The 72,089-nt window shown below is 30.6% G+C and overlaps 1 long non-coding RNA gene across 2 annotated transcripts; it reads right to left on the reverse strand.

Annotated features, from left to right (window-relative positions):
- Nucleotides 1–3,193: 3,193 nt before the first annotated feature.
- LOC143066422 (uncharacterized) lies at nucleotides 3,194–49,233 on the reverse strand. 2 transcript variants are annotated; one of them, XR_012975612.1, is made up of 4 exons: nucleotides 48,947–49,233; nucleotides 46,953–47,212; nucleotides 15,208–15,261; nucleotides 3,194–5,720 (listed from the first exon to the last, which is right to left on the reverse strand). It is a non-coding gene; the product is annotated as an uncharacterized LOC143066422 (long non-coding RNA). The 2 variants fall into 2 exon arrangements; XR_012975611.1 differs by lacking the exon at nucleotides 46,953–47,212.
- Nucleotides 49,234–72,089: the final 22,856 nt, after the last annotated feature.

Below are 72,089 nucleotides of genomic sequence, written 5' to 3' on the forward strand. Positions count from 1 at the left end.
TGGACGTTTCGACCCCGCGGGTATCACCAGCCCAGTAGTCAGCTCTTCGGTGTTGACATGAATATCAATTATGTGGTTTTTTTTTGTAAATTTCCTGGTAACAACACTCTGAATTTTTCGAAAAACTAAGGATTTTCTTATACCAGGCATAACTACCTTACCCGTATTTGGCAGAACGTTTTCCTATTTTGAATCCTCAATGCTCTTCAACTTTGTATTTGTTTGGCTTTATAACTTTTATGATATGAGCGTCGCGGATGAGTCTTATGTAGACGAAACGTGCGCCTGCGTACTAAATTATAATCCTGGTACTTTTGCTACCTATAGAGGATAACACTTTTTTTTCAATTAACCCTGTAATAATGACACATGCAAGTGCGTTGTCATTCATGATTCGTTTCTTTAATACGAAAATTCGTCTGATGATTACTGCTGATAAAGTACGAATGAAGTTGTAAATTAAATTAGTTGAACAGAATTTATATGATATTGTGTACAAATGAAGTCAATGATGATTTTTGTATTGGAGGAAGTTGGCAGTAAAAATATTATTTACCAATAAGATACTTTGGAATATTTTTCTCAATTTAAATTAGAAAATAACATTTAAATAAATGATGAATTTTTGTATTTAAGTACTTCTCATACATTTCCAGGAGTATAACCTTAAACTTAAGAAAAACGCGTAGCTTCAATAATCATTAGAACAATGACAAAGTCTGTAATAATGTTACCGAAGTTTATCCCTGGATAACTTCCTTTCTTCGATCGATTGACACACTGAACTCAGCATGATCCATGCTGGTAATGCGTGGGAGTTTGTTTACATCCAAATCGATAGCCAAAGGAATTAAGACGATAATTTCCAAGGACTAATAAAACCGCCATGGATTTCATTGATAAAAAATACTTGATTATCGTTGGGAACATGTCCTTGACTACGATTAACACATTTTTCCATCGTAATTTTTTTTTATACAACAACTTAATTGACGAATATAACCTTGAAGCCAACACTCTAGCCTGTATCTGAAACAACTCTATCGTAATGAAACTTTTGTTAGGAAAATTATTTGATTATGAAATACTGAAATAAAACAATAATTGTTTTGAAAGATTTATATAAAAAGGATATAAAAAGGGTACATCAGATCACATTCAAACTATGTATAACTGAGATGATTACATTGTTTGTTTGAATGGGTATTTTTAACAAAATTATGATGTGTTGTTTTGTAAGTATAAATCTATCAATGGGCCTTATTTGAAACAATGAATATTCTCATTCTCATTCTATGAGTGTTTTATTTTTATTGTAACAGCAATTTCATGTACCAAGTTTTACGACATGCTGTTAATATCACACTTATATTCCTACTTGTTTATACAAAATAAATTATTCCAATTCCAGGAGCGCCCAATACTGACGGTATTTTGAACAAACAGCCATTTTTAGATATACTACTGGCTTTATCTAACAGAAAAGTTTGATTACTTAGTACTAATTGAAACGATTTTACGCGATTTTCTATATTTAATCAGCTTGGAATGCTACGTAAAATTAAAACAAAACCGACTGAAGCAAATACAGACTTTAACTTATCATATACGAGGAACGATCATAGTAGAAACACATTTTTAAATAATATAAATTGACACGAAGGGCCAAAATGAAAAAAAAGGCAAATTTTTTTTTAATATAATCAAACAAATGTAAAAACATCTGTGTTAGATTGGTATTAATGTATATATTTAGCAATCGTCTTTTACTATTATCCTAGAAACTTTTTTCATCAACCTGTTTTCTTTATAAATTTTCAGAACAGGGAGGAGTTATTTAAATGTCTTTCTTTTTAAAATCCTTAGGTTCTTTTTCTTTCACTTTTATAAATTAAAATTAGCATTTCAGAATGTACATTTATCTTAAGTGTATGTTTGTGACGTTTTATTAATAAATTTCATAGTAATTAAGCGACATTTGTGTTTAGTTTGACAACCCTCATTTTTTATACTTGTGGCACATACAGACATATGCTTTTTGTAGCTTTGAAATGATTTGTAAGAGAAATTTTTTTGCATTTATTAATCTTTTTTCAAAATCTTCCTTTGAATTCGATGTAACCAGAAATGATATGTGTCGCAATAGTAGATGTAATGGATATTGAGTTAGTGTACACTATATTGATCAGTTTTTATTAACTTAGTCATAATTTATGAATGGAGAGAGGTTTTTCCAGTGGACGTTCTCGATCGATTTCAAGGAAATTGTGTTGCCATTGACAATGGTATTCAATCAATGCATTGCTACTTTAGAAAAAAAAGTTTCATTCATTACAGAAAATGAATGAAGAAATTTTATGAATGAAAAAGACATAGATTTCCATTCATAAAAATTACAGAGAAAATGTTGATTTTATTAGGCTACCTTTATGTACTGATTATTTCTGTTGCATTTATTTGTCGAATTTCAAATATCACTAGAGTTTTTTTTCCCACGAGATCCTCTTAATTATCACCTTTTATTGGAAAACCCGCATTTAGTATCATGAATCAGACAAGAGGGTAAATATGGCCATGAACTTCAGGTCAGGCCAAAGGAAATCTGTATTAATATAAACCGTAAATACAGAGTTAATCAATATAAACTCATTTTTGAAATTGAGTATTTTTTTTGAAGTCTTAATTGCAATATTAAGATAGCATTTATCATTAGATTTTGAATTAGAAAGTTTGAATTAAAAGTCAACGAAATAAGATACCGTGACGGTTTGTGTTTCGTGCAAATTGCTAAGCAAAACAATCTTCAAAAAGTGTGTGTAGTGTTAAGCTTTTACTTCTGTTACATCTGAGTTTATGTGTATAAGTCATAAGAGTGTCTTCTTCTCTATGCTATTTTGTTAGAATATACCATTGGAGGGACTATATATAGAGAACATTTGTTTTTTAATAAATGTTCTATTTGTCGAAGGTTGATGCAAATCGTGTGTTAAGGTTTAGCTATGTATTATGTTTTGGTGACAGTTCCCATACCTTATGAGAGGACATTGGTCGTGAAGAGAACATTAAGTTAAATACGTTGAACCTCATATACAACCTACCTTAGTTTAACAAGTACCTAATGCATTAATGTGTGTACTTGAAAATAATACTTGAGTGTAAACGATAGGTGAAATACCATTTATATTATTAAGACTTTTGGTTCACTTGTTCTCAACATTTTATATACATATAATTAACTTTTATAACTTTTAGATGTACACTGTACACATATATATAAAAAAAAAACCAACCAATAATTGGTGCAAAAGGACTGCTGCCGATGAAATATTACCAAAGAAAGATCAATATATTCGGTGATTTTGTTATTTTGTTTTATTTATTTCGATTTCAATCAATTATGTATTTTTTATTTGTTTAATTTATCAAGAGGTATAAAAAATACTCCAATCTAAATTCAAAAATGACTAAGTCTAAATAATGATGAAATAAAACGTAAGACCTTATCAATCAAACGAACACATGAAAAACAACTGTCATATTGCTGGCATTTATCGAAGTACAATTACAATCTGAAACATGATAAATTGAAATCCAAACAACAACTTAAATTAGTTATTCATAGACAATTATCGACTTTTGTTATATAAGTACTTTTAATAATTATCATTAGAACTACCATTCTTTAATTTCAAGAATTGAAAAATTGTGTTAATTGTTGTTTATGTATGGTATGAATCTTGATAAACAAAATAAAATATCAACTTTCTCATTATACCCAATTATTTATCGTATGCTACCATTCCCTTTGTAAATGCCGAGGAATATTACAATGCAGTCAAGGAAATATTTGACAGCATAACCATATGAAGTGATGAACAATGATCTTCATGCAGATTAAAAATTTAAAAAAAAAATGAAATAACTAGGAATATGTAAGATTCAAGATATCATACATTTCAACATAATTTCTTTTTCTGTTCTATGCCAATAAACCGTTCAGCGATATTAAGCGTAGGTGTAGCAAAGAGTCTGTTATGCCTCTTTGTATATGTCTTCTACCTGAGATAGCCTTGCTTTAACTTATGATTATCACTTAGGTTTAGCTATATTCACTGGCTTTCATTTTCCTATAACAAAATCCTCGGTATATAGTGTTTTAAATATATTAACATTCTTTATAAAATGTATTTGAAACTCTTCCGCATGAATTAAATATTTACAACCAAGTTAACATGTTGTGTTGTCTGATTTGCTATTTGATTAAATGACATTGCATCTGTAGAAAAAATTATAAAACAACCCTTTTGATGTTACTTAGGTGACAGATAGAAAGGTTATTGTTTTGCATCGATTAAACATACCTATATTTTTTTTTTAATTTGCCAGTCCATGCACTTTGTAGAAGCTATCTATTACATTTATAATTCATTTCTAGTTGTCCTCAATAAGTAAAAAAGAAATGTTCTTGAATATCAGCAAGCAGCATTTAGTGTATCAATTTTCTGTGCATATACACGTTTAATTCATATGCTGTATTCCTTTTGTTTAGCTCACCTGTAAACAGCAATAATGTTAAGCAAAGTAAGATCTAAAAATGGTCAGTTGACCCCTTAAGGAGTAATTGCCCTTTATAGTAAATTTAAAAAAAAAATCATTAATTTGGTAAATTTTTGTAAATTTTCACAAAATATTTCCTCTGTAACTTAAGGGCCAAATTTATTTTAGATAGAAAAAATTGTAAGTTAAGTAAGATCTACAAACACATCACCATCACCAAAACACAATTTTGTCATGAATCCATCCGTGTCCTTTGTTTAATATATATACACATAGACCAAGGTGAGCGACACAGGCTCTTAAGAGCCCTTAGTTATTTTTTCTAACTAACTTCTAAAACATCAATTGAAAAGATGGTTTCAAGTTTGGATTTTTTTTCTTGTTCAGGTAAAGTGCTCTCTAAAAGATAGATGTCAAGTTGAAAAAATAGCTTAAGAATCTTTTTTATTCATCGACGGCAATAAGGAATTTATTATCGTCATATGGTGTAAATCAAAATTAATTGCCCCCTCACTTTGTTTTAATCTAAAGATTTGTATGGTTTTTTTTTTTAAATCCAGCTTTATTTTTGTCATAACAAGGTAGACATAACATACTAATACGACACACAAAGGAGTGCAATTCTAAAGCCATTAGATATAGCACAAGTCTACAGCCATGACATGCAATACAATTCCTAAACTATGGCATACACTACAAGTTTTAAACCATTATATGCAATGTAAGTCTTAAACGATCACTTGCAATGCAATCCTTTAACAATGATGTGCAGTGATATAAAAATACAAACCAATAGGAAGCTATCAAATGAAATGGTAATGCAACATCAATCTCCTTTTCAGATTGTCTCCTACACCATATAAGTGTATGCATGTGATTGTGATACAAATAAAATACTCTAAATCATTTTTATGGAAAAGGAAAATAATTCGTTCTCTTGTTTTATTGTTTTCTTTATTAACGAATGTTTTAAAAGCTTCCAATATTAACCGTCTTCGTCAGGAATACAAATGTAAACTTTTCGTAGATGTGAGGCAATCTACTTGATGTGAGACAGTTACTCTATATGAATAATCATATGGCCATATTTAAAATCAACCCCTGGTGTAGTTACTGTAACAGTTTACTTTATGTCCTTCGTCTCTGTTTCTTTATTCGTATTGCTAAAAAAGATAATACATTCGAATTAGCATACACATGTTTTATATAGAATTTAAAAGTTATGAAGTACAAGTAACACGTACAAATACTGTATTGAAAATCCATTGGTGGCCTTCGACTGTTTTCTGCTCTTTGGTCAGGTTGAGTTTTAACTTGGTTTTGCTTTATGCTTTTAAGTATTATTACAGTACGAATAGCGATAGAGAATGTAGCATAACCATGCCAATTGTAGTAATAAGATTTTGATTTTTCCATTTGATAAGGGACTTTCCGTTTTGAATTTTCCTAGGAGTTCAGTATTTTTGTGATTTCACTATTTATCTGCTTTTACACAGAGGGGAAATCAGCCAGAAGAACAACCAGGACCATCATAGCTTTATGTTGCATTTTTATGGTTATATTGCGATGAAATACATCGGTGTTTTTTTTTCCCGACATATTATAGAAGGTATACTATGACACACAACCATCAAGTAAAGCCTTCTTGTCATAATATTCAAATACTCTAAGGACAAGATTTTTTAAACAAGTACATAATCCGCCAAATATCTAGCGCTACATTTAAAGATTTTTTAATATACTGCGCTTAACTTATGAAATCAATGTTTCAATTTTTTCTCTAATTTGAAAATAATGAAATTATATTCAAATTAAATTGTGAAATATTAACATGGTATACACTATTTTTATGTAACAAGTCTTATAATGATACTTGATAAAAGGTCAAGTAAACTATCAAAGCATTAGTGCAATAAGAAGAAAAAAAATAATTATTGAAAATACCAAAGTCCACGGTTATTTAAAAATATCAGACTGTATCAACCAAACCAACGGTACTTTTGATATCAGACTGTATCAACCAAACCAACGGTACTTTTGATATCAGACTGTATCAACCAAACCAACGGTACTTTTGATATCAGACTGTATCAACTAAACCAACGGTACTTTGTCAGACTGTATCAACCAAACCAACGCTACTTTTGAAAAGCAGCTGTCATATTTCTGACTTGGAAGAAAAAAGTATGTGATCCTTCTAAAAGTTGATAACTTTGACTTGTTTTCAGTAAATAAATCAACTACTGATAATCTAAAGGAAAGATTGTATTCAATGTTGTTAAATTGATCGAGGACAATTCAGCAAATCTAGGAATATTTGGTTTTATTGCTTACTAAAATAATTAGCTATCAAAGGTACTAGGATTATAATTTAATACGTCAGACGCGCGTTTCTATATAGGACTCATCGGTGTTGCTCTTTTCAAAACAGTCAGACAGTGAAACAATTATAAAGCTGATGAGCATTATGGACCAAAAAAAATAAAAAGTTGTGCCAAATAAGTCTTAGGTAATCTATGCCCTGGATAAAAAAATACGTAGAAAAATGAGATTCACTATTCTAAAAACTTTTCATTTGCCGTGTAGGTGTATATGATTATGAAAATCAAAATCAAAACCTGTCGGAAAGAAACTAAATTCCGCGTAAATAATCACAGGATTAAGTAAGTTTTGGGGGAAATTGGATTAAAATCGACACACAATAAAGTACTAAAAAAAAATCAAATTTGTTAAAATATGCAATAAGCTAATCAAGTTATGTTCATGTTGTAAAATGGGTTGAAATTTTTTTTATTCTTTTTTTCTAAAAAAAGTAGTTTTTGAAATCTCAAAAATAAAAAAAATAAAAGTGTGTTTACATCTTAAATCAATGCATTAGATATGAAAACACCACACTGTAAATTTGGAATCTTTCAGATTAGTTTTAAGTTTGATACCGTGTATTTGAATTTCACTTCACATATACTGTATATGGTAAATGAAAGGATAATGTATACATTTTACCGATATCTTATGGGGCCGAATTTCGCTTTACAAATAAACGAAGAAACTGTATGATTTAAAAAAAAAAAAAAACGAATTGATGGCAAACATTGTCTCTACCTTTTAATGATTTTAAAATTGTCATATTTTGTAAACTTTGTCAAAAAAAAAATGTTCGGTGTTTATTCTGTATTACCATCTTCAATATTTGTCGTATATAATGAAAACTTCATCTTGAATTCGAAAAAAAGTCGTGTATCGTTTCTTTTGTTGACTAGTATATGTATATAAAAGTAAGGAGTACTTAAACTATCTAAAACTGCCAAAAGAATACTAGTGAATAAATGCAAAGAAGGAATACTAGTACTATCTTTTCAGATGTTCAGTAACCTTCCCGACTATGCAACCAGTAGTGCTTTAACGATAGGTTGGGATATAAATTAAGCATCACATTATCTATCCTATAGTTATGACCATCTTAAAACTAAAGATAACAAATTGGTGTCCTAAACATTGGACATTACCATGGACATATCATAAGTTGCGACATGTTATATAAACCCACTTATGAGGATAAATGTCATAAAAGAGGGACGAAAGATACCAAAGGGACAGTCAAACTCATAAATCTAAAACAAACTGACAACGCCATGGCTAAAAATGAAAAGGACAAACAAACAACAGCACACACGACATAACATAGAAAACTAAAGAATAAACAACACGAACCCCACCAAAAAACTAGGGGTGATCTCAGGTGCTCCGAAAGGGTAAGCAGATCCTGCTCCACGTGTGGCACCCGTCGTGTTGCTTATGTGATAAGATAGACTTAAAACACATAAGATAGACTTAAAACATATCCTAGTGCGAAATCTGCTTCGATAAAGAGGTAACCCTTTTTCACCCAGACGAATTGCAAATGTAATTCAGGTATGATTAAGTACATCAAGTATTACCCAGTACTATATGGGGTGTAAACATGTTAATGGTAAATAACACTTTAGAAAATACGACAGTTCAAAATTTATATTTATGAGTTAATTCAGCATGAAATATAAAAATCCAAAATAAATTTTACAATTGAAGACTGATTTTAATAGCATTTCACTGTATTAGAATGATCTCAGGAATATGACAGTTTTTATCTATTCGTTTGATGTTTCGGAGCTTTTGATTTTACCATTTGATTACGGACCTTCCGTTTTGAATTTTTCTCGGAGCTCTGTATATTTGTTATTTTACTTTTTATAACATTTGCAAAAAAATGATACTTACGAGACCATTTGTTTTGTCAAAATAGTCAACTCCTATAGTGATAAAGTTGGTGGTATTATAACCAATACATATGATTTATTAATTTTCATTCATGACTGCATTTTTTTTTCATCGTTTTTGAAATTATTAGCGCAAAACGCAATATCATGGTATAGTCTTTGTCGTTATAAATCATCTTTATGCGCTCAATTTGTTAAAACGCACAAAAATAAGTTAAACATCCAGACAAATAAATATGTTTATACATCTGGACACAAAGCTTGAATACCAATCACTAAAGTTACTGCCAGAGCTGTATTTGAAAAAAAATACTCTGGAGACTTTTTGGCCCTTAATACTTGTTCGTACTGTATTTGGCATTTTAACTTTTTTTATTCGAGCATCGCTGTAGCAAAAATGCGCGTCTAGCGTACAAAAGTTAAAGACTGGTATCTTAGATGAGCTTTTGTGTTATGCGATAATGCTAAAAAAAAAATGGTGAATTAAATCTCTATATGTATTAACCAAATTTTAGGAAATAAAAATAGAAATCGCTGAAAAGTCTTTTGCCTTTTTATTATACTGTAGAATAAATAGTTGTTTTAAGTGTTTGTAACAATATGTACAAAAAGAAAGATCTGTTTCATGTATTTCTTACAAGAAGCAATACGTGAGCGAAGTCAATGTTTAATCCCCGATTAAAAACCAATTTAATTTGTGATTAAAACAGCATCCTTTCACAAATTATCGGAAACTTTCAAATGCATATTGACTTTATATAATTAAGATAAAAACCATACGTAACTCTGAAGCTCTGCTTTTCCACCCACGCTAAATGTTGATGACTTTCCTGATCAATGGAATCAGTCGCTTGTATTTGCTGATAGAATACCTTAACAAATCAATATCGTTATAAAAATTACATTTGCTGTGACGTGTTCCTATAATAAAGCATCGTTATTGGGGCCATTAAAGATGATGAATGTTTTAGTCATTTTTCCGCGTAGTTTCATAAATGAAAATTTTTGAATTTTTAATTTTCAAATGTGATGAAGTTAACAAAAATTTTGAAGTGCCTTCTGATACTGTTTTTATAACAAATTTATTTAATTCAGATAACAATGTGAACATGAGACACTGATTAGAGAGTAAATAGTCACATTCTGTGTTATCAACTTTTTGAAGAAATACTACAGGTTTATAATTCCAGATTCTCAACAATGTTTAAGTCAAACATCTAAAAAATATAAGTTTAAAATAAAATAAGTTTTAGTCAGATTGGATAACAGGAATTTTTTTATTGCCATTCAAAAGTATACACTGAGATGTATATTTGAAGTTTCACTACTGTTTGTGTTCTTTTTGTTAAAAAATCTTGAATCCAATGTAATGCATGGCAATTTATACTGTAGAAAATTACTTTATTTAATAGGATATTATTTAGACCAAAAATTTTCATTTAAATAAAATATTTCACTGTAACATAGTTACTGACAAAATTATGAAATAAGATTAATTTTTTATTTTCAAAACTAAGGGTAAAAAGGGAAAACGTTCGAATACAATTTCATTTTATTAAATCAATATTAATTATCTACTGTAACGATTTAAGCAACGATTTTTCTAAATAAGTACAGTTTTAGTAAGATATTATGTAATAAGGTTCCTTTTGTGTCAAAGGTTTTTTTTTTTAATTAAAAAAAAAACATATGATACTACCTAATAAATTTACCAATAAAAATTCCTTAATTGAGAGTCTTTTTCATTCTCTATCATTTATATCTATTATCTATGTCTATCTGCTTTCATGCCAATTAAATATAATTTGGTTTATTTGTCTTCAAAGGTGTCACGTATTTTGCAGATGATTTTTTTTTATCAAACACTTTGTACGATTTGAAAGTTTATAACATTTCCGGTTATGTTTGCCCAATAACTCCAAAGAAAAGAACATTACAATTAGTGACGAGGATCAGTAAATTAACATCCTGGGATTCCTTTTGACAAAATTTCTCTCAATTGAAAACTTAAAATGTAAATGGGAAGATGTGGTATGAGTGCCAATGAGATAATCTTCCATCCAACTCACAATGTGTAAAAAGTTAACGATTTTAAAATGTTAAAATTCTGCCTTTTAGCTAAATTCCTTATTGTTATAGTCTACTAGAAAGTTTCATTGTATTTCAGTTTCTTATGACTGTCAATCCATGCATTATAATGCTTAGCCTTGAGTTAATCAGACCTTCAAATGTGCTTAATGTTTACCTCAACTTAGTCACACCCTCTGTTTACATGTGATTACAAAATCATGTCAGGTAAAGAAAAAATAACAAATGACATCATATCATATGACATATTTAGTTTAAATTAATTATCATTTTATTCTTTTATCATAAAAAAAACAAATATAAATAAAAGTAAAATTCGTGATAGAAAAATGGAGTTCGTTTATAGCAACATACCAAATAAAATGAAAGGTCATGATAAAATAATTATCAAATCAAATTATATAATTGTCATTTTTTTTTAATGCAACAGAGGTAGTGTTTATAAACTATCTTCTTCAAAATGCACGGGACAGTAAGATTTATAATAATACATATAACATAGATCACATGAAGATCAACAGTGTGATTAAAGCACATTAAAACTGAATTAATTGGATATGGCTTGGGATCGAAAATGAAAAAAGCATACCAGTGAAGGAAACTTATCTTTAAAATTGGATATTCGGTTATTTTATTTTCGACGAAGAACAAAACACGAAGAAATATGCAAAGACATATCTTCAGTTAAAATTATAAGCCCTTTCTGCGTAGCATCTTGTTAAATTCGTTTAAACCTTATTCTTCATTTTCTTGCCATAACATATTTCTTAATAACATTACCAATGCGGAATTAACCATAAACATATTGACTTGTCAAATATATGTTTCTCAATTTGGTAACATATTTGTGTTGTTGTGAGGAGAAGAGACTCATGTTTATATTATTATCACTCGACAGACGTATGATCCTCAAATTATTAAATAAAGTTTACACTGTTTAAAAGTAAGATGAGGTTTGATGTTCTGGTACACATCTATTATCAGTATAAGTTCTACAAGTCATCACTAAAGTAGGCGATGCTTCGAAAAGTTCTGCAAGTCATCCCTAAAGTAGGCGATGCTTCGTAAAATGTCATAGTAGGAGTGTTATTATGAAAAAGCGAGGATGTATATAATTGACAAGTTTAGTGGTGTGAACAGCAATCCTACATAACCTACCATAGAAACATATGTACCTTAGTTCTTTGTGTTTTGCAAATGGCAATCCTATACAAGAAATCGCAGACACATCTGAAAATTCGGTGAGACAACAAAAGATAGATCACAAAGCTATTGATAGAAACAATACATTCATAAAACAAATATCACAACACACACTAGAGAAACTAAAGCAATAGCAATGTCAAAAAGTATAACAAATATACCCACCTCGCAGGTAAGTTAAAAAAGGTGGAAGTCAAAGTATAACAAATATATCCACCTCGCAGGTAAGTTCAAAAAAGTGGAAGTCAAAGTATAACAAATATATCCACCTCGCAGGTAAGTTCAAAAAGGCGGAAGTCAAAGTATAACAAATATACCCACCTCGCAGGTAAAATCAAAAAGATGGAAGTCAAAGTATAACAAATATATATCCACCTCGCAGGTAAGTTCAAAAAGGCGGAAGTCAAAGTATAAGAAATATCCCCACCTCGCAGGTAAGTTCAAAAAGGCTGAAGTCCATAAAAACGTGACTCAATCAAACGTTAGACGTTACTGACCAACAGAACGAATGAAAACAACTACCAGTTTTCTTGTAAAATCTTCCCCAAAGTTCCCAGGAAGTTGTTCCTAATAAACAAATGGTGATCGTTGTGTTGCTTTAGACAAGAAAAACTTTTTGAAGGCGGTGATAACTTCACTTCAGTGATTAAAATAAAGAGAAACAGATGATACAGCCAACTACGAATACAAATCGTAGTTATAAAAGAATCTGAGAGATTTGTTTGACCGATCTCGTAGATATTTATGATATAATTTTGCATGTTTGGGAAATTCTAGTCACTAGCTTTTATTTCATTTTCAACAATTACCTTAACCATTTGGTATAGTACCAGCACGAGCTGCTAAAATATATCTAAAAATTGTTTAAGAAAGTAAATCACACTATAAGTTATCTGGTTTATAGTCGCCAAAAAACTTGGCAATTTACATTAATATTAATGTTTTCCTATACATTGCCTGTCGTGTTTTTACAATTTTTATATTTGTAAATGGTAAATTTGTAAATGTATTCATACCAAAAAGTAAATTGTATTGGAATAGTTTCAAAACTTGTTATATATTTCTTTGAAATTTTCTTTTGGAAACAACTAAGGCAGTAGCTAAAAGAATAAGTTAATCAATTACCGCATATACATAATATTCTGAATTACTAGTATGCTACAATATATAATTTTAAATGTAAAAATAAACTCTATCATAACAATTATCGTTGTTTAATTGCTAAATACATATTGTAAACCGTCTTACGAAATAAAACCAGAAGTCCTTTTCAAAAATGTATTACATGCAATTAATATTTTTCGCACAGCCAATACTGTTTATTTCTAAACTTTCAAACAAAACATTGGATGATACAGTTGTGTTTTTAACTTGGTATCAGAAGCAAATGTATTTATGATCTCTCCTCTTTTTTATTACCTTAAAAACAGCAGTGCAGAGTATTCGTTATTTATGTCAAAGACATCTAGTTATCTGTATTGTAATACTTGTATACTGCTTATTTTTTAAATTTTATTTCGGAAACACAAAACACTTAATTTTTTTCTTTTAGTAACTGTTGGCCATGTTGTTTGACTAATATAAATTTTAATAAAAAACACAATATTTAAAATAAATGGGGTCTAAACTACCTAAAACGTATCCTAAATATAATACAATACGTTTCTTGAGTTTTATTCCATCTTGTATAATATAAGTTGACCTGGCTTTTTAGGGATCTACAATGTTAAACGTGAGTTGGCGGGAGCTAATGTATTAATTATTCTAACACTTTTAGTTAGGGTGAGTCTCATTGCAACCAAAAATGTTTTTACATTTATATATCCGTTTTATGACCTCACAAATAAAATTTCTTACCAGGCGTAATTATTAGTGCATTTTATTGGAAATTGTAAGTAATTAATGTTATTTTTTGCAGATTTAATTAATGTACAATTTTCGTTCATTCACACCCTTATCATTAAATCTTTCAGTTTGTAAGTGACAGTGAAAGGGTTTAACACGACGATAAATTCAAATGAAAAATACACGGAGAGACAAATATAACCACTGATCATCCCAAAGACGAAACAAATCGTATTTTTATTTATTTACATGAAGTATCAAAGTTAAACAAAAATATGAAGTGAAAGTGGTATAAAAGATGGAAATAGTTCTTACTAAATCATTCGTCTAAAGACCATTTCTGTGTTTAGCTTCAACAGAAACGGTTAAACACAAAAGTGATGTATTCAGACATGAAAGCATGAGGAGCTATATGAATAGAAGGGACATATAACGAATAGCCAAATTATTAATGGTCAACTTTGCCTCAGGTAGTTTGAACCTACGTTTTGAGTAATTTATCAATGGAATATGTAGGGAAAAAAGTTAAAAATCATGTCAATAAGAAAGCGCATTAGAATTGACCACGTGCTTGTTAATGTAATATACAATGTGTCTGAAGTTAAGAACGCTCATAAACCTAAACAATTAAAAGATAAGGATGTCTGAGACCTGTAAACGTGACTAGCTATATGACCAACACAGATTTAAAAAGAAAAGCAAGAATCATAAAAAGTAAACTTTGCCTGAGAGAGTTGGAACTGTTATTCATGAATCACTAGAAGCCATTACAAACTCGTGTCATAAAGGATGTTTCAAGACCCAGAATTTGTAAAACTGTTCGTAAAATCAAAATGAACCATTATGCGCACATTAGAAAATATGACAGAATACATGTGTAATTTTAAATCAGATGAAACACTGAGAAACAGATAATTTCACGTTTTGAGGATAAGGAACAACTGCAACTAGTCAAAATTATCATAACTGTTTTGTTATTAAAGATCGCTGTTTTGATGAGTCTATCTGTGTCAGTTTTGATAAACCCTAATTTAGTGACTGCTATATACATACACGGTTTTATTTTAGCAATAATGTACACTTATGTCCACACTAATGAAAATTTTAAAATTTAAAAAATATCGTGTTTCAATCTGGCATGACATCATGGTTGCGTTTTTATACATACAACAACATATAATTGTTGCTATATCTAAGAAAAACAAAATTTTAAAAAGACCTAAATATTGAAGGAGACATTCTTTACAGCGTGACTTACCTCAAATATCATTGGAACATATTACATTGTATTACAAGGACATCGTCAATTTATCTGAAAGTGAAATTCAAAAGATTTACAAACGATATATATATATATTATATATATATATAACCAGTCTAAAAGGGTACAACATCACCTAAAAAATAACAATAAAATGAACAAATGTAACTATAGATATTTCGGATAACAGATATCCTTCATCAGTATGACCATGATGTAAAATGAATCATGTCAATCTATTCTAATTATAACACTATCTCAATCTTAAATTCATACACACAAAAAAAAATCAGTTTAAGCGAACATCAGAGAAGCTGGTACAATTTTAAAATTTTCAAACACGACGCAAAGACTGCACAGATATGCAAAAATAAAAATAGTTATTTATGATAAGAACTGCCACAAAGGTGATGATAGTTAAGATGCAACAACAACTGCGTGGAAGAACAGTCCTAATAAACAGCCCTGCCCAATCTAAGTTGGTGTAATATTTCAAATTTGACAAAGGAGGAGCAATTACAACAGAGACTGCGTATTTAAACATCCGAAATATATAGCAGTTTGATAATGATTAAAAAAATGAATATTTTGATAAAGGTTAAACAATTGAACGTGCCTACGTACTTATACGTCCCTGCCAATCCTGTAATTTAAACTAGTATAATTAAAAAATTCTTGAAATGTGTAAGAGTCCAGTACGTAAGCCGGAGTTACTGGAAACAAATGATGGCAGGAAAGAGTGATGGTACGGAAAATAAGAGACTCGTTCTAGGTTTTTTCATTGATGCCCTCTTGGGAAACCTTTGAGCTTTCTTATCCAAAATCTTTCCTTGGCAAGTCTGTCGGCCCTTGACCAACCCTCGTTGTGATCTATGATGATGATGGGAAGGTTTTTGAGATCAGATTGGGTGTGCCCAGATGATCTCAAATGACGACTTATGGGGAAATCGGGCTTGCAGGTGTAGTCACTACGATGATCATTCATGCGTCTGTTGAATGGCTGTTCTGTATCGCCAACATACTGCATGCCACATCGACACTGAAGAAGGTATACAACATTCTTGGTTTTGCAAGTTACATCACAAAATATAGTGTATACAGACCCTGTGGAGTTGCAAGTACATTTTTTAGTATTCAGTATTTGTTGGCAAGTCAGACATCATTTGTTACCACACGACAGTTGCACAGCTTTTATAACGGGGGGAAGTGAGCTTTCACAAATAAGTCTTTGAGACTTCCTGGTCTCCAAAAAACTAAGACAGGAGGATTGGGAAAGATTTTTGTTAATTTTTGGTGATAAGCAATAATTTGCCAATTGGCACGGATCAAACGTGAAAGGTTAGTAAAGGCGGGATTTGCGTCGTGTTCGGAAATTTTAAAATTGTACCAAAGTCTCTAACGTTCGCTAGAACTGTTTTCTTTTGTATGAACTCAAGATTGTTATAGTGTTATAATAAGAATAGATTGTCATGATTCATTTTACATCGTGGTCATACTGATGAAGGATATCTGTTATCTGAAATATCTACAGTTACATTTGTTCATTTTATTGTTATTTTTTTGTGATGTTGTACCCTTTTAGACTGCTTATATATTATATTTTGTAGTGTAATGTATCATATTTATATGATTCATCGCCCCGTAAGATTTATCGTTGGACATTTATTCAGTCATTATATATATATATAAAAAATAAAATTGAGAATGGAAATGGGGAATGTGTCAAAGAGACAACAACCCGACGATAGAACAGACAACAGCAGAAGGTCACCAATTTATATCATCTGTTCAGTTTTTCATCTTTGTGCGATGATATTCAACATTTTTTAGTGTTCTGTTTTCCATCTATTTATCGGTATTGTTAAACAATCTTTTAGACTCATATATATATATGTGTGTGTGTGTGTGTGACTCTGATAATGTATGTCTGGTAATTATTTTTCGTAATTAGGGCTGTTATTAAAAACGCGATATTTTTTTAGCTGAGATTTCTCTACAGAGTGTTTGAAAAAGATTGACTTCTCATAAGGGTTGAGATTCAAATAAAAAAAGATGTTTTAACTGCTGTTTCGACTTGCCGTTCAATCTTGGATTTTACAGTCACTACTACCAGTTAGTTCTTGTCCATTCGTTTTTGATGCGTTTTGTTATTTGATTTTGCCATGTGATTATGGACTTTCCGAATTCATTTTCCTCTGGGTTCAGTATTGTTGTGATCTTACTTTTTATGACCCACCTACGATAGTAGAGGGGCATTATGTTTTCTGGTGTGTGGCTCCGTTCGTCCGTCCGTCCGTCCGTCCGTCCGTCCGTCCAGGTTAAAGTTTTTGGTCAAGGTAGTTTTTGATGAAGCTGAAGTCCAATCAACTTGAAACTTAGTACACTTGTTGCTTATGAGATGATCTTTCTAATTTTTAAGCCAAATTAGACTTTTGACCCCAATTTCACGGTCCACTGAACATAGAAAATGAAAGTGGGAGTTTCAGGTTAAAGTTTTTGGTCAAGGTAGTTTTTGATGAAGCTGAAGTCCAATCAACTTGAAACTTAGTAAACTTGTTGCTTATGATATGATCTTTCTAATTTTAAAGCCAAATTAGATAATTACCCAATTTCACGGTCCATGGAACATGGAAAAGGATAGTGCGAGTGGGGCATTCGTGTACTTTGGACACATTCTTGTTAAATCAACGATTCAGTTTGGCAAGGGTTAAAACAGTGCGTTTTCAAGGCTCATCATGATTTATGATATTTTGTTTGCTGAAAGACCTATGATAATTGAATTATTTAAAATTAAAACACTCTCTCTCTATCTCCTTTTATTTTTGTTCTTTTTACAGTACTTATTCACGTACAAAGTTAGTTATAAAACATGTTTTTTCCACCATATTTCTACACAAGGAAATGTTTGTACCAATAAATTATAATGAAAGTTTATTTCGATCCCTTTTTGATTTTTTTTTTTTTTTTTTGGTATCCGGTTTTTTGATTATTTCACTTGTTTTCTATGTAAAGTCTGACATGTTGTATTTTACCTGTTTATTTAAAAAGGCCGTATGTTAAATCTTTGGCCATCTGTCTCATTGACTTTGTTATGAAAGCTCAACATATTTAATTCGTTAAATAAACAAACCAATTACTAATACATGTATAAAAAATATATATTATTTAAAACTAATCTGTAAACTAGTTTTCTGATTAAAGATACAAAGTAAATATTATAAAATGATAATGTGACTGTCATACATGTGAGATGTTTAGCTAGCTATACATTCACCATTTTCTATATATGAAATGCCTATCAGGAATGTAACAGTAGTTTTCCATTCGTTTGATTTGTGCAAGCTTTTGATTTTACCATTTGATATAGGACATTCCGTTTTGAATTTTCCTTGAATTCGGTAATTATGTTATATTACTTCGTACTTATACTCCTTTCTAAGTTCATGTTCTGTTCTGCAAAAATGCTTTCTTTAAATTTTTCTTATAAGATATTCAAGACAAGATGAGAACCACAAATAAAAATTACGAATGGCAATATATAAATAAAATTAAAAATTACAAATATGTTTTTCCCAACACAAATTCTTTTTACTGCATAAAGGTATAAAAGTTTAAATAGTTACGTATCTCGAACCAAGAACAGATAGCTTATGGACAAGATCATTTACAATTAAATATCAATATCATGTTTACAAACTTAATCACTGTCTATACAGTAAATTTAAAAGTTTGCATATTTGTGTGTGACAAAAAATAAACCTTAAGGATGTACACCTCTGAGGAGCCAAAAATTTCTAGAATTAAACTTTTTTTCTTAACCTGATTTTTGGGTTTATAAGACTGTAACAAAATAATTGGTGAAGAAAAAATCATATGGTGGTGCACTTCTTTTTTTGCTATGGCCCTTTTAAAATGCCCAGTTTTGATGATTTTTCCCGTTTTTCATCGATTTTTACCTATTTTTGGGCAATTATCCTGAAAAATATCACAGTTCCAAAATTAAGCTTTTTTTATACTTTCTAGAAAGATGAGGTGGACCAATCTGAATACATTTTACTTTAAAAAAAACTATAGGTAGGTGTTAATATAAGAAAGTTTTATCATATTTTGACGCTTTTTTGTGTAAAATTTGCCATGCTGTCAATTTTGTATTTTTGTGATTTTTCTCAGTTTTAAGAACAAAATGCATATTATTTCAACTTTTTTGTTATAAATGATTGAAAACATACATATCTAGCAAATATGAAAAGACCAAAATGAAATGGGATGTACATAATTCCTGTAAAATCATTTTTTGTATCCGTCACCTATTTTCTCAAAATTTTGGCTAAAAATACAGACTTGATTGGTCGTAAAATTTGAAAACTGGATTTCTCAAAAACCGTTCATTGTAAATACACAATTCTTTCACAGATTTATATTTGATTATAATATTTTTAAAATTCATTGATATTTTCCGCGTGTATTACATATTTTGGAAATAATTCAAGAACGAGATTTCAACGAGACTGAACGAGACTGAAAAGTCAGAAGAATAGATCTTTAAGTTTGTGGTTGGTGTTTTTTTGGTGTTGTTCTTTTTTTTTTTTTTTTTTTGGTAAATCTGATTTTCTATTTATCAAATCAAACCCAATGCTGCCATTCAATCAATAAAGATAATCAAATTCATCTGTAGAACACAAGGTTTCCAAAATTTAAATGTAAACAATTCAATACATATAGATATTGAAAGCAAAATAAAACGCCTGAACAAAGATACAGCATAAAGTCAAAACATGAAAGTAGCCTTTAAGCTAATAGGAAACATGATTTTTTTTTATGTCGCCATGATTAAATAATATGTGTTAATTTACGTGCCTTCGAATACGTTAATTCATTTTGTTTTCAAAAAAAGTTGCAATAATTTAAAACGTATTTTTTTTTATCACGTTTAGGTTTTTGGGAAGATGGTTCCGGCTATAGTTTTCTCGAGAGCATAACCATAACTGCTGCAATTAAATAATAAAAAATAAATTTACTTAAATGTACGACAGATTATATTCTAGAATATAAACCATAATACCGTTCCCTTGTGAAGCCAACAAAGTTTCATATTACAAATACATTTGTTTTATCAACATTGTTTGTGCGAGACATTTCTACAGCCTGGTTTCATCGACGAAGTAAAAATCCATCTTGTCATTGTGAAGAGAATATCGAATTATCTTTGCTAGCTCCATCATCCAATATCACTCAAACCGAGTGTTTTACGCCTACGCAAGCCTGGCATCAGGCCTCAATCAATAGTTGATTCATCAAAATAGTCGTGGTTTTGGTGTGAAACAAATGAAAATAGATGCAATTGTCATTTCATTTCCTTGATAGGCTAGCCTCAGATTATTATTGTATTTACACTTTATATTGATAAACCATGAAATGTAACAACCCAATTCTATCAAGGATTACCAAAAGATCCGTAGTTATAATGGTTAATTAACTTAAATAAGAATGGTTGATAAAGGACATTGTTTACATTTTATGAATGGAATTAGGGCATCCGACATTTTAAATTGTTAAGAATGCAACTATGGGTAATTTTAGTTGACGTTTCGGGTGACTGTGTATACATTTGGAACTTATTATATCACATAAAATCTATCTTTATTAATATTGTTATGGTAAAATAATTTTTTTTTTTTTTGTATTTATTGAACATAATTACATTACCATAAAAAAAAATCCAATTCTGCGAAAAATTAAATCGACTTCGAGTAAACATTTCAAACTGCAAAAAATATTATTCTTATTCCAAGTAAGTTTTTTTTTTAAAAACCTGAAACTAACTCAATTTAGAACAAAACTACGAAAAACCTTTGTCTTACTCCCTGATTTACTCTCAAATATTGCAATTGTGAACACAGTTACATATATTGCATTTATATTGTTGGTATATAATATTTTGTTACCTTTCCCGGTATCAACTTCTACTCCGTTTACAAGCATAAACAATTCATAAAAACTACAAGGTTTATAAAATGATACACCAGATATGCGTTTCGTCTTCAAAAGACTCGTCATTGACGCTATAAAGGTAAGAAGCCAAACCAAGACAAATATTTTTTTCAGAAATATTTCTGACAATAATTTGAATATCTTTTTAAAAGAACAAAATCTTTGACAGGTTAAACTAAGCTTTTTCAACAACCTGATTATGCGACTTCTGTAACAAAAAAATATTGCAATTGTGCCACATAAAAAGTGATAATTCTTTTAGCATTCATTGAATAAGCTCGTTAAATTCAATATATCTAATAAACGAAAATATTTGAACGTTAAAAAATAACTGAAAAATATATTTAAGAAATCGTGAAATTTCTTTTATAAAACAAAATAAGTTTTTATCCACGTGTTATTCATACTAACATCTTAACGTCACATTTTTGCAACAAAAAAAAAAAAAAAACATTTGAGTATAAGCATTGATGTGTGCGCGATCTACTATTGTTTCATTTTTGCATAATTAATGTGCTTTGTGGACCGTTGGTATGAAATAAATGTCGTATGTGGGATCTACTATCGTTACTTTTGTATATTCAACTGTTCTTTGTGTACCATTTGTATGAACTGTGGTCGGTGTGCGATTTGCTAATTTAAATGATGTTACATTTCAATATATTGAGCTGTTCTTTGTGGACCACAGGTTTTCAACTATGTGTCGTGTATGCAATATATTAAAGGAACATTTCTGTATATTACACTGTGATTTTGTACCTTTAGTATGCAATGTGTCGTATGTGTACTCTTCTACTGTTACATATCAAACTCTACATTGTGTACAGTTGGTAATCTTCAACTGTTGTATTACTGTAAATTGCAGTTTTTGTATAATCTGTGTGCAATTTACTACTGACACTTTTATATATATATTGAACCGTATTTTGTGTGATGTGTATTGTAGTGAATGTATTGGTGATTTGTCAACTTTATTACTCTTTATTTAATAGTTTTGGTGTGTTTTTTCCAGAGCTGTTTTAATGCGTACTTTAATGTATTTATATCGAGATAATAAAGTTATATATCTTTTCTATTTTTTTCTGTTGAAATAAAATATACCAATTATCATGTTTATAGTATAACTAATCGCCGTATTTGAATATCAAAAATAAGACAACGCGTGACCGAACGACGCATGGATTAAACGAGTGCGCAGCACGAGTTTAATCCATAGCGGCGTTCGGTCACAAGTTGTCTTATTTTTGATATTCAAATACGGCGATTAGTTATTCTTTTTATTACATTGGCCAATGGCTTTTTTTTTATGAAATTAATGTAGCAAATGTAAGGAACTATATCTTTTTCCTACGCATTGACAATTTGTTTTGATCCGACGTTATCGACGTCTTGACAACGCCTATTGTTGTATGACGTCAGAGAGTGAAATAACCACGTTTATTTCACATGTGAAATTATCGGTTTTTATTTAACTGGGAAATCAATGTAATTTATTGCAACCAATGTAATAATCATATAAAAAAGGCATACTTTAAAAAACGTAGAAGTAGGCAAATTCAGGTCTCTTTACTGACTTCAACTGTATATGTCAGCATTTAAAGGTCCCGACTACAAAATTAGGTTTCCGCTTAAACTTTAAAACTAATGACTTACAATTCAATTTACCAAAAGCAAATACGGCAGACAATAATCAGTGACAACCACTGTATTTCAGACTTCTTGCTTGAGGCAGATACTTAAAGAATGTTTTTGTGTGCTCTCAACCCTGCCGTAAAATGGAACAGTAATGTAACATCAGCACATAAAATAAAACCGTAAAAAACAATTGCAAAATTCAATAGAACGGTACCTAACAAAGAATAATAATCAAAACAATATACAAAACAAACACGATATTAAAACATTCGAAGTTACTGGCTGCTATGTCAAAGCTAATAACAACAAAAAGATAAATCAAGTTCATCCGGACTAAAGTATCAATCAGTATCCATCCGGCATATTGAGTGTAAAGACGTCATAAACAGTCTCAAAAACACATGACCTAGTGCAATGACAAACAATGTAATAGTATGAACTGGATGTAAGATCATAAGTATATACACATAGTTATGTTTTGATTTTTCAAAACGAAATGCTATATTACTTATCCTTAATATAGTGTTTTGTCATCAAATTAAGGCAACAGAAGTATACCGCTGTTCGAAAGTCATAAATCGATTGAGAGAAAACAAATCCGGGTTACAAACTAAAACTGAGGTAAATACATCAACTATAGAATAAACAAGCAAACAACAGAAACACTGATTTGCAACAGCAAAAAAAAACGACATTGCAACACACACAGAAACGAACTATAAGAGAGCAACTGTCATTTTCTTGACTTAGTACAGGACATTTTAAGAAAAAAATGGTAGTTTAAACCTGGCACTTTTATTGCAATGTTTAATATAACACATAAATGAAAACATTACATGACAGGACTACAGCACAAATAAATGCAAGAACATTCAGGACAGAGAAAGATATAACAACATGTAAAACAGATAAAGGAATACTGATTTACAAAATGTATGACGAAATGATTTTTTTTAGTCCAGATGCACCGAAGAGATTGTAGTCCTATATCATTTTTTTTTGCCTATCATTGGTATTTTTATCGCACCATTTGAAAAAAGGGTGTGATACATATTTTAAAATCATATTCAGTTTGTAAAAGTCAATTTGACATGTTATATTTAGTGGAAGATGGTCAAACCGTGGTAAGTAACATTCAAAGGTTGAAAGGTCAAACAGTTATTACTGGTATATGAAACAAAAGAAAAAATGTTCTGACAAAGAAAGCAAGACTCCCAGGTATGATTGATAACAAAACATGTTGAGAATTTTCATAAGATTAAACCAATTCAGATGGAAATAAATAGCGTAAACAAATTAATAAAGTAGTTTTTATATAATTACAACAGATTTTTTTAGAATAAAGTAAAACACAAAAATGATAAGTTCATCTCATTAAAAAAAATAATATTGACTGTAATTATCATTATCATCAGTTTTACCATTATTATTATTAGTATTATGCTTATAATTATTATCATAAAGAAGCACTGATCTTTATTTAAAAAATGAAATACAGATATTAAATAGTTCGTAGCCATCATAACGAAATGATGAAACAAAATTAGTTACTAGATTTGAAAAGGAATAACATTTAACATGTAACAAATAAACTGCAAAAATAAGTAAAATATCTTCAAGTAGAATAATACATCCCACATAAAACATCTGCAAGTAATGCTGTGATTTACTTGCCATTCAGCTTTATATTTATAGAAAATACACTTTGCTTGTGCATGTGATCTTTCGCCAAAAATATTCTCTTCCAAAATTACAAAATTCCTTTGTGCTGAGTGTACGAACAAGGCACTAGTTACATAATTAAAATCTCATTATAATTACCCAGACAGAAACAGCAGAATTATCTTAAGATGTGCAGCCATTGGCAAAAATTTTGGAGACTGCTTTTAAACTTGGCAATATTGAGAGGTATATATTATATATACTGTGAGAATCAATTGTAGAAGTTAGATTTCCTACTACGTCACTGCTTCGATGATACAAGAAAAAGAAATTGTTTGAATAATCATGATAACAAAATTTTGCCTTTTTATTCAAAATAATAGAGTAAAATGTACGAAAGTAAGAAATTATAGTTTACGAAAGAAAAATACGTTGCATTTTTTTTATAGTGCTATTTTATTTACCATGTAATTTTTTACTTATTTGTTTTTATTTTTTTGTGTTTAATGATTTTGTTGTTTTAAAAAGTTCGTAAATTAAGGTACCACCATGTGTACATACTGGATTATGAATAACCGTTTTAAAGCAAGTAAAAATTAAGAATATGTTGTTTTCCCTTAATAACTTCACATAAAGATCATTTCATATAAAAGAAAAAAGTTAATTTAATCATTCTTTAACAGGTCCTACATAATAGAAACGACTATAAGATTGGTTAAACATTAGAATGAGGTTTTATAATATTTTAAGGTGTCTTCATCTTTGCCCATTTTTTTTATCAAATTGTCTGATGCATTAAATTGTTATTGATTTTCCTTGTGTGTGTTCTTTCTATATATTTGCCAAGGGTTAACTTTTAAGCACTACTGTAACAAAATCGCTGTGTTGCGAAACTGTTGGTCTTAACAAGTACATTAAAGGTGAGAAATACTAGAGAGGAGTGAGTTACAAATACCGCAGTTAGAACTTCTTGAACCTTAAAAAGTCGATGACGGAGAACTGTGTTGGCCTTAAAGTTTATAAAAACAAAAAGAATATAATATCAAATACAGTCAAACCTATATATATAACTGTAACTCTCATATCCTGCAGAAAAAAAAATATAAGAAAGGTGACTTTAAATTGAGGTTCAAAAACGCATAGGTTTAACTTCAGCAGGACAAGTAAAGGATAATCAGAAGAGACAAGATTTCTCTTAAAAGAGGTGACACGTATTACGGAATTAACTGTACTGTAATTACATTTCCCTTCATCCTTTATAGGATTGAAAAATAAACTCATCATAGGTACCAGGATCAAAATTTTGTATTTGCACCAGACGCGCATTTCATCTACAAAAGACGCATCAGTAACGCTCGAATGAAAAAATAGTTTGAAAGGCCAAGTAAAGTACGAAGTTGGAGAGCATTTAGGAAATCATATTTTCATAACCACCGATATGTTTTATTTGTTGCTGAATTATTGTGTACGAACATTTCCTAGAACATTATGACACTAAGTTATTAGTTTTGTTAACGGAAATAGTCTACATATTGTCATTTACGTAAAACTTCATCTGATTTCCGATTGATATTGTTATGAACATGCACTCATGAAATATTAATAATTAACAACTAAATATGGCCAATATATCATTTTTACGGTTATTGCTATTAACCGACTAATTAGTCAGTTAATTTAGACAATTGCAAAATCAAAATTATTAGAAAATGTATTATCCCATCAATTAAATAGCATACAAAATAGAATAGTCATTACAAATACATTCAAATTATATACTGATCTAATATAAAGCATTTACAAAAAGACAAAAACAAAACAAATAGGTACTACAATCTTACATTGGGTCATACAAAATAAGATGCTTTTTTTAATTTTTGCTTCCCCATCAGAATGTCTTTGATCTAATAAGCAATATTGAGACTAGTTTCTTCTTCCCTTATAATTTGTAACTCATTTTTTTTTAATTATTAATTGTTGCAACCTGTGATGATTTGTTTCTCTGATAATAAATGTACTAAAGTAATGACCTTTTGACAACACTTATTGTGCATAGGCCAATGACGATTTTCCCCCACATATGCATGTAGAACGCATTAAAATCGGAATAAACATTTTAATTTATACCAAAAGATCGGAGTGAGTTAGTATCTTTTCTTAAGATCCATATTTCAATACCTTCCTGATTTAATGATATTTTTTATAAAAGATGCGATTGTACTTCAGCTTATAAATATTCAGCGTCCTTTAGGAAAAAAACTATACTGCCCTTTGAAATATCGTTTCTATGTTTTGGTCTAAAGGGTACCTGGTGATGGGTTTATTCTCGGATTATTTTGTGACACTCGTGTTACTCGATTCTTACTTTTCTATGTAGTGACTCGTGGACTTGTTTGCATTTTTCTTTTGCCCATGGTGTTAGCCGTTGTTTTTTATTTTTTTGAACTTGACTAGCAGTTCTGTATTTTTGTTATACTTTTTGTCTACCGATTTATAGATTTCTCTGTCCATTTGAGTCCTCTTCCTACTATAAGTATATCACAAGTTTAATTTCATGCAATCCAATGAGTGTACTTTGAAATGTTATAGGTATGACAAAAAATATTTAGTTTAAATTCATTCCCTTTTGGCGCATCGTTTATATTTTACATTCAATTAATAAAGACATATACAAAAAGCAGTTCTTAGAAAGCATGAATTTTAGATTTGTTCATAAAAAAAATGATAATGCTGACAATAAGAAGATATTAAGATAACTGAAAATGTCTGATACAGTTCTCAATCTTTTTTCACCCGATGTCCAAAATCAAATGATTGATAAAACCCAGGGTCATTCGAATATTTTAAAAAGAGACATTGTACTCATTAAAGATAATTTTTAAATTCGTCATATATTCATAAAATAAAAATGTGTTTTAGTTTTTTTGCATTGCTGATGATGGCAATTTTACAATATTGCAAATTTACATTTTTTTTGGATAAATTTTCATAAAGAGAGATCTACAAACAAATTGATTAATTTGCACCAATAAGAAAAAAATATAAGACATCACATAGCTTTAATTCCGATACGATTTTAAGATGCATTCATTTGTGATTTTTATACTCCAAAAAACACAAAATCACAAAAATACTGAACTCCGCGCGGGGGGAAATTCATAACGGAAAGTCACTCATCAAATGGCAAAATCAAAAGCTCAAACCCATCAAACGAATGGACAACAACTGTCATATGTCTGACTTGGTACAGACATTTTCTTATGTAGAAAATGATAGGTCATAGCATGTTTTATAGCTACTAGCTAAACGAAACGCGTGTTTGGCGTACAAAATTGTAATCCTGTTTTTTGCTGAGTCGGAATTGGCATGACGGGTAAAGCTTCCAAAGCAGACAACGATGAATTGTCGACGCACCAGGTCTCGCGCCTTTTAAAGTCCATGCAATCACTTCGGCTTGTATAAGTTTTGTTGATATGTCTCTTATAAATCAAATATGTGATTGAGCACCGGTAAAATGTTGGGAAATGTCATACTAAGGTTGTGGCCAAAGGATCTCATCTATATATAAAGGGGCATTTATGAATTGCCAATATTGATTTTTTTAAAGTATGTTTCCTTGGGTAATTTTGCTTAGTTTTTTGTCTTCTTTCATATTTAGATTCAAGAGACGATACAGTTAAAATACATGAGATCAGCGAATTTTTTTGGCATTGTATAAGGTATTGTTCATTTAAGCTATATAAATAATTCAAAATCAGGAGCAAAATATTGAGAAAAAAAATCAAAACATGACCAATGATATATCTTATGATTATCTGGAATTATTAAAAATGGGACAATCGAGACACCCTCTTTGGTTAGACCTGCGATACGTTCGAACTGTATGACAAAACATTTTGGGTTAGACTTACGATGCCTTCAAATTTCTAAGAATATCCTTTTCGGTTAGATACATTTGTACTCCAGGGAGCAGCATTAGATTAAATTTTTCTGTAAAAGAGGGACGAAAGATACCAAAGGGACAGTCAAACTGTAAAGTATACGTACTCAGAAATTTAATATAATGTTGTTTTTTTTTCATAATGATATAATTATTATATGAAAGAATTATCTTCAAGTGTTTATTATTATTTTTTTAAAATTATCCATCATCATGACTATTGAATAGCTGCTATGATCATAAAGTAAACCCTTCTGAACAAGATGGATTGTGAAATGAACATTTACTGTAGATATGTCATGTACAAGTTCGTTTATAACCGACAAAACAAAACAGGTAAACATTAACCGGGTAAGTATAAAATAAAACAAAGGTGGGATACACAATTAGAAACTAAAAGGAAATTTAAAAAAACAATAAGGATTTATTTTTTGAAATTATTGAAAGTATGCGGACTAAACCATATATAAAGGTATTTTTTTAACATCTTCTATTGTTAATTGTTATTTAGAAAATAAGAAAAAACATGTGCTACATCATAAATTAATTTTAAAAAGCACAGCCATCTTGACATCAAAAAGTACTAAATCATTAAAAGAAGAATGGTGTTAATTTGACCATACACAATTATGAAAAGAAAGAAACGTGAAAACTTGACAATACAATAGGATGAAACAGTCTATATTTAAACACATTTTCTTTAACTAATATCATGTTAAGAATCAACAGACAACATAATTCATAAATTCAAAAGACAAGCCATTTTTGACATTGCATAAGGTTCTAAATTATGACAAGAAAGAAACGTTAAAACTTCATACAACGCAGATTTCTAAACACGTGGTTGCTCATTATTTTTCTGAAATAGTGTTTCACAGATGAAATTCAGTGAAATAATTTAAACAAAATAGTACTCGAACCCGTCTTTCATATGTTACTGGGATTTTACCATTGAGTTTGAATTTTCGAAAAAAAAAAATCTTCAAAACAAACAAAGAGGATATGAAAGAAGAATCAGATTGCAGGTATGTGTTTTAGCATTTATTCAAAAAATCTATATTCAAATAAAGGCAACAGAATTATACCGCTGTTCGAAAGTCATAAATCGACTGAGAGAAAACAAATCCGGGTAACAAACTAAAACTGAGGGAAACACATCAACTATAAGAGGAAAACAACAAAATCACAGTAACACTGAAGTGCGACGGAAAAAACATCAATGCAACACACACAGCAACAAACTATAAGATAACAACTGACATTTTCCTGACTTGGTACAGGACATTTTAAGAAAAAAATGTTGGGTTAAATCTGGTTTTAAAGCAAGATAAACCTCTCACTTGCATGACAGTTTCATCATTAAACCCAGTCGTATCCTAACTATAGGTGAAACAATTATATAGGGTAAGGTTTTTTCACAATGTTTTATGTATAAATTGTAATCATTTTGAAACTTCATGTTACACTTATATTCACTTGAAGGATAAAAAAAACCACTAAATTATAACTGATATATAAACTCCAATAAAAAGTGTATAATGTATGTTCTCAATGATAAACTGAAGACAAAAAATTAGGATCTACACACCTATTAAATGTTGCTTAAAAATATTTTTTACAATATATGTGTTACGTTGAGTACCTGTTTTTGAACAGACAATAATTATTCTTATGGGAACCAACTGTGCTGTTCTTATTTCCCTTTATTTGTTTGATGCAGATTTCATATAAGAGATTCGAAAGAAGACTGTAAAAATTGATGACATCACCTTTAATTTCCAACAATATAGATAATGCCTTCTCTTTGAATAATTAAAAGATTGGTGACTATGACCGCATATATACCATTTAACTTCAAATAACGGATGCCACCGACATAGTTATGCTTGTTTCATATTCTGACTTCCTTTTAGAATTTGAAATAATGATCAATTTCTGATAGAAGAGATGATTTCAATGTTCCCAATATTAAGTTTCCATAGCTTGTGTTTTGTTGAATACAATTAATCTATTATGATTAAGATTGTAACACAATTTTTGACATTTTTACCTATAATATCTGTTAACACATCGTTATTTATAATCCAATTTTATGCGACTGTCATACAAGTGAGAGGTTAAGCTAGCTTCAAAACCAGGTTTCATCCACCATTTTCTATGTAAGAAAATGCTGTACCAGTTCAGGAATATGACAGTGGTTAACCATTCGTTTGACGTGTTTGAGCTTTTGATTTTGCAATTTTGATTAGGAAATTTCCGTTTTTAATTTTCCTCGGAGCTCGGTATTTTTGTTGTTTTACTTTTTTCTGCAAGTATAAAAGATGTCATCAGGATTTGGTTGACAATGGTTAAATATCTGTCTCATAGATTACAAAGGATATGTTCCACATGTCGTGTCTAAAATTCCGTTATCTTGTCATCTGTACGTCGGTTATTGGGGTTGGGGGTATGGTTGAAAATGTAAGCACTGCCTGTTTTATGTTAGTTTACGGTTTTTACAGTTATTGATATCTTCTCCTTCTCTTAGTTAACACTTCTGAAGAAAAAAGAATTTTGACAAAAATACAATGTTTTAACTCAACAATCAAATGATAAACAAATGTGTAAACAGTTGTCAATAACCAAAAAAAAAACTCTCCAAACAAGACAAAACGTTAAGATATGACACAAGACAATGCCTAACGAGGTTTTCAGTACAGATAGGTATATTTCATTTTTATGTGGAGGGTTAAACTTTATTTTTGTTTTGGTCATTGCCATTTCCTATGGCAATCGCGTTCAATTGAAAAACAAAACGTGCACAAAAGAGAACAACAAAAAAGTACAAGAAAAGCACATAACTCTAAAATCACAATTTGAAAGAGAAAAAAACTCACAAAAAGATTTACAACATTATTCCGTATTTAAGATTTTCACAGCTTTCGAAACCAATCCCAAAGAATTAAAAAGCATTTGATAATGAAATGATTGTTCGTTTTATTAAGCAGTGTGAATGAAATTGACGTAGCACAGTAATTAACAAATGGCAAGACATTCAATTCTTTCATTTATAGAAGAAGAAAACAATAATGATACATTTAGTATATATGCTATTATAAAAAGATAATAAATAAACAATAGTGTATTTAAATTTTACAGTCATCAGTGGTGGCATGTTCTTCAAAATGATAACCATGTGGCCAATGTTTAGTCAATAACAAACCCAGATCATATAAAACGATGACAGATTGTAAATATCTACCACTTATTCCGCAACAAATAAATATAAATGAAATATATTAAATACCAGTATATGTGTTGGTTGAAACTGAACTTCGATTAAATATAACAAAGAAAGTTAGAGGTTCTGTAAGTAAAAATTGAAAATTAAACGTTATATATTTCATGCATCCGGTGGTGTTTTCTGGATAAACCTTAGTCAGGAACGCTCATATTTAAAAGTCAATGATGTTTAAGAAGCGAAAGTGCTATATGACCGAAAAGAAGCTAAAAAAAAATAGCCGAATTCATCTAAACTTTGCCTGAAGGAAGTGAAATCTTAGTTTCTTTTCAATTTAATAGAACAGTTTCTTTTAAATCATGTATAAAGATCAAACAGTAACACCCCCCCCCCCCCCAATATAGGAATGGCGAACTTCTTCGGTGCGCCACAAGAAACCCAAATATATTACCGCTCAAAAAACAAAAAAAAGAAATTGAGAATGGAAATGGAAATAGGAAATGTGTCAAAGGGACAACAACCCGACCAAAGAGCAGAATACATTATTGATTAGATTTTAACAAAGTATCATAAAATTTTCAATAGGGATTTAGGTGTAAAAGTGGATACAAATGTGCACTGTATTCTGTAGATATGAATATGTCTGTCATACAAAAAGTAAACCCAAAATTCATTCGGATGAAGATCTAATAAAATAGAATACGAAAAATGTGTCAGTAAAGTTCTGTGAAAGTTTAAAAAATTCTGTATGCAGTTCAGGAGAAGTAGCTGATACAAAAGTTGGTAGGACGAACGGACAAATGAAGGGAATGGCTCAAACATAACTATATGTGTGCCTCCTATAATTTCTGAAGGTAACTTGAAATTGTATTTTTTTCTCCATTTATAAAAATGTACTGGCGAAATGGCTTAGAAGTATGCATTCATTTTTTGGGAAACATAGATAAAAATGGAAACATGAATAAAAATCCATTATTACGAGAAACTAACGGAAATGTCAATTTATGCGTTTTCCTCATCTCTATTTACTAGTTGCTTATAGATACGTTATTGAAATTTTGTCCACTGCAACGTTTTCTAATTTTTTTTGTCCTGGTTCATCTTTGGTGGATTGACGTTACTGCGTGTGCCACCTTAACATTACCATGAGGTAAATGTCGTACAGTGATAGTGATATTTTTCTACAGAATTAAAGGTCCTGTTGTTGATAAAGGATAATGGAGGAATCTATAATTGTACGAAACTTGGGAAAATATTCATTGAAAATATTAGAATGACTTCTTAATTTAAAAATTGAAAGCACAAATTATTCAAATAAATCTGACTATGCAATTGGTCAAACATATTTGAACAGAATCCTTAAAATATAGTATCGTTGAAATTAACAAGCGATGTTTATATGTGAAAATTTCAAATGATTGCTTATATCAAATCCCATTATATGTGATAGAGAAAAGGTCGTCTCTGTGATAACTGAGCCAATGTGTAGTAAACCTGGATGGCATCATTTAATATAGGTACTACTTTCACAATTAACATTTGTCTGTAATTTCGTTTGTTTAGAAAAAGTCAAATCTTCAAAACCTGTACCAGAATAAAAGCACACAACCATGAACGACAATATACAGTTTGACACCATTCATAACACTGAAATCATTGAAGTTAATTTCTAAACAATTGAAGATTTATGCATCTGAAGGTTGAAAAATCCAATTATTTTTTTTTGTTTTTTTTTTTTCGTTTCCAAATATTTTCTTAAATGTTTTTGTGTTTGTTTATCTCAAAACACCAAACACATACAAACAAGCGGATGCAAACCAGAGAACCATACAAATTTTGACTTTCTTAAACAGATCCTATGACCGACCTTAACCATGATAACGTCGACATAACAAATAAAATATGGGTTAAAAATCACATTTATGTTGCCACTTTAATAATTGTGGAGTTTTCACAAGAACCCTTTTGATTGCCACTTTTCCTGAAAATGTAACATATAGTGCAACCCAAATGAGCAAAACTCATACCGCAGCATTAGCTATAAAAGGCCTCGAAATGACAAATGCAAAATTAATCAAACGAAAAACTAACAGACTAGTTTAGGTACAAGACAATTGACGAAAAAAACATATATGATACACTAACCCCGTCACATGTCCTGTAGACGGCAAATTTTTGAATGACACTGTTATATTTATTTACAACATTACCAGACTCAAGACGATTATAGCAAAAATGCCCTGAGTGTGTAGGTAAAAGAAATATATTTTGACAGCTTGATTGTTAGCTGAACCGTGAAATCATAATAAGGTTAACTATACTACCCTTATTTTGGAGTAGTCTAGTTCTACAGACAGATAGAACGATTATCTTTCGGACTAGTGTACTCTTAAAAGAGAGTAGTTTATCTGACCTAATAATGACTTCACGGTTCAGCTACCAAGCAAGCTAACCAACCTACACACTGAAGCTGATGTACTATGGACTTACTTACAATGATTATTTATTTATGTAGTTTTTGCTAATAAACACATTACAAAAAAAAAAAAAAAACCCTACACACTGAAGGCATTTTGCTGTAAGGGCTTCCATTTTAATAGACACATGTCTGTTGTTTAATACATTATGTTCTCCTGTACACTTCGTTTTGTATAATGGTCCTGTTAGTCGTCACTTTTGCAAATGATTTCTGAACCACTTCTATAAACAAACAAGGTTGTCGTTGCTGGATGAAATTATTTATTAAAATGCTGGATGAAAATCTTATAATAATAAAAGGATTATGTTGAAAAAACTGCAAACAGCTTGTGGCAAGAAGAATTAAAATATGATTCTTTGCCCACTTACATTAAAAAAAAGACAGTCACCACTAACGAGTGTTATTCAATTGATATCAAATCATTACAACACCATACTTTTTTGTTTTACAAATTTACATACCGACATATTCAAAAGCCAATGATGGGCAACCTACCAGGATAAAAAAGTTAAATAACAAAATTTCCGAACTCCAGAACAAATTCAAAACGAAAAGTCCATAATCAAACGCTCAAACAGATCAAACGAATGGGTCACAACTGTCATATTCCTGATTGGTACAGGCAGTTTGTAATCAAAATGTTGTTTTTTGAAAATTTGAATGTATAAATTCTAAATTATTTAATTTGACCCTGACTAATAGGAATCCGTAAATAAAAATAAATAAAATACTCACCGTTTCATTTCAAATGAACAATAGCTATAGAGAACAGATGGTGGAGAAATGATCTTATGATTGTCACCTGGTTCAATATTGTACATAGAAACCAAGGCATCAATAGTCATTGTTTATTGTGTTATTAAGCGGTTTGGAAAGGCTATACTATAGCACATTATATGCTACCGTGTGTTAGGACAATATCAGTACCCAAAACAGTTATGTTGTTATGCTGTCATACCCATCTTTTATCTTATATTATAATAGTATTTAATGTTGGCAATTGTGTATAATAATATAGCAATGATTGTACCAGTCGGTTTCATTTTTCTCTATATTGTATATTGCTTGTTGGACGAATACAACCGTTATGATTTTTTCTTAATTGTTTACCAAGTATAACAATTCCTTTGTTTTGTGACTGTGTGCTGCGTTCACCTGAAGCAAAACATGTACATAGCGTAATAGTATGCTTGTTTCTTGGTCAAACTGATTATTTAAGGAAGAGCACATAGAAAATTACTAGCTAAGTTTTTACGTCTCATGTGAGCATACATCATGGCAAATTAGAAAAATCCAGACGAAAAAGGGATAGGTTGCAATAATCCAGCCACAAGCTTTATTAGATTTTGATAAATCTGCCTGAAATTAAAAATTATGTATGATATATTTTTTTCAATGTTTAATGTGCCGATCGAGCAATAATTGGGTTAAGTTGAGTAATATCGAATGTCACCTGTTAACAATTGGTCCAACTTTTTAATGCAATTATCATGACCTTCTTAAAAAATTGTTATATTTACTCATATTTATGCTTTCGTTATCTTTATTAATTGACATAAAACATAATCGCTGCACCGTTATATACTGGTATATACATACGTGTCGACAGCGTATATATGGAAGTATGCTGTAAAATGGCGGAGACGAATAGATTAACCTACCGAGAAAATGGCTTGCAAAAATGAAAGGTAGGAAAGTTTAATAATTTTCTGTTAATATCGATTAATGCATAAGTTAGACTGATCTATATTTGCAATAGCTGTTCAATTATCTGTAACAGACGGCTGGCAAGAATCTCTAGGTTAATGTAACCTATAACAAAATGGCGAAAGGACCTTATTTAGCTATTGAGTTCAAAAACAGATGGCGTAAGCATATTTGCTTCTACCAAATGCTGTTGTGTATGTTTTGCAGGAAATCAACAATACGTTAGTAACAATAAAATATTGGTAATGTAAAGAAAAAACTAAAGAAAACATTGAAAAAAAATTGAAAACAACACGTGAAACTTATACACTACAAAAACAAGTGGAGAATATTTCTTCATATATTCAGTTTATTCAAATTTTAAATTAATTTATTTCTATCTATTAGTTGTGTTTAATGTGAATATGTGTAAAACAAATATCATGAGAGTTCCTTTGAGATTACAAATGTTTGAGAAGCAATTTCTTGGAGATTACAAATATACACTTCTAATTTAGGAACTTTCTCTGTTTCAAATTAAGTTGCTAAGTTTTAAAACACGTTGTTTAGAAAGACAATCAACTGAGGAAATGGACTGTCTTTTAATTCTTTTTTTTTATTTTAACCTTAGTTATGACTTGGCTTAAATCTTTCAGAGAACGTTCGAAAAGGCCTTCAATTTATATATATATATCTATATATATATTATCTCCTGCTCTAATCTACCTTTTTTACGTACTTTTTTTATATCACACCAAACCAGACCTTACCCAACACACCCGCCCCAAATCGGCTTAGATTGCTTCGGTAAGATGTTTTTAAATATTTTTCAACATTGGCATCGATTTAGTCGTCCATTTTCGATTCAAACGCAACTAACGTTGACAAAACACGGGTCTAGAAAACTAAATTTTAAGCCTGCAATTTTTTAATGCTTCCCTTTGAAAAATGTTGATTTAAGTGTCTTGAAAGTACTAAATGGCCGATAGCATTTCACATAATATTTTTAAATTTATAGTTTATAAGGTTTGTTTTCAATATTTTATATCACAATTTGATTTTCTGGTGAATGGTTTTATTTTTACGAATCTCCATCAGTATAATCTGCTTTCTGTTACACTCCTGGTATGGATTTTACAAAACTTTCTTACGAATAAACACCTGTAATAAAATATACCCTTGTCTTTTGAATTTCTTTTTGAAGATTCCATTACATGCATCATATTCTTTAGATACTTTTTCCGTTATCTAAGGATTTTATGATTACAAAAATGGTGCATAACAACTATTCCTGGAACAAAAATATAAATGTATACGAAATTTAATTACAACGTTTTTAAAATACGAGTTTCATTGTAGAGCATTCTATCATCATACAACTTTGATTTGTTTGTAATTTATTTAAGGTCATGGTACAGTAAATGGACTGTGTCACAGATTTTGGTAAAATTTTGCATAAAACCTTGTTTGTTAAAATATAACTGAACATAGATAAAATAATTGAATTCTTTCAAAATAAGCATTTGCATGGAAATCACACATTATATGTGTTCAAATCATTAAATCTCCTATTTCAAATCCATAGATTTTTCTTTTGAAAAAAAATCTGTTTCAAAAATATAAAATTCTGTTTCGTTTTTCTGTCCTTATTTCCTTATTACTTTTTTTTTAATTTCAAAATAAACAAAATCGAAACAAGGTTATATAAATAAATGAAACCGTTTGAATTTAGACTCTTACACCTAATTTATACCGCCACAATAAGTAAAATATTTATATTTTCCTAATGAATCTTTATTAATATTGTATTTGAATTCCGTTAAGTATCTTCCAGTTATTAGTTTCTAATTGTCCAAGGAAATAATTATTGTTCAAGTTTAAAAAGATATAAAGAATTTTTTATTGCCAGCATCGAGATTACAATATTTTTTTACAATCCTTCAACACACACATTTATTCGGCCAAACGACACTAGTACCCTTTAAAATTATCAGGGAACATTGATAAGATTCGAGACTAATATGGCAGATAATTCTTATGATAATGATGTAGAAATGAATGACAAAAGACAATAAGAAATATTTACAAAAAGAATTCATAGAAATTCAAAAAGGATTCTACACGTGCAAAAAAAAAGTCAAAGAAAGAAGTGAAAATAATCTTTTAGTTACAATACTGAGGTTAACGATACATCTCATTAATCTAAATTTGTAAAACTTAATTTAAAAACCATTTAAGGAGATACAATAGACTGCATCATGAAAAATATAGAAACTTAAAATCTAAGAAGACGTATTCCTAACAGAACCATAGACTTAAGTCAGAAGTGTGTAACAAAGCAGATGTCAAGTTAGAAGTGTATAACAAAACATGTGCGGGGTCAGAAGTATGTAACAAAACAGATGTCAAGTTAGAAGAGTGTAACAAACATGTGCGAGGTCAGAAGTGTGTTACAAAACATGTACCAAGTGAGAAGTGTGTATCAAAGTATGGACATAGGCAGAAGTGTGTCAAAAATTATGTACCAAGTCAGAAATGTATATCAAAGTATGGACCAAGTCAGAAGTGTGTCAAAATTATGTACCAAGTCAGAAATGTGTAACAAAGTATGTACCAAGTCAGGAAAGTGTAACAATAAAAGTATGTGTCAAGGCAGAAGTGAATAACAATGTACACACCAAGTCAGAAGTGTGTACCAAAGCATGTAATTAGACAGAAGTATGCGATTTAGTATGCACCAAAAAGGAAGAGATGTGGAACAAAGTATACATCATGAAGGAGGAACCACAAAGTCAGAAGTGTGTAACAAAATTATGCACAAAATGCATGCACCAAAACCAAAGTATGGGACAATGCATGAACCAAGTCAAAGGTATGGGACAACACATGTAGCAATTCAGAAGAATGTGACAAAGCATGAAAGAAGTCAAAGATATATTACAATTCATTCAAGAACCCTCGCAAAAGTATGTGGCAATATATTAACTACGTCAAAGGTATGTGACAACATATGTACAAAGTCAGAAGTACGCGACAATGCATGAACCAAGTCACAGGTATATGACAGACAATATACAAAGTCAGATGAATGTGATAATGCATGAACTAGTCATAAATAAAGGACAATGAGTTTATTATGTCATAAATAAAGGACAATGTGTTTATTATGTCATACATAAAGGACAATGCGTATACTATGTCATACATAAAGGACAATATGTGTACCTGTCATACATAAAGGACAATGCGTATACTATGTCATACATAAAGAACAATATGTGTACCTGCATACATAAAGGACAATATGTGTACCTGCATACATAAAGGAAAATGTGTGTACTGCTATGTCATATATAAAGGACAGTGCGTGCACTTTGTCATACATAAAGGGCACTGCGTGTACTAAGTCAGAAGTATGTAACAATACATGAACCAAGTCACAAATAAAAAACAATGCATATACCAAGTCATAAGTAAGTGCTAATGCATCAACCAAGGCAATGGTAAACTGATAAATGAAGCAAAGCAGATGTATGTGACAATAAATGAACCAAGTTGAAGTTATATGACAATGCATGAACCAAGTCGAATGTATATGACAACACATTTACGATATCAGAGGTATATGACAATGCATGAACAAAATCAAAGGTATTTGGCAATATATGTACCAAATAGGAATTTGTGACAATGCACGAATCGAGTCATTAATAAAGGACAATGCGTATTCCAAGTCAAAATTTTTTTCACAATGAATGCACCAAGTCAATGGTATGTGACAATTCACGAACCAAGTCACAGATAAAGGACAATGCATTACCAAGTCAGAAGTACATTGGTATGACAATGCATAAACCAGATCACAGTTAAAGAACAATGCATGTACAAAACCATTAGTAAGTGATAATGCATGAACCAAGATAAAAGTATATCAATTCATGAAACAAATTAGATATATTTGACAATGCATGAACCAAGTTAAAGGTATGTACATGACAACACATGTATCAAATCAGCAGTAAGCAGTATGTTACAAAACAACATGAACCAAGTCGAAAGTATATGACATCACATGTACCAAATAGGAATATGTGACAATGGATGATCCGAGTCATAAATAAAAAACAGTGCATATTCCAAGTCAGAAGTTTGTGACAATGAATGCACCAAGTCAAAGGAATGTGACAACATATGTACCAAATAAACTTATCATAGATACCTGAACCAAGTTAGAAGTATGCGATAATGCATGTAATAAGTCATAAATAAAGGACAAAGACTTTACTGAGTCGTCAATAAAGGACAATGCGTGTATTAAATCATAGAAAAGGACAACGAGTTTACTGATTCGTCAATAAAGGGCAATGGGTGTACAAAGTCATAAATAAAAGACAACGAGTTTACTGAGTCTTCAATAAAGGACAATACATGTACTACGTCATAAAAAAATGAGAACGAGTTTACTGAGTCGTCAATAAATGCGTGTACTAAGTCAGAAGAATATGACAATTCATCAATTGAGTCAAATGTATGTGACACAATGAACCAAGTCAAAAGTATGTGGCAATTCATGAACCAAGTCATAAATAGAGAACAATTAGGGTACTAAGACCGAAATATATGACAATGCATGAACCACGCCAGAAATATAGGACAAATAAATTTTATTTTATAAGTTATATCATATAAGCCAATAAATTAGTAAACAGGAAATATGGATCAATGCATGTAATAAGTCTGAAATATAGGAAAACCACGTAAGTCGGAAGTATTTGATAATAAATGTATCAAGACATATGTATGACAATGTCACAATACATGCGATAAATGTATCAATTCAGAACTATTGGAAAGTACATGCATAATATAAACGTGTATGACAATGTTATTGCGCATGATCCATGTTACTGGAATGATCTTAATCAAGCATACAAAAGCAATCGCGTAGAAAGCTAAATACAAAAGAAAAAGCAAATGAAGCATCACAATCCCGTCGAAATTATCTAAATTACCTAAATCTTTAAATATACAATGTCCACAATGCATCCTGAACCAAGTCAAAAATTAAGGGCAACATGTTATAACTAGTCATGAATATAGGATAATGCTAGGACCAAGTGAGACTGATAGACGTTTGTTGGATTCTTGAAGGACTATTAAAATTAATAGTATCTGTATATGTATATTTCAGTGTTAAACAGGGATAGTTGTTGTTCCAGATAACTTTTGCAGTTACCAGTAAGAATATAAAATTATACCACTTTTAGAAAATTTAGTTTGATAGCATTCTAATATAAATAAAATATATTCAGGGTTATGTATCATAAAAATAGAAACCAAATAAGATAAAAAAAAAAACAAAAAAAAAAACAGAAAATACACATAATGTACAACATACATTATTACGAATAAGCCACAATACAGAGACACTAACGTATGAAAGTTTCTACATCATATTTAAGTGTATGTTTAAAAAGAGAGACTTTGAACTTGTTGTTTTGTATATCATTTAGCAATTAAGAGAAGCAAAAAATAAGAGTGAATGTCAATTTCTTGTCAAAAAGCGTTGTAAAATTGTAAAATTGTTTTTAGATCCGAAGATAATTTAAAAGTACAAGGTCCTGTTTTACCGATAAAATCAATTTTAAAATATACAGGAGTGCAGCATACAGTAAGTCGACCATAGGTAAATAAGTATCATACAAGTATAAATAATTACAATTCAAGTAATGTCGAATAAATAATTACAATTCAAGTAATGTCGAATGAATAATTACAAATCAAATAATGTCGAATAAATAATTACAATTCAAGTCATGTTGAGTAAATGATTACAATTCACGTGATGTCGATTAAATAATTACATTACAAAAATGTTGAATAAATACTAAAAGTAAGAACAATACCGTAACACAGATAAAAACTCTTCTCGTTTGTGATTTTTGTATATCAATTTCATTTCCATCTACCAAAAAGATCGAAGAACTTTTTAGATATCTTATAAACAGTTGAAGTGACATAGTTTTATATCAGTACTTTCATTAAATGTGCTTTGACTTATTGTTTATGTTTTAAATATATGTGCAATGCACTTCAAATTTGTTTTCTTAATACTGCAGATAGTTTTCTCCCAAGAAAAAATAACAATAACATCTTAAAGATTTTAACACCGACAGGATTTATAAGAAGCGTAACAACTTGCCGCCATGGAAGAAGTATATACTTGCTTCCCGCACACACGTATCACCAGCTGTAAAATCGATAGCTGCAAAACAGTGTTTTCGTCCATTACTCTGTTGAATGATGCACTGATATTGATATTTTGCCTTTTCTGATACTTTGTTGAATGCATGCATTTTTTAATGCAAACCTGTTCGCAAAAATCATTGTGTTACTGTTTTTGGAAACTGGCATATCAGCACGATTCAATCCCATTAATTTGCATTTACTGTTTACAATTATAAAATTTACACTACATTCAAATATGAAAAAGTATTATTTAGCTTGAAATTTAGGAATAAGTTGTCTCCCTTGATATTTTGAAAAAATTCACATTATTTTTTTCTAAAAAAATCACCCAAACCGTATATTCTATTTTAACATATTATCATCAATGCTTTGGATGAGAAAATCATATGGCTGACCATTTCAGACTATATAAATACACTATTAAAACAATTTTTACGAATATGTGTGTAATGTGTATGAGAATTATTTTGAAAAGAGACTGTAGGTGTCATTGCATTGGTTCACAATCTAATACCTTTGATATTCTGTTAATATATGACATTATGTATAAGAACATTTCCATATGACTGCTCATGTGTTATATTGTATGTAAATTGAAAGTTAAAATAAAGACAATTTATGTAAATATAAAAAAAAAATCTAATTTCGACTGGATACTAAGATTTCACTCATGAAAAAAATAATGAATAAAATACATTATTTTCAGTGTTTATATGTTTTAGTTTGCATCTATAAACGTTGTTATTTACAAAAATTACCTGGCGTTTGCTTCATATTAACTAAAGATACAAAATTATTCCGAATACAGCTGCATTTTTTTTTATTACTGTTAATTTAAAAATCGTTTGGTGTTTATCAGTTTATGTTTGTTGACGTCTTTTACTTAAGTGCCGATCTGCCTAAGAATCAGGCAGTGGTGAAAACATGACAAACAAAAACCCACTCAATTTGACAATAATTTATGTTCAAATTGTAAAATGGTGCACGAATATAATATTCGTTTCCTTTTCTTGTTTTGGTAATTCAAGATATCATTTGGTTGAAATGCACTAGAAAATAAAAATTAAGGGGAGCTAACTCCGTAATTTGCTATCATTCCAACCAAAAGTTAACTGGAGATTTCTCGAATTACCAGACACGCAGAAACAAAAGACCTACCATTATTAACTCAGGATGAGGGTAACTTCAAAATAGGATGGTTAGGTCGGTGGGTTTTTTTCGGCCATGTTTTGAATTTTTTCTAAATTGCCTGATCCTTACAAAGACTGGCACTTAACTTCTTCCATTTGTCCGTCCACATACAGCGAAAACTCAATACAACAATGCAGTTCTTTATTTTATAAAATTGTTCGGTTTATCCATTTTCAACATCTCTTCAAAATATAGTAAGAAATAAAAATAAAAGTTGAGAATTTAAAGTATAATGATATCCATTTCCAAAAACTAAGCATAACGTTATCAAAAATTGTAATAAAGTCAGGAATATAATATTTTTTTATCAAATAGTTCGTATCTATGTGTGTTGGCTTTTGTTTTTGTTGCACTTCGGTATTCCTGTTATTCCTTTATTTTCCTCGCATAGTTGATGTGTTTCTATCAGTTTTTGGTTTGTAACCTGGATTTGAAAACCAGTATACTATTGTTGTCTTTATTTATGTAATTTGAGTCACATTCACATACACACAAAAAAAAAACAAAGGAAAAAGATTGTGTAGTGCAAAGTATGTCACAATATGTATTTCTAAACTAAAGACTTTATTTAGATATATTCTTCATAATTTATGCCCTTGAAAAAAATATTTTTAAACAAAGATTCATGTTTTAGTCGGCAGTCCACCGTCAATTTTCTTTTACAATAAAGCTTACTCAATATAACTATAAAAATTCCCATGTATGTTATTCATTAAATAATAATTCAACAAGACAAAATTCGGTACTAGATTCAAACAGTCGTGTGCTACATACTTTTATAATCTTTATCCTGGTATCTATGATGAGTTTATTATGAACATTTCAAGGAACTTTTTTTCCTGTTTATGCTTATATTTTTTTTTTCATCACGGTAAAAAGCGCACTAAATAAAAATATTAAAAACTTAAAAAAGAAACCGTAGATTTTATTTAAATAAATACGACATTGCACTTTTTTTTACCAGAATTCGTTTTATTTAATATAATCTTCAAATGAATTTGTTTTGCTTAACTGTGATTTTATTTTAAAAGTATTTAAAAAAGAAAGACTTTGCAAAATACCACTTGAGTTAAAAGTCCAGTATACTACTGCCTCAGATCTATTTTGGTATTAAATACTGGTGTTATATGATAATGAAAAATGTATACGCGGTCGCAAGTTTCCTTGTTTGTTTGAATGACTTTTGTACCATTGGCATGTTTGACAAAGTATGAATCTAGCCTTGACTGGTAGCATGCCTTAGGCAAAAAAACATGTACGTACAATCTTATTTTAGCTTTTATTTGTCTCTTTTACATTGACCTTCCCATGTTTATGCCATAAATTATCAAAATGTTCACATGTCTTTCAACAAATAAACGTGTTAAAATAAAAATCCGAAAGAAATAATGAATGACTTTATACATGTGAAAGTGATTCAAAACAAACCAGAAGATGTTATTATACATGTAACAGTAAATTCACATCTTAATTGTTTTTATATAATGTCAAAATCGTCTTGAACAAATTAAAATTTTGAAATTTAATCAACCAAATGACGGAGAAAACAATGAATAGTTATATATATAACAACCGTTGTCAATATAAGTTGGTAAAAAATAGATTGGTAAAAACAAAAATACATATTTTTAAATTATTTTATTGTTAATGCAAGTCTTTTTTCTCCTATATTGAATAAACGTAATTATTAATAAAATTATAAACCCGAATGTGAAGATATGGGACAAATAAGTTTGAAGCACAATAATATGATATATTGATTCATCATCCTCTAACATATCAGAATTTATTTTAACCAAAATATTAGCAGCGAATGAACAATTAAAATCATGAGTGTATGTGAATTGCCTTTATGCTGTTGATAAAACAAAATGCCTTTCTGTACATATTTGCTTTGCAAAAAATACTGAAAATAACAAGAGGACTGTGAAAAAATAATTAAACCATTAAAAACTAAAAACCACATGGTCAAACAGAATTACGAATAGACAAACAACAATAACAAAACACCATCCAAGAAACTAATGAATGGTCAGTACCAACGACCACTTAAAACATATAGAGGGGTTCCGGAATGGGAAACTGATCCTACTCCATAATTGATACTCTTCGTGCTCGCATGGCAAGTAAAGAAATCGGTGATAAGAATGTCGTGAAATTTAAGAAAGCGGAGTTATGAAAATATTTATAAGATTACACACGAAATTTAGTACGTGTTACTTTCTTCGTATGAGCATGTTTATAATTTCACAAATTATGTACCCTCCTAATATTAAACTCTAAGAAATTTGAAAACCGTGGTAACTTGGCAAGTAGCAAATTTAAATGTCTTTGAAGAGTACGTTGTATATTTCGTTTGCAAAGTTAACTGTTAACTTGTGTCGCCGAATATCCTCATACATTGTAAATGTCCATGTTTTTATTATTATTAAAAACATCACAGCAGTTGTGTAATATTATTCGTTGTATGGATATATAGTAAAATAAATCTTTGAAATGAAGTTCAAGTTCACCATAAACATGACCACAGAATCACAACTATATAATCCGCTATTGCGGGGAAACGTTCTTCATACATTCGTGGTGATGATTAAGTTAACATGGATAAACTTTTTTGCTTCGAGGTTTTGAATATTCAATCTCAAATCCAGTTTCGTCTCGTCTGTAGACGGAATATTTTTAATTCATGAAAGTCGACACTCAATGAATTATTGACTATTCTAAAGCTATTATTAACTGTATTGATTGATCTCTGAGTGTTACTATACTATCCAGCTCCATAATCCATATCAGTATAATTGGTCATTGGATTTTCCGTGTGGGAGTATGGGTATTTTTTTCTTGGCATCAAGGTTTTTCCATGGAGGTGTTTGATTAATTATTTAATTTTTTAAAGTTAAATAATTAATGAAAGTCTAAAGGTATATAGTTTGCTAACCAATAACAAACGTGCTCTTTTGACATGCAAACATCTGAAGGCTGAAGTTATTTCAGAATAAACCACTTTCACGTTGCAGAAATTTTGATTGCTTGATTACCATTGTTTTCATTAAATCTTGATAATAGTATGATTACTGGACGATCAATTAGTACAAATTTGGTTAGAATTATGAATGAGTTACTTCCTTATATTATGTTAAGATGATAACCTACCATGGTTTGTAATATACACCACAAGGTAAGAGAAAGGGAGATGTGAAAGTATTGCCAATTACACAGCTATCCACCAAAGACCACAGTGCAATGATTTGAATAAAAACAGGGTACGACTTTATCACTGTTGTATTTAATGCAATTGAAATTTATTTTTCTAATAAGCGTTCTTCAAAGTCTTAAAAGAGTTAATAGGTAATAGACCGAGTTACCGAAAGTCACTAAGGACTTAAATGGAAGGGTGTATGGTATTGTCCTATATATGTTATGAGTTAATCAAGCGGTTTATATTTTTGCAACATCCCTATATAAGAACTAAACCCAACCTACCAATTAATGAATAAAAGTTTTCCTTACTGGAATTGTGTAGTGACATTTATTCGGGTAATGTTTGCTAAGAATGAAGTAAAACATTTCAATGACATAGTTTATGCATGCAAGTTCGTTATTTGTGAATACCATGAATAACTAGTGACTTTCACTTTTACAAACAAATTACGAAGTGATTAAGTATAAAAAAAAAATATTTAGTTTACCTTTGATCAACACATTCCAGAATTATCTGTAAATTTCTGAGAGAATATTAATTTTTTTCTTCATTTGTCGAGTTCAGGTTATTTTTGAGAGCGTGGACATTTTCTTTTACTTTTGTACACATATATTTCCTGCTTTTTGTTGTGCAAAATATTCATTTTCGTGCTGTTTTGGAAAAGGTTATTTTTCCAATTCTAACTAGTCCAGAATATTCATTTCCAAAATCTTTGCGTCTCCCTTCCCTTCCAAATCTCATGAGTGTCTTCAAAAGAAAGTAGCTATATCATTAAACTGTACTCCACTGCAAACCAATCAGTATTTTTGTGTTAACTAGTTTCTGAAAATTTTCAATGTTTCTTTATTTCCCAAAAGTGACTGTTCTAACTAATAGCCGTCAAATACATTATGTATTATAAGTTTTTTTTTTATTATATGAAGAATGATTCTAAAATATATAACACAAAGAAATGAAGAACCGATTATTTTTCTTAAATAAATACGGATATTTTTACAGCTTTTAACATTTTTTTAAAAACTGTAAGTTAAGTTCACCGTAATTGATACCTACGTTTCAATTTTAAATTTTCGTTTCAAAATTATGTAATTTGTACTGAAGCTAATGTTATGACATTTTTGGTTATTTTGATATTCTGAAGGTTAGGCAAGTCACACGTGATGTGTGGTATTTGATAAGTTTCAAACGTTTATAATAAAAATGCCAATAGAAAACATTTAGGCAAAATTTGTCATGTTTATGGTTCATAAAAACTAAAATCTGTTTTGAATGCTGTCTTGATATAGTCTTTATGTTCCAATCACATTAATATTTTTAAGTTAGGTCAAATATCATTCATTATTTATTGTTTATCTTGTATCTTTCTCGATCACCCCCCCCCCCCTTTTCCCCCCAACTTTTCTCCAATTAAAACTAAAAAATAGTGAAATATCTTTATAAATTTACAAATGTGAGATATCAATTGTTTGACATATATCTATGAGTATTACATCTATGGTTAGAGATATCCATCAATTTAACATTCAGTTACACAATGCAGTTATCCATAAGTTATGTGTTTCGCTCAAATCTCATTATTGCGATTTGATTTAATTTCTTTTTTTGTATTAAGTTCTCTCATCCTTAAGATAATGACCATTAAATCTATCATTGTCTGTGTAAATGCAGCAAAGTTAAACCAATAAATAGTTAAATACTCATTAGATTTAACATCCTCTGTAAATATTAGCAATACGTTCTGCAGATCCATATAGAATATCATATTGCGTAGAAGTCTACGTCAGTCTGTTATGACGTATCAATTTGTCGGCAGTATTTCTGGTTAACCACTACTTATAATATTATGCATTTATTTATATTCCATTTATAGCATGCAATGTTTAACTTGTTCATAGCAACTGAATGCTGCAGATATCCCTCAACAACGTAAACAGAAACATTATTTACCAAGTACATAATAACTATATAGTTCGGTTTACAATGCTATATGACTACATGTCATGAATTTTTTAGTAATATCGAAAACGGAGAGGTTCACAAATATTTCAATAAGTAATTTAAGATATGAATAACTGTATACATTTTAAAGATTTGAAATGCCATTCAAAGGTTTGCAACTGACTACTGAACATATTTTTAAAACAAACGTATCTCTAAAACAAGAGATAAGTTAAAAAGTTAAGGTTAATTGCCGATTAACAATCTATCAACTTATACAGAATACAATTAAAACAGAAAATTATTTTCCAAATTGAATCAGAACCCATTTCAATTTTTTAGTGCAACGTCATGACGAAAAAAATAGACGTAATGGCTAAAGGCAAGTTTTATGACGTCACATTGACCCTTTGCATCGGTAAATGCCAAATTAAGAAGTTGCTAATTAAGCGTGTCGTGTGTCGTTTTGTGTTTGTATTTTTTGTAATTTATTTTGAATCAGTCGCACAACAACTTCTTTAGATTAAAGAAAAAAGTCCTTACCTTCATTTAACTTTCCCGTTGTAAACACAAACTCTCAATATACACAAAGCATGGACAACTTATTGATCTAACACCCACGCAATCCCATTATCAACAGCCGAAGAAAATTACATTCATTTTTCCTTTTATCAGTAGCAAATTTCCAATATAAATCAAAAAAATTATAAATTGTTATTCCCAAGTTTTCTGTGTTCACTGAATACATACTTTATATTCGTAAGTAAGTCAAATGCTTGAATTTCGCCTTATTCCTTACTATGACTAAACTTCCAGTGTTAATGACAGTAGAAGATTCTTTTATCTATCGACAGATATTGTACTACAAGCTCTTCCACGCTTTATTTTTACAATTTGTTTCTATTTTGAGATTATAACTCATCATTTTGTTACTATTATTAGTTTCTATAATCACGAAAATATGTTTTATGTTTAAAACATCTATTTCTCGTTTAATTATATTCTAAAGTAGATATTCTAGTCTTTCGTGCATTCACTTCGTTCTGTTTATAGCATTGCATGAAGTTATGGATACTTTTATTTGTAAACTTTCTTTACATATTCAGCAGTACTGATGAGGTAAGGTCATATACAAAAAAAGACTAAACTGTGTAAATGGTGTATTTGTTATATATAAAAGAAGGACGAAAATTTCTCAGGAGTTTTGGTCCTATATGCTCTTCAACTTCGTACTTTATTTGGCTTTTTTTTTTAAATTTTTGGATTTTAGCGTCACTCATGATGAGTCTTGTAGAGACGAAACGAATACAAAATTTAATCGTGGTATATATGATGAGTTTGATCACGCCTTTCAAAACTGTAACTTTGATGTTTGAAACAAAAAATTTAAAAAAAAAAAAAATTTTAAAAGTTTGGCGGTAAACCTGCTATGCAACTTCCGATACCTGCAATTAGGTGTTCTTCGTGTTTTTACTTTGGAGAAGGGTTATCCGATGAGGACAGAATACATCAGTTCCCCGAATGTGGATAAATTACATCAGTTCCCCGGTTGTGGACAGAATACATCAGTTCCCCGGTTGAAAGATAATAGATGGTGTGATTTGGATACATTTAGGTGTTAAATAGAATTGTAACTGGAAAATATTTTGTATCGTGATAATGACAGGTTAATTCTAAATAATCCTAGAAATTTAAATAAAAATAAATAAAAAAATAAATAATTTTCGTTGTGTTTGTACACTGATACACAAGTTTGAATCCCAAGTTATCTTAAAGTACGACAAATATGAAAAACTGTTCATACAATTTCTGGAAAAAAAAACCCATTTATTTACAAAGTGAAAGCAGAAGTCTCAGAAAATCTTACCAAGATTGATAGTGAGAAAACACCGTGTTATTGTCCAAAGGAATCGAGATTATTTTTTTGAGAAATGGTAACAAAAAGGGCAATATGGGTAAACAATCAATTAATTCGAATAAAACATTACAAGAATTTTTATAAACTTTTGACTAATTTGGTCATTTGTTTAGCCTGATACCGGGTATATAAAATTTCATTTTATACGAAAAATGAATTGCATCGTAACGTTTCCGTTGTTGACTATAGAATAATTCATTTCGGAAAAGCGAAATGCAATACATATATTATAAAAGTCATGCAATTATTTTATTTTCAAAATTGTAACATCAAAAGTAAATCACAAAAGTACTTAACTCAAAGGAAAAATCAATAAGGAAAGTCCCTAACCAAATGACAAAATTAAAAGCTCAAACACATCAAACGAATGGACAACAACTGTCATATTCCTGACTTAGTTCAGGCTTTTGCTTATATAGAAAATGGTGGATAACACCTGGTTTTAAAGCTAACTAAACCTCTCACTTGTATGACAGTCACATCAAATTCCATTATATTGACACAGATGAGAAACAAACAGACGTAATAGGTAAAAATGTCAAAAATAGGGGAACAGCAATCAACATTGTGTTATAATCTTAATCACTAAACTCAGTCAATAAAAATAACGAAAAATATGTGAGTGCCTCACACTGCAAATACAATATAAATCTAAATGTGGTATGATTTTCAATAAAACATCTATCCACCAGAGACGAAAGAAGATGTGTATGTATGTAACAATTAGACTCCGCACTGCCTTTAAGGTTTATCAAATTCTACCAACCAGATTAAACAAATCCAGTATAGTAAGCTATAATTTGCTCCGTTATTACAAATGTATTACAATCCATACGAAAAATTTATGTCGATAATTCAGTAATAAAATTGAGAATGGAAATGGGGAATGTGTCAAAGAGACAACAACCCGACCAAATAAAAATCAACAGCAGAGGGTCACCAACAGGTCTTCAATGTAGCGAGAAATTCCCGCACCCGGAGGCGTCCTTCAGCTGGCCCCTAAACAAATATATACTAGTCCAGTGATAATGAACGCCATACTAATTTCCAAATTGTACACAAGAAACTAAAATTAAAATAATACAAGACTAACAAAGGCCAGAGGCTCCTGACTTGGGACAGGCGCAAAAATGCGGCGGGGTTAAACATGTTTATGAGATCTCAACCCTCCCCCTATACCTCTAACCAATGTAGAAAAGTAAACGCATAACAATACGCACATTAAAATTCAGTTCAAGAGAAGTCCGAGTCTGATGTCAGAAGATGTAACCAAAGAAAATAAACAAAATGACAATAATACATAAATAACAACAGACTACTAGCAGTTAACTGACATGCCAACTCCAGACTTCAATTAAACTGACTGAAAGATTATGATTTCATCATATGAACATCAGGCACAATCCTTCCCGTTAGGGGTTTAGTATCATACCATCATAATATATATGAGAAGAACATAACCTAATGTTTACATTTATTAACAACAAAATCAATCTTAGAACCGACAAAGATAATATTCAAATATATTGCTTCAATGTCATATTGATTGTGTTTAAGAACAAAATTTGTTCAAATGATCAACCCGTTGAATATGATCGTATTTAAGTTTACGGGCTCTATAAACAACATCACCGTTTAAATTATATTATTATTTCCCGTTTGTGATGAAGTTACCATAAACAAAACTTATAGCAAAATTATCAAACCAAATCTTTCTATCTGTAAAATAATTAAGGGAAAGGTTTTAAGGAATTTGTGGTCCTTTAATCCCTGACTTAAAAATTTACCAGTTTTGCATATATATATATAGTACGTTCATTGAACTTTTAATACACAACGCTATAGACATGGACATAACGACCTAGTTCGGAAAATACGCATCGTAAGACGGGGCCAAAAGAACATCACCTTTTTAGGAAAAGAATATTACAAAAGGAAACGAAAAATAATCTCTTCTGCAATATTTTTGGATATCCAGATCTTAAAAAGGACGATTATTGTTATTATTATAAGATATATTTAAAACCCGTTCCCTTGGATAAGTTTCTACATTATGATCAGAGAATTATACAGATTATAAAAGTAAAATGTTCATCAAGGATGAGTAAGAATCAATTAAATGGAATTGAAACACATCTGTAATGAGTTTGGCTATAAACCGTACAGGAAAACGTCTTCTATTAAACGTGCACAATATTTGCTCATAGAAATGCGTATAAACAGTCGATCAATTCTTAACATATATAGATGGTGTCGAGGAATAAACTTAAAGCTTTAAGCAATTCATCAGAGTTGCAATAAGTTTGGTTATTTCTTCATAACAGAAGAAGGCTTTATATGAGTTGCAGAACATACATTTGCAGTCAGATTCAAAGGAACAGTTTATCATCAGAAAACTTTTTTCGAAAACATTGTGTGGTAATGTAGCGTAGAGCTTAGAGTCATAACTGTCAACCGAATTAAAAGGATACTCAAAATACGATATGCATCAGTCACAGCCACAGAGTATTTCCATTCCAAAATGAATATTACATTCATTTTATATACTTTTTACAAAAGTTGATATAAAGTTCCTTGATTATAGCTAGGGGACAATTTAAGATAACAAACGGATTAGTTGTAACATCCTTAAAACCAAGATAGAAGAAAAAAATTGTATCGTTTCGGCAGCCAATATATAGTAAGGACCTTCTAACGTTTTGAATAGGCCTGAAACAGAGATTTTGTGATGATATGATTGTGGATGACACTGTTGGCTTTAACCTTTTTAAATGTCTACCGTATTATATGATAACCGCATATACATGTTTAGTTAAAGATGTCTTTCTATCTGCATTATATAACACAAAAGTGTTATAATCAAATTAATTGAAAGACTCGTTATTTACTAAAATTGAAACTTACAATTTCGAAAATACGCATATAATTTGTGTGTTTGACGTGTTTTGCTGTCTCGTAATGTTGTTATTTTAACTGTATTTATAAAATTGTCATATAAGCGGATGTTTGGGATAGCGATGAAACCAGGTTCAACCTTCAATTTTTTATTAAAATGTCCTGTACCAAGTCATGAATATAACAGTTGTTATCTAACGGTTCGTTTCTATGTAGGTTGCATTGAAGGTTGTTTTGGTTGAACTTTAAGTGTTTCTGTTCTTCCGTTGTTATCCTCATATAGTTGGTGTATATCTCTCGGTTTTAGTTATTGACACGGATTCGTTTTCTCTCAATCGATTTATGACTTTTGAACAGCGGTATACTAATATTGCCTTTATTTAAATTCACGACGTGTGTTGTATATAGGGAAAGGAGGGAGCGATTTGTGAGCACATTTAAATCGGTAAACTACTGCTACCTAAATAAGTCGTCTTCAAATTGTGTGCCCGTATAGAATAAGGCTATCTGAACTGCATATGTTTCTTTTTTGAACGTCTGATTTTTTTTAGTAGTGGGGTGTAGTAGGTTGATATTGTAATAGTGTACTGTGCATTTTTTCCTGTTGCCTGTTATATCTTTAAAATATTATGTAAACCAATTATACTAACAATATACTAGACCCAGTGCAAACATTTCTTTTTCTTTTATTGATATTTCTTTAAACGTTTGTATACGTCAGATGGCTGTAAAATATCATAAAAATGAATTTTACGAGCGGCATTGAATGAAATTATGTCAAAGATTGTTGAAGGACGGTACGTAGATATATATATAGGAAGATGTATCTGATTGACAAGAGGAGAGGTCAATTTAATCTAAAAGGTTTCCCCATCACATGATATATTTTAATACACCACACGAAGATATATTTGCCATTTCCGACTATCATAACTGTTGAAGTTTTCTTTGCTTTCAAGACTGTGATTTAAAAGAGGTAGGTACGCTTAAACTTAAATAAATCAAGGGGAATTGGCCCTACTCTTTTTATTATTTTTAAAGATTAAGTCTAATTTTGAATGGAATTATTTTCTAAACTCGAATTACAGAAGACATTTTATAGATACGATGATATGAGTCATTCCGTCGTTCGTGCAAGAGTTAGTCTTTCTGTAAAGCTACTGTTTTAGGACAACCCTTTTAATCCCTGTTACCTTTTGAGTAACATTTAATTGAAAATGTTCGCATATTGTTTAATTATTTTTTTTGGTACAGTATCCAAGAAAAGTATAATGAAGAAAAAACAATTTAAACGATATTGTGTTTGATCTAAACTTTTAATATAGCTATACAATGTGTTTTATATTTTTTTTTTTTTTTTTTTTTTTTTTTTTGTCTTCTTCAAATATTACATTTATATGATTGTTCTAAGATCCATTGCAATAAAGACAGTTTTTACTGTTTCAATTTCTTATACACATTTACATATGCATGGTCATATTTATAAATCAACTGTTTACCAAACTTAAAATTTTTTAAAATGCTAAGGCTTTTCTGACTCAGGAATAGATTACTTTAGCTGTATTTGGCAAAAAATTAGGAATTTTGGTTCTCAATGCTCTTAAACGTCGTACTTATTTGGCCTCTTTAACTTTTTTGGATTCGAGCGTCACTGATAAATCTTTTGTAGATGAAACGCGCGTCTGGCGTTAATACAAAATTTAATCCTGGTATCTATGATGAGTTTTTATACACAAGTTGGAAAGTAGGTTTTTACGGCATCATCCAAATATTTAATATTCTGATTGAGATATATTCGTTGTGTTTGGTGGGCGATTCTTTCAACAGACAGTCGGCATTCCTGTTCGAACCAACTGTTATCCTATTAGCCGATTTTAGCTTTTCTTCGTAAAAGGATTTCTCTAAAAAGAAAGAAAAGGAGATATCATTATCCTTTAAAATCTCTACAGTAATTATGGCTGTTAGAGCTCTGCAACTTCGTGTTTGAAATGAGCTTTGATCAATTTTATAAATTTTCTGTTACAAAACTTTGAATTTTTTGAAAAACTAAGGATTTTCTTATCCCAGGAATAGATTACCTTAGCCGTATTTGGCACAACGTTTTTGGAATTTTGGGTCCTCAATGCTCTTCAACCTGTACTTGTTTGGCTTTACAACTATTTTGATATGAGCGTCACTGATGAGTCTTATGTAGACGAAACGCGCGTCTGGTGTAATAAATTATAATCCTGGTACCTTTTATAACTATTTGAATTATTTTCATTCGACCGCCATTAGTGAGTCTTTTTAAGGAGGACATATAACCTCCTTGGTCTCTCCTTGGTATTCCGTAGACGAAACGCTCCTGGCGTATATACCATCAATTTAATAATCAATGCAAATGTAACAGCCCATATAACCATATAATGACTTAATGCAAACATATTGCTCAAGTTGAAATATAATTTTGTTTTTAAATTCCAACATCTTTGTGTTATTTCAGTATATATTAATTTTCTATTTTGATTGTTTTGTTTGGGTTTTTTGTGTGTTTTCATTTATATAATTTTGTTCTTTTGTTTATCCTTTCTTTATAGTCCTCTGATAAAGTAAAAGAAGATGGATTAAGTTCTAAAAAAATGAACATATACATATTCATTTGCACTCCAAGACAGGAACCACGTTAGTAACTATCTATTGTCAAACTTTGGGGGGTTTTATTTTGGTAATTTGGGGTTGAAGGCTATCTTTAATAGTTTCAGTTTAATGTATTTACAACTTTCATAGACTTGGCGATTTAGAGCTTAGTATGTTGTATCGACAATGGTATATGGCTGAAATTGTAATCTTTCCTTGTGGTGGTATGGTAATTTTTTTTCTTTCAATTGATGTTGTCTAAATGACGTATCCATGATATCTCCTATGATTTGTACTTTCAATCGTTCTGAATATACATGACATATTTGCCACTGGATGTTAAGCTCACAACATCCAATCACTTTCAACTACCTTACTGCAAGCTATTACAGCTCAAAACAAATAAGTCCCGACGAATACATCCATTGGCCGTGTGGGTATATACCCGATGCCAATGTTTTTATACACATACCATATATGTAGTTAATACAAACCTTAAGCTGCGACTTATTCAATCTTATTTATCATCTTATCTGGTGCCTTTTAAATCACTCATCCAAAATCTGAAATATTGTGTTTTCAACAATATGTAAACCTTGTTCATTAACAAAGATAATAGTAATATCAGTATATTTTATATGTATATATGCAGTCTCGGTACACCATTATTTTCAATGTAACTTTAAAAAAATAATAGTATTTGCTCTTAGATAAACAAAAATCTATTCTTTATCCAAAAGCTGTTACAAAATAAAATGTAAATCCAAATGTTTTAAAAAAAAAATTTGAGATATTTGTTCGAAATCTTTTATTATAAAAAGAAATGTATCAATATATCCATTTAATAATGTATTTGATCTAAAGTTCTCGCGCATTCAAACACCATGCATTATGTGATATGACAGACGATTGTTTTTATTTTTTTCAAAGACTTTTTTTCTTACAGCGGTCAATATGCAAAACTGGAAATAATGAAAATATATAGTAAACAAAATGTTAACAATAAAAAAAACACAATCTAGCATCTAAATATTTGAAGGCCTTAATATACGAAGACCTCTACTTCTAAATAGTTATCAAAGGTACAAGGATTATAATCTAATACGCCAGACGCGCGTTCGTCTACATAAGACTCATCCGTGACGATCAGATCAAAATAGTTATAAAGCCAAACAAGTACAAAGTTGAGGAGCATTGAGAACCCCAAATCCCCAAAAAAGTTGTTCCAAATACGGCTAAAGTAATCTATGCCTGGGATAAGAAAATCCTTAGTTTTCGAAAACTTCAAAGGTTTGTAAACAGGAAATTTATTAAAATGGCCATATAATTCTAACACTCTTAAAAAAATAAGAACCAACACATATCACGCATTACAAGTATATACAGTATAACATAACATAATTTGGGAAGAACCTTAACATGGAATATGCAATATTATTTCCGTCTCATAAACAGTTCACATAATATTCAGAAAATGAATTCATAAATCAAGCGTTTTGTTTCGGTGGGTTGTGAACAGAAATATAATTTAAATGCAAAATTTTAAAAATTAAATATTATAACGATATTTTTAAAACAGTTGAATGGTTTAATTGCGTATTATGCATTAAACTGTTTACTCCTGAAACTATATTTTTAACATGCGAAATTATATGTTTGGTTTGGACATCTAAAAGTAAATATTCTATACTTACTACAACGTTTAGATAAATTAAATTTGATAAACAGTTCGATATTTTAAATCCAAATATCTATTACATGCAGTCAAACAAACATGAAATAGAATGTTGACTCGGTACTGACACAAGTAAAATCCCGTCTCGATACTTTAATGAAACAAACTTAATATAATGTCTGTGTGTGAGCTACAATGTGTTACTAGTATAGCATGTCAGACCTTCTACAATTCTTTTTCAGAATAGTAATACGTGTATTTGAGACATTTAAATTAACCGTTTGCCTGTGTCTTTTGAAAACCTTCATTGAATTAAAATAACAGGTTTCATAATGCCTGTACCAAGTCAGGAATATGACAGTTGTTATCCATTCGTTTGATTTGTTAGAGCTTTTGCATTTGCCATTTGGTTAGGGACTTTCCGTTCAGAATTTTCCTCGATGTTCGGCATTTTTGTTATTCTACTTTTTCACAATTTGATTATGTCTGAATGGAAATTTATTACTGTATGAATTATTTGGAGACTGATGATTATCTTGTCTATATGTAAATCATACACAACATTTGACATCATATTTTATAAATATATATACTCCGTTTCGCTATGATTCTAGAGTATTATTTGGTGTTCCCGCATTATTATATAAAATTGTACAAGGCAAACAAACATTTATAACCTGACTGTATCTAATTGAACGTAAAATATGTTTTTTTCTAAAGTTTATCTGTAGATGTGTTTATTATGGATAACTTTTCTATACACCATTTTTACTTTATAACATTATTATGATAGTGTCACAATCCATTGTTTTAAACAATTGCGCGATGTTTGTGTCCATCGATATCTTGTTAATACAATTATTCCTCCAAAAATGATCGTCATCTAGCTAGATCTGGGTGTTGTTTTTTTTTGTTTTTTCTTTTTTTTGTCTCAGTTGTTAAAGTTGAACGTTACAAGCCTTGTGTATGCTCATTTATGATTTCTGAATTTCTAATGCTATTTAGTTTTGTATTTGATTCATCCTTCCAACCAACTATTTTTATTTCATTTGTTTTGAACTATAAACGCGTGTCTGGTGTACAAAATTATAAGCGTGGTATATATTTGGTGAGTTTCTATTCACTATTCAAATCTCTGCTGAGGTCAGATGCATTTTGATTCAATATTGAAAAAGGGAACTATTTCTTCCAATTCATACCTTCCACTAGAGTAACGTTTGCTCTCTTCAAACTGTTTGGAAACATAGTATAGAAGTAAGCTTTATGTGTGTAAAAAGTAAAAGAACAAAAATACCGAACCCCGAGGAAAATTCAAAACGTCTGTAAACTGACTCTTTTAGCAGTCGCAGGTACAACAAATGTGTAAGCGAATTGAATATGATTCCAAAACATTAAAAAAAAATGCCAAACACAAACTTCAGATATTTGAGCATTTGCATTTAAAACGAGTGTGCGAAAATAAAGCATCATTATACTTTTATAATCATGAATCAATCTTTTTTTGTTTTTTTATTTACATTATTCTTTTTTGTATTTAAAAGAGAGGCGAACATTATCAAGGGGTATTATAACTCATAAGTCGAAAATAAACTGACAATGGCATGGCAAAGAAAACAAACGATAAACGAGCAAAACACAACAGTATATTCAAAACACAACATAGAAACCAAAGACTGAGTAACATGAACCCCATAAATCAGCCGAGAAATACTCAGGTGCTCCTTTGTTTCAGATGTTACATATAATTTGAATTTCTATATCTTTTTAATGATTTCAAAGTAAACAATTTATTTATATTTGACTTGTTTGATTTTGTATCTAAGCGTGCATTGTCTCTTGCTATCAATTAAACGGACTTGATACATTTACGTGCGCATACTTATACTTTGATTTGGTTTTTTTTTAAACAAATGAATTACAAGTAAATATGCCGTTCATTTTACAAAAAAATATTTTGTTTTTGACATAAACATTATATCGTCATAATTGATAGAACATTAAGTTATTGTGTAATCAAGGGAGGAGCCTATATTTTACGGTTCTCGCACAGATAAATAAATGAATAAATTTACACATCATGGAGTCAGATTCTCTTTTTACAGTGTTCATCTCAAAATTTAGGATTATAGCAATGTATAAATTAGAGCTTTTGTCAAGTATGTTTATTTTTGGAAGAACAACAAGGGTAAAATAAAGTCACCTTGGCTATAAATAACAACACAAATACAAATAATTAATTACGTTGCTGGAGAAATTATTAATTTTAAATGGTTTGTGAAAATGAAAGCTTAATGTATGGATAAGTTATATCCCACGTAGAACGTAACTCAAGTGTAAAGATGGCATAAACCTCCCCTTATTACTGGCTATCGGCATGGTGTACAGCAGACTACTGTTTGCGGTTCTTGTTGCCATTGCAATGGATTTTGTATTTGTGTACATACGGATTAAGAAATAATTGATGCAAGCTATACTTTATTGTAGTTTTAACATGGGTAGGCATTATATTCGTGATTATTTTTGCCAGAGGGATAGTGAGGGCTAAAATAACACGAATATAATGCCTACCCATGTTAAAACTACAATAAAGTATAGCTTGCATCAATTATTTCAAATCTAAATAGGACAATTAAGGTAATTTCTATGTCCGATAACTATAAGTATAAAAGCGTTTGTGTAGGCTCTTTCATGAACCTCCCTTTTTTGTTTGTAAAGAAGGAAACGGTTGGCACTGTGATTTTTCAGAGGGAGGAGTTTGAACAGCCAGCATGAACGGTTGTTGTGTTTAGGTCAAATATGTCAAATTCGAAATGCAACATATTATAGTCATAATAAATGAATTAGTAACATCATGTGCACCATTTAAGAGTTTGAAAGTGTTTTAAAGTTAAAAAAAACCTCCATTATATAACTACTTTCATCGAGTAGGCTTGAGATCGAAAGTTTTTCCAAAGACAGAATATAAAGTATTTCAGAGCATAAATAAAACAGCAGGACAGAACATCATAAAACCGTCTAAGCACGCAACGTCCTAAACAACAGTGTTAATATTTACAACTATTTGATAAGGGAATAATGTACTGCTATTTACTTGGAAAGTCCGCATATACCCTAACGACATTTTCTAAAGAATATTCATTTATTTCTTTGGGTTTTTCGTTTTGTTCAACCAAAGATGAATACAAAGTATAGCTACATCTCTTTTCAGATACCAAAATTATATGAGTGACCTTACCGATGTTTTAAATGTTGGGTCTACAAAATTCTATACGAAACTTATTTCCGATTTGTTCACATATTTGTAATCAGCAATCAGAACAGGACTTTAGAGTTACTATGTAGCTGCCTTCTCAAGTGTTGATGTGAATCGGTCGTGGCTACAAACGTAATTCCACAGATTTGTTAGATCTACTTGAATCTATGACTTGACAATGAGGGTCAGAAGAGAACAATACTTTATGACCAAAGAAATTTTAATTTTCAATTGCTATTCTCAATTTTTATGTTACAACCGTCCACCAGTTGCACATGTATTTTATAACTCCAACGGCAAGTAAAAACGATAACCCATAACTTGCGTTTACTTAATTGGTTTCCTAAAGGTCCTTAATGAAAAACTTTAAGTTATATCTCTTTGAACGTTTTATGAAAACCATTATGATATATCTGAGTCATAAGATAAGTTTCTATGTGTCTCTGCCAGAATTCTTCCATTGTTATTCATTTATTACATATCTAAATCTGTAATATTCCGTGAGCAACACGACGGATGCACCTAGTGGAGCAAAAACTACTTATCTTATTGGGCATCACAAGTGTTTTATTATGTTTTAGATTACCTACCTTCCCTTTTGCATGTAGTGTTTTTTTCGGCTGTTTACCTGTTTGTCATTTTTCCTTTTGGTCAAGGTGTTGACTGCTATTTTCTACTTCTCGTTGGTTTCTCCTTCCCGATTTACGCAATGGGGATGCAAATTAATATTAATGCTCTTATTTCACTGATAAACTGAAAATTACTTCATTTATGCATGGCCGCTACTGTGAGTGAGGTGTCCACAAGATAACATGTAAGTTGTTCCAACTTTGAGACACGGGAAATGGTATAGTTGCCAATAAGAAAAATATCCACAAAAGACAAAGGGACAAGGATAAAAATAAGTAAATTGACAAACATTACATAACATTACATATATTACAGTATCAAGTGCCCGATGCAAAAAGATGATCAAAGGATAATTCAGATCCTCAACATCATCCAAACTATGTAGCGATAGGCGAAAAGACCATACAATCGTGTTGACTAATCTTGAAAGTTGTACAGTTATAAACATCAACAAAGAGTAAGACAAAAATATGAAGCCACAAGTAGGAACATACAATATGATATAACAGGGTAATTTAAATGTTGTACAAAAATAAGGAAACAATGCTTATAAATATGTTCCTAGTATTGATTTTATACTTGAGTCATGCACTTTTAAAAATGTTCACTATATATATCACTGTCACGCACATACATAAGCAGTTTTTATAAACCAGGAATCTGAATCAACTTTCAAAATCAGAATCGGTCTTGTATTTAGGCATCCCATATTTATTACACATTCAGCGTTTGTAACTTGTACTTGTCGCTGTAAATTACCTTTCTTCAAAAAAATGTCATCCGAGAGATTCTCTCTTCTTTGAATAACTGAAGAGTTTAACTCAAAAATAGTAAACAATAACAATGAAGACACCAACCAAATACACAGAATACTGTCATTGAACAAATAATTACAGGCGAGTACAACTTAAAGCTTCAGCCAGGGATGCCTCCTTTACAATCTTTATTTATAATTACATTTTCCTATATCAAATACGTATATAATAATCAGCAATCAAATTTAAATGCTATCACAATTATTATAAAAATTAACAGTTCATTTTTTTGCTATAAAACATAAGCTAAAAAAATTATATAAACTTTCTTAATATCATCTCCTTTGAGGTGTACTCGAACTTCACGCTGACTTTAAGTTAGAATACTTAAAAAATATTTGTCACATAATTAAAGCAATGATGTTGCTTGGTTTGCTAATATGTGTGTGTATGTTATCTACAAAACTACCTTCATACCAGAACAATACAAGCCAAAAAATTGGTCGTACAATTTTATTAGTTCACCATTCACATTGGCTCTCAATTTTAAAACTACAATTTCTGTTTTCAAAAAATTACTGAACAAAAAATTAAAGACTAGCACAATCGATGCGCCATATTCTCTTAAATATGTGCCAACAATCAATTGTTGAAAAAAAACATTAAACAATTGATAAACGTCAAGTGGCAAATATTCCACTCATAATCATAGAAAATAAATCAATACAAAAGGTAAATCCTGAATAGTGTTGAATTTTCTAACTCTAGCTTCTAAATAAAAATTCGGCCCTCGTAACTTGTGCCTCGAGTAAACTAAACGCGATGGAAAATTATTTGTTAATGTCTTTTTATGTCAGATATCTTCAATATTCTTCGAACTACTCAGCTGAAAATACTGCAGCTCATTATAGTTTACTCTTTAATTGCTTTACAAATAAATTTTGTAAATAGCTTCGGGTTTGAAATTTGGTGAAATGTTTCCACTTTGCTTCATATACCGTCTGTTTGGTTTATTTTCAATTCTCTTTTGACTTAAATGTGAACCATATTATATCAACTCTTGTTATTTCGTTATATACAAAAGGGGATTATTCCCCTTGCATACAAGACCAAAATCAATTGTAAAAAAATAGAAATTGACTAGTTTTGGTCAACTTAAACCCCGATTTCACATGGAAATATGGACTGGTTTATAAAAGCCTTGCTTTTATTGTCGCTTTTATTGTCATAGTGTATCAATCTAATTAAAAACCTCTCATCGCTCCCGTTTTCTAATATGTCGAGTGGGAGATCTAACGAAACCGCTTTGAGGTCACATGTGAGTGAACTAGAAGTTATGAATTTATAATGATATGCAAATGAATTGACGACCTATCAATAAGCCAATCAAAAAAGTTTATGAATTCTTTTGACTGACGATTTCTTCGTAAATAAAATGAGTTACATCCCTTTACCTCACGATAAACTTTCAAGATCGTGGAAGACTCATTTTCATTGGTCTAAAAAGACACACCTACGAGGTCACTCACATGTGACCTCACAGCGGGTAACGTTAGATTTCCCGAGCGACAGAAAACGAGAGCGATGAGAGATCGGTTTTTAATTAGATTGATAGTGTATATGCCACTTTGATTACCGACTTTAATTTTGTCGCTCTTTATTTTTCTCAAGATCGAGTGAAAGTGTGCTTTTGCTTGATTTCGTATTGAAAATTAAGTTAATTCGATTGAATATTCCTTAAACGTATTATTTAGATGGATTACAATTGTTAATCACTTTACTCAAAAAATTATCCGCTTACAGTTATATAATAGTCATATAACAGACTTCATTTTCGGACACAGTGATATAGGAAATTGTGTGTATTCTCATTTCTAACCATGATTAACAATGAAATATCGACCCAATTCAAAACTCTATTTACCCAAATGTGTCCCGCCCTAAACCCTCAATAAAAAAGAACACTTCATGGATGTATTTTTTAGTATATACAGGAAACTCTTTTCCCAGCACTGTAGCGCTTTGATTTAATAGAAACTGTATGTTTAACATAACGGTTTTTCAATATTCAAAATTATGAAAGGTGTGCTTATTTGATTCCTTTGCGCACGTACGATTAGGGCGTTCAGTATATACAACTGAGGAAAACCTAAGACGAGCTTGACCAATGCGACGTTAGTTACAAGATGGTTAATCAGAGAAGTAAGTATGGTAGACTTTTCCCCATCCACCCATCCCAAATAACCTTCTTTCAGCTGAGGTTCACCTCCGGATGTGGAATTTTCTCGCTCCGTTGAAAACCCATTGTTGGCCTTCGGCTATTATCTCACCGGCTCTTTGGTCTGGTTGTTGTCTCTTTGACATACATGTATTCCCCATTTCATTCTCAATTTTATTCTTATATATTACTTCCTCAGTTCGTATCGACTTGTGTATTTTGAATTTTGATGCATTTATGTATCTCTGATTATAGATGTTAAATGTGTAATATTAAATAAAATTTTGTAGTGAACGCACAACCCTATATAACAATAAGGAGATGTTGTGGGATAGCCAAGAAGACAACTATTAACCAAAAGTTAAAAATAAGTGATATTAGCAAGTATAAGCAATCGTACAACCTGCAACAATGAGAAAACTATAATGATACCGTGTAGTCGGCTATAAAACATGTGCTTCATCTTCAATAAAACCATCACATAAAATAAAACGGAGAATGAACATGGAGTACTTGTCAAAGAGACAACACATGGAGTACTTGTCAAAGAGACAACAACCCGATCAAAGAGCAGGAAACAGCCCACAGTCATGTACCAATGGGTATATTATTGAATTATGTCTATCCTGTAGGACAATACAGAAAGAAAAAATGCTAAAATGTGTGTTATAAAATTGAGAATGGAATGGGGAATGTGTCGAAGAGACAACGACCCGACCATAGAACAGACAACAGCAGAAGTTCACCAACAGGTCTTCAATGCAGCGAAAAATTCCCGCACCCGGAGGCGTCCTTCAGCTTGCCACTAAACAAATATATATACTAGTTCAGTGATAATGAACGCAATACTTAACTCCAAATTGTACACAAGAAACTAAAATTAAAAATGATACAAGACTAATAAAGGCCAGAGGCTCATGACTTGGGACAGGCGCAAAAATGCAGCGGGGTTAAACATGTTTATGAGATCTCAACCCTCTCCTATACCTCTAGCCAATGTAGAAAAGAAAAGGCATAACAATACGCACATTTAAATTCAATTCAATAGAAATCCGAGAGATGTAACCTAAGAAAATAAACAAAATGACCATAATACATAAATAACAACAGACTACTAGCATTTAACTGACATACCAGCTCGAGACTTCAAGTAAACTGATTGAAAGATTATGTCTTCGTCATATAAATATCAGGCACAATCCCTTCCGTTAGTGGTTTAGTATCATACCATCATAACATATATGAGAAGAACATAACCCGTGTCATTCCAACAACTGGTTTTTAAATAAATGTGTTTAGTTCCTATGCAAAGACCATAAGTGAATCAATATTAACGCCAAAATATGAAATCTTTAATGACCTGATAACAGTATCGTAACTATATCCCTTCTTATTAAGTGTAGGTTTTGTTAGGTTCTGATGTGAATATTGACATTTTTGTGCTTTACAAAGAATATTTCCATAAAAAATTGGATGTGAAAGTACCTGAACGTATAAGAAGTATATATGTTGAGCTATATTTACGAATGATGTCCTTATACCGATGATAAAATTTAGTAAATGTTTTGACTAGTTTGTGATATCGAAAACCCTGGTATAATAATTTTTCAGTAATACATAAATTTCTCTCGTTAAAATCTAAAACATTGTTACATACACGAGCGAATCGTACAAGTTGAGATATATAAACACCGTAAGATGGTGACAAAGGAACGTCACCATCTTAAAATGGATAATTAACGATAGGAAATGAAAAATCATCTCTTTTATCATAAATTTTAGTATTAAGCTTTCTGTTAATGATATAGATATCAAGATCGAGGAAAGGACAGAGGTCATTGTTAGTATTAGCTTTATTTAAAGTAAGTTCAACAGGATAAATTTATTTAGCATACATACTGAAGTCGTCATGTTTGAGAGCCAAAATATCATCCAAATATCTAAAAGTATTATTACATTTGTGTATCAGATGTTGTTTCGATGAGTCTTTGCTGATTTGTGTCGTAAATTGTTACTCATAGCAATACAAAAACAGATCCGCAATAAGTTGTGCACAGTTAGTCCCCATTGGAATTCAGATAACCTGACGATAAACGGAATCTCCAAAGCGAACAAAAATGTTATCTAGTAGAAATTCACGGGTAGATATGGTATCAAAGCATGTCCAATTGACATAGTTTTTTGTTTATTGCATGTATGACATACTTCTTTGTTTTAGTTTAATGATATCTCAAAATTTCATATAAGGAACACCTACTTTATTATTTATTTCAGTGGAAATAATTTTCCAGAATATGTTTTCCATTTTGAACTGATAAATTTGGCGAAAGCGCTTCTTTGACTAAAAACTAACTATTATACAGAACTCTTCAGGTTCAAAATTCTCTTTGAACAATTTGTACGTTCTTGGCCAAGTGTCACTTGTATCCGATAGAGATTTGTCAGAATGCAAAACAGCATGTCGTCTATCGACATCTTTATCGTGCAATTTTGAAGAGTTTTACAACATAGTTAATGTTCATATTTTCAGGACACAGTAAATGACTTAAATTCAGTGTGCTGACAAGATAAGTATAAGCATATAAGTGTGAGAGTGGACAAACAGAAAACTTTCTGTGAACTTATCAAAATTTGTTTTTAATCGGTTTGAGTTCATGTTATTTAATCTACACCACAGACGTATAATACTTTTTCACTGCTTGTTAAGTCTCAATGCAGTAACTGCAGCATTTAGTGTATGTATCATATACTTCATGAAAAATATTGAAATTATATTTGTTTTCTTCCCATTGGCTGATCCCTTCTGTCATATATAGGGCAAACCAAACTCTCACATAATCTAATTTTTCCGTGAAGTACATCGCAAAAAAAACACTCTATATTTTACACTTCGAATTTTCCAATCCTAAAGCTCTCATTTGCTGAAAATGTAACCGCTTTTGCAGTGATATTATAGTCGAAATGCTCGTTTAAATCATGAAAAAAAATAAAAGTATAATTACTAAAAAACTTAATAATATGACTATACAAATCCTTGATCACTACAATTAAAATTTACATCAATGTAGGTACAGGTGATGCATTTATTGTCAAACAATTGTTTTTGACCATGAAAATAAAGCTTTCAACGAAAATCGAAGCTCTTTTTTGTCATTTGGTAAAATAACAACGTCATCAGCAAGTCACTAAATGTTCAAGGGCTGGCCACTTATTTTTTTTTTACCTACAATTATTATTTACGAATCCTATATGGAAGAGACCATGATTTTGGTATTGAAAAACTAATTATTCTTACCTTTGTTTCATATGTACCAGCTATATATACGTTAGTTTTTTTAAGCTCATGGTATATTAGTGGCCTCAGTGTATAAATATTGGGGTTTTTTTTATGAATGCAAGACATTTGCCACACACTGACGTACATGAGTGGAAACCCATATCAAGGTCTTAAGGTTTTTACAATCTTAGTTTTGACTGTCAAAATTATTTATCGTATATTGGGTTTTTTTTTTTGCCGTTGGATGGACTTGTTCGGTGTGATCTAAGGGCGTATATTGAACATTAATAACTTCAGTCTGGATTTGATGTTAAACTTCAGAATAGACATCGAACATGATATGAACTTTTGTGAAATGATTTTTTTTTTTTTTTAATTTACAGCTGTGATTTAAACTTATTTATAAAATAATACATTTTTAAGTGACCACTTACGAGTATATAGCTTTATATATGTCTTTCCATATTGTCCCACATGATGGACTATACTTAATGTCTGTTTGTTGTTGGGATGTACAAGTACCCGTTCATGTTTTTGTTATCTGTACTTCTATTTGTATCTACCTGATGAGTCAAGTCTTTTTCAACTTATTTTTATAGTTTGTTCTTATGTTGTACTGTCACACCACTGTCCCAGGTTAGGGGTCCCGCTATAACATGTTCAACCCTGCGACATTCTGTATGTATGTGCCTGTCCAAAGTCAGGAGCCTGTAATTCCGTGGTTGTCGTTTGTTGATGTGTTACATATTTGTTTTTCGTTCATATTTTATACATAATTTTTCTCGTTTGAATTGTTTTACTTTTGTGATTTCGGGTCCATTTATAGCTGACTACACGGTATGTGCTTTGCCCATTAGTGAAAGCCGTACGGTGACCTATAGCTGTAAATTTCTGTGTCATTTAGCCTCTGGTGGAGAGTTGTATCAATGGCAATCAAACCAAATCTTTTATATATATCGAACAGGATTGTACATGGCAAAATAGGCAAAGAGAAAATCGGGAGAGGTTTTGGATAAAAACACTGGGTGTCCTCCATCCAGATGGAATCAATAGAAAGAAATAATTAAATTTACAGTCTAATGTTTATATTATTATATTCAGGATTTTGGATTAAAATCAATCGACCAAAACTTACCTGTATTATTAGTGATCTATGTTTACACCTTATACTTTATATCTCATTATTGTTAAAACTTTTGTCACCGAAGAAGGCCATTTGTTGAGCCGAAATATTTGCAATTATTGTATAATTTATATCATCTGTTCAGTTTTTCCATCTTTGTGCAATGATATTCAACACTTTTTAGTGTTTTGTTTTCCATATATTTATCGGTATTGTTACACAATCTTTCAGACTCATATATATATATATATATATATATATATATATATATATATATATATATATATATATATATATTGACTCTTAAAATTCAAGAGTCTATCTAAAAATGAGGGTACTTTTTATATGGCCTTCCAAATACCGTTTCGATCCCTAACATCACTGAATAGACATTTATTGTCGAAATCCGGATCTGGTGTACTAAAAAAATATTATTGACACCGTATGTTTGTGGCATAACATCGTGGCCACAAGTTAATTTTTTCCTGTTTAGTATTAAATTTATATTAAGATCCATTTTGTTACATTTTGTGATCAATTTTATTTGGCAATCGCCAGTTGCAGTCATCAGGGTTAAAGAACATCAGTTGTTCGACCTGTTAGTCAAATGCGTTTTGTTTAAATATACTTTTTCACTTTTTTGGTCTTTTGGAAAATGTTGTTTGTGCTGTTTTTAGACCCTTCTACAACGAAATTTGTTTTACATGCACACGTATACAAATTGCGGTTTTTATCCAACGCAATCATAGGTTTGAACGTAGTTTTCAGTTTAGACTCGTTTATATTTTTTCGTTTGGGCTTGTATCATATTTTCACTCCGGTTTATATGATCCGTTCATCCTATATTGACTCTTAAAATTTAAATGTCTATATAAAATGAGGGTACTTTTTCTAAAAATGAGGGTACTTTTTCTAAAAATGAGGGTACTTTTTATATGGCCTTCCAAATACTGTTTCGATCCCTAACATCACTGAAGAGACATTTATTGTCGAAATCCGGATCTGGTGTAATAAAAAATATTGACACCGTATGTTTGTGGCATAACATCGTGGCCAAAAGTTATTTTTTTCCTGTTTAGTATTAAATTTATATTAAGATCCATTTTGTTACATCTTGTGATCAATTTTATCTGGCAATCGCCAGTGGCAGTCAGCAGGGTTAAAAAACATCAGTTGTTCGACCTGTTAGTCAAATGCGTTCTGTTTAAATATACTTTTTCACTTTTTTGGTCTTTTGGAAAATGTTGTTTGTGCTGTTTTTAGACCCTTCTACAACGAAATTTGTTTTACATGCACACGTCTAAAAATTGCGGTTTTTATCCAACGCAATCATAGGTTTGAACGTAGTTTTTGATTTAGACTCGTTTATATTTTTTCGTTTGGGCTTGTATCATATTTTCCCTCCGGTTTATATGATCCGTTCATCCTATATTGACTCTTAAAATTCAAGAGTCTATCTAAAAATGAGGGTACTTTTTTCTAAAAATGAGGGTACTTTTTTCTAAAAATGAGGGTACTTTTTATATGGCCTTCCAAATACCGTTTCGATCCCTAACATCACTAAGAGACATTTATTGTCGAAATCCGGATCTGGTGTACTAAAAAAATATTGACACCGTATGTTTGTGGCATAACATCGTGGCCACAAGTTAATTTGTTTCTGTTTAGTATTAAATTTATATTAAGATCCATTTTGTTACATCTTGTGATCAATTTTATTTGGCAATCGCGAATGGCAGTCAGCAGGGTTAAAGAACATCAGTTGTTCGACCTGTTAGTCAAATGCGTTTTGTTTAAATATACTTTTTCACTTTTTTGGTCTTTTGGAAAATGTTGTTTGTGCTGTTTTTAGACCCTTCTACAACGAAATTTGTTTTACATGCACACGTATAAAAATTGCGGTTTTTATCCAACGCTATCATAGGTTTGAACGTAGTTTTCCATTTAGACTCGTTTATATATATACGATCATATACCCATAGACGGCTTTACAGTGTCGTCATTATCTATAACATTATAGGCGGAAGATGCAAAAGGGATATTCGAACCGTCATAAGTCGATGAAAAACTAACAGCAGTATACAGGAAACAACATGAATAACTAAAGCGGTCCGAGAAGCACGAACCCAGCAAAAGACCGGGTAAACTAATGTGCTTTGAAACGTTAAATATATCTGCCCATAGTCTGTCACAAGTTATGGACAAGAAAATTTGTCAGACAGACTGCAATGCGTCATTATACAATCGGGCTAAATTTAAATCAACAGTGGGGGCTTTAGCATGTTTAATCCAATGGCTGATTTTGGTTATTTACAAAAAAAAAAAAAAAAAAAAAAAAAAAAAAAAAAAAAAAAAAGAAAGAAAGAAGATATGGTATAATTACCAATGAGACAACTCTTCACAAGAGACCAAATGACACAGAAATTTACATCTATCGGTGTGTATGTCATTAAAGGTATTGTATAAATTGTGCCTCTGATTTTTCTCCTTGTATTTATCCCGGGACCTTTTAATGTATAATTATTACACGCTATGGGGTTTTGTCTAATGTCCTTTGTGATTGGTTGATTATTTCTAGCTTTATGTCCAGTGGCAAATATCCCATGCATCTTTATGACGTTGTTGCTTTACTGTCTGCTATTAAAGATGTGGTATTAATTATGCCGCTGTTTTTTCTCTTTGTCTTTAACCCGGAACATTTTTTGGTATAATTACTACACGGTATTGGGTTTTGTTTACTGTCCTTTGATTGCATGCAATATGGTTGACTATTTCTAGCTTTCTGGCCAGTGGAAAACATCCCATGCCAGAGGCGGATTTAGGGGGGGGGGGGGCCAGCCCCCCCCCCCCCACACACTTTTTGGGAAAAAATTTGGTTGCTTATATAGGGAATCACTGAAGCGTGACTGGAGCGGGCCCCCTCTTAGGTCACTCAATGGGCCCCCACTTATGAAAATTTCTGCATCCGCCACTGCATGCCTCTTTCTTATATCGTTGATTTACTTTCTGCTATTAAAGATGTGGTATATTAGGCCGCTGGTTTCTCTCTTTGTCCTTATCCAGGGTTTTTTATGTGTATATTTAAACCGTAACTATACGGTATGGGGTTTTGATCAATGTTCTTTGATTGATTGGGTTATTGTTTGCTGTATGTCAAGCGGCAAATATCCCATGCATATTCAGAATGAGAACACATTACTAAACTATATATACAATAGGTTTAAGTTTTCAGTGCAGGATTAAGGATGTAGAATAGTGACTGACCACTAGAAAATTGTCAGCTGTTTAATTTGCAACCATATCATATCATAAGACATTGTTAAACC

The sequence above is a fragment of the Mytilus galloprovincialis genome, chromosome 3, assembly GCF_965363235.1.
Source record: "Mytilus galloprovincialis chromosome 3, xbMytGall1.hap1.1, whole genome shotgun sequence".
Classification (NCBI taxonomy): Eukaryota; Metazoa; Mollusca; class Bivalvia; order Mytilida; family Mytilidae; genus Mytilus; species Mytilus galloprovincialis.